A 70,329-nucleotide genomic window follows, 5' to 3' on the forward strand; every position below is an offset into this window, starting at 1 on the left:
TTCCCACATAAGGCATCGCATTGCATTGTTTGTGCTATAGTGGAAGTGGCCATAAAGAAATGTTTGCTTTCATATAAGAACCTATGTACAGTCTATGGTACGGAAATTTAGAATCGTAATGCTCAGCATTTTAACGTGCTGTAGGGATACAGTTATACTAGGGATGCACCGGTTCCACTTTTTCGGATTCGGCTGAACCTCCCTCGTAAGGGATTCACCCGAATATCCTAATTAGCATATACTAATTAGGTTTTGGAAAGGTCAGATGTCTGCGCGGCGAAATATTTTCAACTTCCACATTTACAAAAAGTCACATGATTTTTAGGATTCGATTTTGGTTCACCCAGGAGCATGGATTCGCCGAATCCTGACGATAAAGGCAGAATCTTGGCCAAATCCTGAACCGATTCCTGGATTCAGCGCATCCCTAAATTATACCCACATATCTCCTTTTATACATTTCTAATTAGCTGTACCGGTTTACATAAACTTGCTTTTTTAAAACTGCTGTAAAGCTGGTTCCTTTGCCTGGCTATACTTTTACAAGCTAAACACAGGCTGCTGCCACTCCTGACCAAGTCAGTAGCTTATTGGCCAATGTTTGGGGCCAATATTACAACATCCCTTGCTGTTATTTGATTGGGGACCTCATCAGAAAGGATGGAAAATCCCATTGCATAAGCCCCCCATTGAGCTGGGGATGGGGTTTTCTCCCACAGATCTGCATGGGCCTCTCATAGCCATTAATCATATCAGTAAATTCAACATAATAATATGATAAGGGGAAGGAAAACGCATGAAGATTCTCCATTGAAATTAATGTTATGTGTACAGTAAATGGCTAAATTCTGGGGCAAATTGGTCATCCAAATACACTCTATTATAAAAAGAATCCCTACATCTGCCTGTCCAACATCTCATTTCTGAAACCAGGGGCATTAATATCAGCCTAATATGTGGCTGATCACACGTGGTGCCCAGGTACTGCATTGGGGGTTCCTTGTCTTTTCATTTATGCCTCCCATCTCCTTTATATTACACTCTTGCCCTGGTTTTCAATTCTGTGCCCTCTCTTTATACCCCCTACTTTAAATGCCTCGCTCTTTATATCACTGTTTTATTTATAACGCCAGTTTAGCCGGTGTTTCTAGCAGGCGGTGTGTGTGCGCCAAGCTCTAATGAAACTGGTTGCTTTGAAGTCCCGCTGGTTTTGTCTTTGGGCTGAACATTCATAAAATAGACACTTCTGATGGCCAAGTATATAGTGGCAATTGATGAAGCTTTAACTCTCTTTATTGAACATGATCTAATGAAATAAACAAGGCAATATAAATATTATGCTTATTTAGCTTGTTCAGTGCAATTAACCCATCAAAGCAAAACAAGGCAATCCCAGGTGTATCCCAGGCAATCCGATCCCTTGCATTCATATGGAAATGTGCCAACATAGTGGGACACCCTCTTCATTAGCCGGCCAGTGCCTCCTACATTAATGCAACCACCTTGTTCAATTAACATGAAAGGTATTGGCTCGGCCATGCGGCTACTTATGCAAGAACACAGCCAATTATGCCACTGCCAAAAAACCCTTTTGTATTTTAATGCCAGGACAAGTACATGTTTCTAGTGCCGTGGGGCTATTTATGCATTCCCCATAGCTCATTATGTATGTGCAAGAGGAGAGAACACCAAAATAGCATTACATTATGGCTGGAACGTAACAGTTGTCCTAATTAAAGGGTAACATGTACCTGCATATTAAGCTGGCCATGCTAAGATTCATTTGCTTGGCGAGGTTGCCAAACGAGCAAATCTTTTCCCAGTATGCCCACCTTGGGTGGGCGATATCGGGCTAATTTGATTGATTTGGCCAAACAATCTAATTACGACGGCATAGGAGCCCTGGGACCCAGGACAGCATCAATGAGCCAATGTGGTCCCTGATCCAACAGGAAAGTCAAAACCTGCCCAACGGACACCTGGATGATTTTCTGCCAGATATTGATTGGGGAGGCCCATTGGGGGTCCCCATACATGGGCAGATAAGCTTAGCTAAAGGACCAAAATCAGCAGCTAAAATCTGCCCATGGATGGCCACCTTTAGTTAGGGCTATTTAAATGATTTTGTCTGTACTGAGGTAGGACTATGGCACAATATGTAGCAATTTTACAGTTTGACTCTGGCTCGGACTGGCAGTCTGTGGATTCTGCCCAATGCCAGAGGGGCTGCTGTAAGATGCCATAGACACTCACTATTTATTGGGCTGGTGGGGGGTGCAGTTTGGGCCTCTGTGCACTTTAAAAACTAGGGTTTATTTTAAATCCCTGTCCAAGTCTGTTTCGCCCCATCTAAAATTAAAATGGCAATAGCGGAAGCTTTATTATGGAGTCCAGCCCGCCTCCCAGCATCATCGCCCCCACCCCTTTTTCCAGGTTTTCCTGCCAGCAACGTCAGTAACCCTAACTCAGCCCCTTCTGTATTCATGAACTGTTGGATGAACCAAATAGAGAGGAGAGACTTCTGTACCTCTTACTGTCACTGCCTGATGTTGAGAAAGTGTTACTGTAGGTAAAAAGCATCAAGTTACAGGAATGAAAGGAAACAAATGAAAGCCATTGTGCATTAATGAACAAAATAACAAATATTGGAGATTTGTGAAGTGAATGAGGGACCTTCAAGACAGCCAATGAAACTATCACCTAGACACTGGCTTAGGGCTAATAAACAAGATAGGCACAGTCGGCCACAGCCAAGAGCTGTAGATTAGTCATGAGTGAATCTGTCCTGTTCTGCTTCGCTGAAAAGCTAGTGGAATCGCTGAATAATAATAAATTCAGCTACTGCATGACTTTTTGACACACACAACTTTTTTGATGTGTTCCCTACTTTTTTGCAGAGATTGTGACTTACTCCCCTTTTTGGAAGTGGCAAATTGTGGCGGCAGTTCCACTAAAACATTCGCCAGAATTTCACTGCAACTCCATGCCTGGCAAAAAAATGTGCTCAACACTACTGTAGATGCATGGTGCGGTTGCTGAACGCCAGATTCATCATTATCATTTTATATAAACACACTAAACAAAATACCAATAACAGTAAAATATGTGTTTTTTCATATAGCCTGCACCCTAAAGTAAGATATTGGACCTAGATTTGCTATGTATTTCCAGCTGGTGGTAGATAAAGGGATTACTATATGTTATATACTTTATATAATGCTTAAAGGGTGCCCACTGCACTATTTTGCATAAAGCAGTATTTACCCTAAGGCCAGCCCTGCTGCTTGCCCCCCTGCCAGTCCCACCCCAATTCCCCAAACACCAAAGCCAGTTTTGTCTTCACCAGATCAAGCAACCATGGGTGTAACACTGTGTCTAGGGAAACAGAAAGTTGAAATCCCCAGTACAGGTATGGGATCTGTTATCCAGGAACCCTTTATCCAGAAAGCTCAGAATTATGTAATAATAAAACAGTACCTTGTACTTGATCCCAACTAAGATATAATTACCCCTTATTGGGGGCAGAACAGCCCTATTGGGTTTATTTAATGGTTAAATGATTCCCTTTTCTCTGTAATAATAAAACAGTACCTGTACTTGATCCCAACTAAGATATAATTAATCCTTATTGGGTTAATTGCACGTAAAATGACATTTTATTAGATTTAAGGTATGGACATACAAATAAAAGAAAAGGCCCCTTATCCAGATTCCCCCAGGTCCTGAGCATTCTGGATAACAGGTCCCATACCTGTAATATTCATCTCCCCTGTGATCAGTGCAAATGATAGTGCACAGATGACAGTGAGCTGCCATACTGGGCGCTGCATTAGGAAGGTACTGACACATTATTCTCCATATTTCTGCAGCTGGCAAGTCGCCACAGCACAGATTTAGCTTGAGTTCCATGTTAGTTTGTTTTGCTGCTGAGCGCTGAGAGCCTTCTGTCCATGTAAGCAGATGCATAGAACTGTGAACAGATGGCCAACAGGCATGGGGACTTAATTAAGACCACTGTATTTTATATTGCTTCTTTGTTTATCCCTTTATGGGAAAACAATAATTAGACAAATCCCCTTTCCAGGGATAAAATGATATTTTAAGCAGACCTGTACTAGCCTATATTTTACCACGCTCATTTTCATTGCCTCCCCCACCAAGCTCAGAGTGTATGTATATTTCCCAAGGGGAAACCTGTTTGTGCTATTTCAGAAGCTGGAACACAAGTAGTATTAACCAGTGTGTGTTGAATTATATCTAACTATAGGCAAATAGCATTGGACTTATGGATTACACTATGCTGAGATTTGTAAATATCTAGTCTTGGGGCCACATCTTCTGGTTTTTAGGGCAGAGACCTCAGTTGCCAGTAGGGGGCTTCCTCCAATGCTGGTCCCTTCCCAAGGAACATTATCCAACTGGACAGCACGCCCACAAGTATAAGCATTTCTCCATATGCAGCCACTGGCACAGAGCAATGTTTCAAGCCGTATTCAAGGCTATATATTGAACATGATAGAACCTGTCAGCTTCGTGCCAATGGCTGCAAAGTGAGGCCCACCTGCTGACAAAGGTTTGCCCAGTTTAGTTTAGTTCTGTCAGACTTTCTCCTAATCTCTCTGCCTTCAAGAGATCTCTAAAAACACATTTATTTAGAGAAGCTTACCCTCATTTAGTTTAACATAACCTCAGTAGGCTGCTAAAAGCAATACCCTGTGCCCCACCTCTCACAACTCTGGTCATGCCCATTCCCACACCTTGGGGCACATTTACTAATCCACGAACGTCTGAAAAGCGCCCAAATGCGTTTTTTTCGTAATGATTGGTATTTTGCGAATTGTCGCAAATTTTTCAAGCGCTCAATACGAAAAAGTCGCGACAATTTGCGAAAGTCGTAATGGCTATGCAAAAGTCGCAACAATTCATGAAAGTCATAATGGCTATGAAAAAGTCGCAACAATTCACGAAATTTGTAATGGCAATGAAAAAGTCGCGACAATTTGCGCACATCGTAACGGTTACGAAAAAGTCGTAACGGCGACGAAAAAAACACAAAAAATACGAAAAAGTCGCGAAATGTTCGTTTTCCAATCCGAATTTTTCTCATTTGGATTCGGATTCGTGGATTAGTAAATCAGCCCCCTTGTGTCTCAACCCTTTCTCCTTGTAGATTGTAAGCTCTTTTGGGCAGGGCTCTCTTCACCTCTTGTATCGGTTATTGATTGCTTTATATGTTACTCTGTATGTCCAATGTATGTAACCCACTTATTGTACAGCGCTGCGGAATATGTTGGCGCTTTATAAATAAACGTTAATAATAATATTAATAGTTTAAATTGCAGGGAGTGCCCATCTTTGTGTACTCAATGTATTCAGTAGGCATAAGCATGTACTTGATTTAATGAAATGCTAATTTAAACACATCATGTTCCTAAAATGAAGATAAATTAGCGACCCACCCCTCTCCCCGCAATATTCGTCAAGTACAAGACAAGCCAAAGGCAGCACCGTGAAACCATTATTACGTTGCAATGTACAAAGAACACACTTTCACTTATAAAACACTTTATTTAGTATTCTGAGCAATATCCGCTATAAACACATCTTGAATATAAAGACTTTTTTTTTGTACAAATTTACAGTGACAAAATACAATGGTTTCTCTTCATCATTCAGTGTCAAGCGATGAGGCTGGCGATTGCGGCTGGTAGCCAAACTATTTATGATACACTTATCTTCTTAATACAGTATATAAATGTATTTGTACTAATGACACACTGGAGTTTATGTACAGAAATATGTGCAAAGTGGCACTCTGGGATGGCTGCACACATGTCAGGTTTTGATGTAGCTCCTTATCATATCAAGTGACATCGTTAGGGTTAGTTAGCTTCTCATTAACCCATAGTTGCTTAGTACACTAAGGCTGGCCTGTGTGCAGCCAAACACCCTTTACGAAATGTCACCCATTTGGCACCCATCGGCTATTGGGGGAAGCCTGGGACATCAGAAAATCTAAATGTTTTTGTGTTTGTGGTTTCCTATTTAATCAATATCTAACAATTTTTTTTCATAGCATATCCCTTCATATATTGAAATATGAGGGTCCTCCCAGCAGACGGTGGGTAACTTTAAGAACTAGGAATACTTTTTGGCAATAGTGAAAACTGACAGGCACCTGGTACAGAATAAAGACTAAAAACACACAATATGGCACATTATTAATGCTCTGTTTTGATGGAGTCGGATTTACAATGCAGCATGCAGGTCACAAGGTGAGACTCTATTTCATTATCCACTGTATGAAAGCTGAAAACACCAGCATTTCTGATTAGTAATATCCATATCTGAAGGCTGTGGGTGGCATATGGCTTGGTACCAGGTGGATAATGGTTCTGTAGGTACAATCACATTACTATTATCAAACCTGCCCACACTGGTTACGGCAGAGACTTCCATGGGGTGTCAACAGAAGAGCCGACTGGCACCTGTAATAATGGCCAGATCAGCTGAAAAGAGGGCGATTTAAGAAAAACTGGTAAAATGGGGGAACAAAATCATAAGCACAAAAGAGATACACTGAAAATGTCAATATGCAAACAGATAGGATTCACATCTTTTGCAGACGATTCAATTTCCCTGAATATAAAAATGCTGGAGTTGGTGCATCTGTGTAAGTCGAGCAGCATTAAAGGCCCTATTTATAATGTGCTTAACTACTAATAGCTAACGGAAATGCCATCGGAGTAGTGAAATGTTAGTAAATCCCATTTTTTCAAAAGCATTCCAATCTCACTGACAACAGCTTTCTCTGTCTCATAAAGGGGAGGACAAAATTACTTTTCTGTTGAAAAAGTGATTGGGGCATTAAGCTAAAGTAATTGACATGTAATATGGAAGACACCGGGGTGTTCATGGTTGTGCTTGTTAAAAAGCATTTGTGTTTGTGTTACTTATTGAGAAATCTGGCACCAGCCTAAAAAAATAAGGTGAGATGGAAACCATGGTCAACCAATGATCACATCTCTCTGCATATTCAGGGCACTGCCAGCCATATTGCTTTGTAATCAGATCTGACCCTAGTCAACTGCCCTAATCAATCAGCAATCAGGTTGGTCATAGATTGTAAGCTCTTGTGAGTAGGCCCCTATTCCCATTTTTATTCTGTAACTTCTGTTTGTTATACACGCATGCAAAGTGCTGGGGAAAATGCTGGTTCTGTAGGAATAAATACTGATAACAATGAGTGGATGCTAGGTCTATGGTTCATGGTGCGTTGTGGCCATTGCCATCAAACCCCGATGGATCTCTACAGCTGATGGCAATGGGAACTCTGCAGGATTATTATATGATTAATGGGAAGTAACCTGTTTCACAGCATGTATGGCCGGCTTGAGAGATACATGTGATACTGTAATAGAATCTCACTTTAAGGTCTGTTTGATGCTAACACTAAACAAGTAACCTTCTCAATGGAAATAAACTGATTTACTGCCACTTATTACATGGAACTAGGTGCAAAAGTTAATGCAACGCTGTTGATACAGAACCTCTGGCCATATGGGGGAGGTCCGTCTTCAAACACATGGCCGAGATGCGCATCGCACTGAAAGAGAGAGAAAAGAGACGCACATTTATATCTCAGGCAAAGAAAAAAATGGTTGTGGGCAGGGAAAAGAAATTATCACTTGTTCTCAAGCAGTCGGATAACAGCACAAGGTTTAGTAACCAAGGGCAACCAGTAAGTGCTATGTGCTGTTTGGTTGTATGGGTCCCTAGACCTGGTGCAAACTCTAAGGCTTTTAATAGTTTAAAACTGACAACTTACAACTTAGTGATACACATATTACATTGTGAGGGGAACATCATCAGAACTATTGTATTCCCTTCTAAATTAGCCATATGGTCTGTGGTCTGTACACACAAGGAGAAAAGAGTGTCAGAACATATCTCCGACAGAATACTCTCGTGCTGCTCTTTCCCCTGTAGTCTCCTTAGGGAGCAGGTAAAAATAGACTGAGCATGCAGCATAGGTTTCACCACAGGGTATCTGTGTCACTGAAGTCAGACACCTATAAATCAGGCTACACTGCCAAAGGCAGACAGTTCAGATTCTTAATTCAGACTTAAAGAAACAGTAACACCAAAAAATTTAAATGTATCAAAGCAATTGGAATACAATGTAAAAAACTTGTGTGTTTGCTTCAGGAACATTACTGTCGTTTATATAAACAAAGTTGCTGGGTAGCCATGGGGTTAGCTATTGAAATTGAAATAGGGCTAAATGGCATCAGGTTAGCAGATGACAGATAAGCTCTGTAAAACATCATTGTACTTTACAAAGCTTGTTATCTGCTATGTAACCTGTGATTTTCTTTTTTTTGTCCAGTTTGAATAACTGCCCCCATGGCTACGAAGCAGCTTATTTATGTAACCTATAGTCTTTCTGAAGCAAACACACGTTTACCAGCACAAGGCAACAATACATTATTTTTCATATATATATTTTTCATATCGATTTCTAATTTTTTGGTGTTACTATTCCTTTAAGCTGGCTACGCATTGATCAATTAACCTTTGCCCAAACTCCAGCCAGATAACTGTGTGGTAGGCCTGGCAGAATGCCCTATACATTGGCAGATACTGAATTGGGCCCCTGAAGGGCCAACATTGGCAGCTTAAATCTGCCTGTGTAAGTAAGGGTGATTCTAGCTACTGATCTGCCCTGAGGTGGCTCTTGTGAAGCCGCCCAACTCACCCACCAGCTCTACCTTTCCTGCACTGGAGGGGGTCCGGGGGGTTGTTTCACTAGTGCAATTGCGCTCTCTGCACTAGAAGAGACAAATTTTTGGTTGAACAGTTGGAAATTCAAGTTTTTACTGCCCCCCTAGTAACTTGAGGGTCACTCATGGCAGGAGCTCCCCTGTGTGGCACCTTTATTACACCTTTACTACAGTTTCAGAAGGGCTGTTAAGGTCAAAAATGCCTGGCGGGTTTTCCTCATATGGAAAACTGTGCAGGACTTTCCTAGACTGATGTGACAAACAGCCAATCACCAATCCCCACATTATAGCCCCGCCCCATGGCGCCACTGTCTCCTCCCCCAATGTCACCACCTGTCCCTCCGTCAGGCTTTTAGCAGGGGCAAATGTGGCAACCGTAGCCCATACCCATCTGGCAGTGGCACTAGAGAGAGAATATTCAGTGCTGGCTGCACGGAGGCCAATCCTAGAGTTATCACCTGAGCATACAAACTGTGGGCTTTGCAGTTGTACTACAGCTACTAGTGCCATTACCAGCTGCTTCACCACCAATGGTCAGCTCTAATTGCCAGTAAGTGGCTATACAAGCACACATTATCTTCCCAGGTCTTTCTATGTTATTATAATTCTTGTTGAGATTTCCGCAATTACCTCTTTGCAAATGACTTCAGTGCCTGTGGAACCCAGAGAGTTATCCAGCCGCCTCAGTACATTAGTATTGCTCTCATCAGCCCCCTGTGCTCCATACGCCTCGGAGAAGGAAGGCCAGCCTGTCCCAGAGTTGTACTTCTTTTCAGAGCTGCGAATAAGGAGAGAACACACGGACATTATAAATGACTCCCCAGCTCGCATCAATCTCCTGCTGCCAGAGAGAACTTGTTTTCCCACCAACGCTGCGCTTCCTCCAATAATTCATTGCTTGGATTTAGCTGTTTCTTCCCTGAGCGCTCAGGCCCATTTATTGTAACCAAAGGGATGTGCTGTACATTTATTTTTATAGCTGGTGAAATCCCAGAGACACAGATTGCATTGTGCTGGGCACTCCAGCGGCAGCGATGGGTCTATATGGCTTCCGTAGCTAAGCCCACAGGAATCACTATAGGGGTTTGATGCTGTCATTCTGCACAAGTAAAAAAGGCATGTTTGCTGCTTTCCATGGAAACCTTTAACAGTATAAATAGGAAGATATGTCACTCAATCCTGCCTTGTACTACAAACCAATAAGATTCAACTATAATAGCCATTAAACTAAAGCTCACCTTATTAGGCTGAAAACAAAAACTTCTGTACTGGACCCAACACATCTAGGGGCAGAGTATCAGTTGTGATCATTAAATAGGGTGTGAGAAAACCCAGTAACGCAAAAGTATTTTATGATTATGCAGACAGCACTTATAATAGAAGCACCTGCAGACTCTGGGGACAGACTACTGAATAGCAAGTATAGTAGAGAGAGATGGTGCCTATAGTAGCAGTGGCGGGATAATAGCCTCTGGGAAGGGACTGTGGCTGTGGGATAGCAGGTATAGTAGGGAGAGATGGTGCCTATAGTAGCAGTGGGATAATAGCCCCTGGGAAGGGACTATGGCTGTGGGATAGCAGGTAGAGTAGGGAGAGATGGTGCCTATAGTAGCAGTGGGGGGATAATAGCCTCTGGGAAGGGACTGTGGCTGTGGGATAGCAGGTATAGTAGGGAGAGATGGTGCCTATAGTAGCAGTGGGGGGATAATAGCCTCTGGGAAGGGACTGGGGCTGTGGATAGCAGGTATAGTAGGGAGAGATGGTTGCCTATAGTAGCAGTGGGGGATAATAGCCTCTGGGAAGGGACTGGGGCTGTGGGATAGCAGGTATAGTAGGGAGAGATGGTGCCTATAGTAGCAGTGGGGGGATAATAGCCTCTGGGAAGGGACTGTGGCTGTGGGGATAGCAGGTATAGTAGGGAGAGGTGGTGCCTATAGTAGCAGTGGGGGGATAATAGCCTCTGGGAAGGGACTGGGGCTGTGGGATAGCAGGTATAGTAGGGAGAGATGGTGCCTATAGTAGCAGTGGGATAATAGCCTCTGGGAAGGGACTGGGGCTGTGGATAGCAGGTATAGTAGGGAGAGATGGTGCCTATAGTAGCAGTGGGGGATATAGCCTCTGGGAAGGGACTGTGGCTGTGGGATAGCAGGTATAGTAGGGAGAGATGGTGCCTATAGTAGCAGTGGGATAATAGCCCCTGGGAAGGACTATGGCTGTGGATAGCAGGTATAGTAGGGAGAGATGGTGCCTATAGTAGCAGTGGGGGGATAATAGCCTCTGGGAAGGGACTGGGGCTGTGGGATAGCAGGTATAGTAGGGAGAGATGGTGCCTATAGTAGCAGTGGGATAATAGCCTCTGGGAAGGGACTGGGGCTGTGGGATAGCAGGTATAGTAGGGAGAGATGGTGCCTATAGTAGCAGTGGGATAATAGCCTCTGGAAGGGACTGGTGGCTGTGGATAGCAGGTATAGTAGGGAGAGATGGTGCCTATAGTAGCAGTGGGGGATAATAGCCTCTGGGAAGGGACTGTGGCTGTGGATAGCAGGTATAGTAGGGAGAGGTGGTGCCTATAGTAGCAGTGGGATAATAGCCTCTGGGAAGGGACTTGGGCTGTGGGATAGCAGGTATAGTAGGGAGAGATGGTGCCTATAGTAGCAGTGGGGGGATAAAATAGCCTCTGGGAAGGGACTGTGGCTGTGGGATAGCAGGTATAGTAGGGAGAGGTGGTGCCTATAGTAGCAGTGGGATAATAGCCCCTGGGAAGGGACTATGGCTGTGGGATAGCAGGTAGAGTAGGGAGAGATGGTGCCTATAGTAGCAGTGGGGGGATAATAGCCTCTGGGAAGGGACTGTGGCTGTGGGATAGCAGGTATAGTAGGGAGAGATGGTGCCTATAGTAGCAGTGGGATAATAGCCTCTGGGAAGGGACTGTGGCTGTGGGATAGCAGGTATAGTAGGGAGAGATGGTGCCTATAGTAGCAGTGGGGGGATAATAGCCTCTGGGAAGGGACTGGGGCTGTGGGAAGCAGGTATAGTAGGGAGAGATGGTGCCTATAGTAGCAGTGGGATAATAGCATCTGGGAAGGGACTGGGGCTGTGGGATAGCAGGTATAGTAGGGAGAGATGGTGCCTATAGTAGCAGTGGGATAATAGCCTCTGGGAAGGGACTGGGGCTGTGGGATAGCAGGTATAGTAGGGAGAGATGGTGCCTATAGTAGCAGTGGGGGGATAATAGCCTCTGGGAAGGGACTGTGGCTGTGGGATAGCAGGTATAGTAGGGAGAGGTGGTGCCTATAGTAGCAGTGGGATAATAGCCCCTGGGAAGGGACTATGGCTGTGGGATAGCAGGTATAGTAGGGAGAGATGGTGCCTATAGTAGCAGTGGGGGGATAATAGCCTCTGGGAAGGGACTGGGGCTGTGGGATAGCAGGTATAGTAGGGAGAGATGGTGCCTATAGTAGCAGTGGGATAATAGCATCTGGGAAGGGACTGGGGCTGTGGGATAGCAGGTATAGTAGGGAGAGATGGTGCCTATAGTAGCAGTGGGATAATAGCCTCTGGGAAGGGACTGGGGCTGTGGGATAGCAGGTATAGTAGGGAGAGATGGTGCCTATAGTAGCAGTGGGGGGATAATAGCCTCTGGGAAGGGACTGTGGCTGTGGGATAGCAGGTATAGTAGGGAGAGGTGGTGCCTATAGTAGCAGTGGGGGATAATAGCCTCTGGGAAGGGACTATGGCTGTGGGATAGCAGGTAGAGTAGGGAGAGATGGTGCCTATAGTAGCAGTGGGGGGATAATAGCCTCTGGGAAGGGACTGTGGCTGTGGGATAGCAGGTATAGTAGGGAAGGAGGTGGTGCTATAGTAGCAGTGGGGGATAATAGCCTCTTGGGAAGGGACTGTGGCTGTGGGAATAGCAGGTATAGTAGGGAGGAGATGGGTGCCTTAATAGTAGGCAGTGGGGGGATAATAACCTCTGGGAAGGACTGTGGCCTGTGGGATAAGCAGGTAATAGTAGGGAGAGAATGGTGCCTATAGTAGCAGTGGGGGGATAAATAGCCTCTGGGAAGGGACCTGTGGGCTGTTTTGGGGATAGCAGGTATAGTAGGGAGAAAGGTGGTGCCCTATAGTAGCAGTGGATAATAGGCCCCGTGGGATAAGGGCTTATGGCTTGTGGATTAGCAGGTAGGTAGGGAGAAAGATGGTGGGCCTATAGTTAAGCAAGTGGGGGGATATAGCCTCTGGGAAGGGCTGTGGCTTGTGGGATAGCAGGTATAGTAGGGAGAAGATGGTGCCTATAGTAGCAGTGGGATAATAGCCCCTGGGAAGGGACTATGGCTGTGGGATAGCAGGTATAGTAGGGAGAGATGAAGCATATTGGGTAATTAAAGCAGACCTTTTGCAGTACAGTACTGCAGTGGTATCAAACTGTGTTTTGTACTTTCCAAGCGCTTGCCACAACAATTAATTTGCTGCATAGAAGGCATTAATCTCATAACCATAGACAAACAGTTCAGGAAAATGCTATGGGAAGAGCAGTTTTTAGGTTTCTGAAATTCTCCACATTTTTCTAAATCAGTTTATTTCCGCAACATGTTAAACGCTGATATCAAATTTGAGGCTCTTTTCCATTTTAATGGCCTCCAATATATTTCATTTTGTCGACCAGCAAGCTAGGCATGAAAAGGAGAATTCCAGTTCATTTCCTACCGGCTGAGCACAGTCAAGGTCCGGTAGCAAAACACAAAAACCTGGCGCTTTAACTGGCTTTAAGGGTTCTTGAAATGAAAGAATAATAACGGTATTTCAGTTCATCTTATGAAATTGCACTGAGACGGTCCGACGGTGAGAGTCACCACAGCGTGCCGGCCGGCCGGCTTTTATATAATGATGGGTTTGTGATCTCTCTCCCAACCAATAGATTTATATTGCAGTAATCTTCGGCCCAGCTAGTGAGAGAAAACACATACAGCAAAATAATAGGGTTTTTACCTGAACAGCGGGGCGCTGCAGCAAACGCAATGATACATCCCTTTCTCCGTATTGTTCAGGTAGATACCGCTGAAAGGCTAAATGCACAACAATACGGTTAGCTCAGTGTGAGGCACGGGACAATTTGTACAATTTCAGCCAAAGACAGCACTTTGATGAAGAAAATGCCCATACATGCGTTAGGGCTGGATCTGCGTTATACAGAGAAATAGCGACAGGTAGCCGCATCCGTAACCTTGCCATTTACAGGGCACTTTCTATTTATTCCATTGGATGGCTACCAAAAGTCTGAGCAGAAAATTACGCTCTCTCTCTCTCTCTGATCCTAAATTTGAAGGAGAAATCAAGGTAAAGTGTGAGATTGAGAAAGGATGCGATGCTATGAATGCCCAGGATAGGGCTATTTCTAATAAAGCTCAGTACTGAATGCACAAAACTTGTAAAATATACCCTAATACATTGTGCTTGGTGATGTTATATATTATATAGAATTAATGTATGTCCTATTTTATAATATAAGGATATATGAATTTACACTTTGAGTGCCACCACCTGTATTAAAGCACATACCCTGCAGCCTTGTGCCTTTATCTTCTAACAGAATCCCTCAGTGACTTCTTAAATCTTTATAATTTACAGTAGGGGGTACATTATCCCTTATAATACACGAGTGATACCCAGAGTTCCCTGTAGCCTTGGGCCTTGGGCCTTTATATGGTCATGAAACTTCACATTGACTTCTAAAATCCTTATATTTTTTACAACACAGGGTACATTATTTACCCTGTGTAATTTGGCTTTGCAAGGGTACCAAGAAGGTTCCAGGTGAGTACTCTATCCGCTATAGAAGTTAGCCTGGCAGGATGCAGGGAGTATTAATTCAGTGGTTGATAGAGGATGGATGGGGAGGAAGCATTGGTAGGCACCAAATCCACCAATGAGGAAAAGTCCTTATGATTTACATTGTTACTTTTTCCAACATTATTTTTCATATAAGGCAAGTATTATTTTTTGTGGATGTAGATGTTATGATTAAAAGCTCTATACTCACTGTAACTGCTAGGTGTTAGGTTCTTCTAGCTGCTGGCTAGAGCTAAAGATGTGTGTAGGATCCAGGGATACTCCTGGCACTAATGGAGTCCCGTCTCACCCCAAACCTCTCTAGATTTCTGTTTATAATATCCTGGGGCTATCCCATGTTAATGTTTTTTCATATAATTAAATCATCCCAATTCGCTGGTCCCTATAACAGTTATGAGTCGTGTGCTACATGGAGCCAGACAAACATTGCTCAGCTACATCCCAAGGGCTGGCATGGCACAAGTACATCAGCCCCATCACTCTGACATGGACTACAACCAGCAATCCCATGAAGAAAGTCTGGCCTCTCTGTATTGTTCCCTACACTGTACATGGATACAGCAATCTATTATTTGCCCTGACAGGCTAATTGCCATGCTTGGATAATAATGTGTCTATATCCTGGCGTCACTACAACTCCGGGCAACAATACAGTCTAAGGTGCAATGACAACTCATCATTTATCAGCATAAAGTCTGTTCAACAGGAAAGTTCACTTTCAGGTAACCTTTTACTAAACTGTAGACAGGGCTACTGTAAAGCAGTCTGGGTGTAGAAAGATTTCCCCAAGGCTGAACTTGACAGATCGGTGTATTTTACCAACCTCCCTTACTATGGCAGCAAGCTGATATCCAGGATACTTACCAGCTCTGTTCCTTTCTCTCTCGTCACATAATATTGCTCGGGAGTGAGTTTCTTCTGCCAGTCAGTGGAGACTGCTGAGTCGTCGTATCTTGTGAGAGACCCTAAATCTTTGGGGAAAATATGGGAGAGTCATATCTGGCACATAATGCACAGTGTAAGGACACAAAAGTCCATCTCTCCTGTATTAGCCCAATCCGAAGCCACGTTACAGAGCGTTAATGGGATTCACAGATAAGGCTTACTAGTTGTAAGTGTCACTCACCAAATCCCTGCTCCTCAGAGCCTACAGCCTAATCTGTTGGTGCCTGAGACAGGGCCATTTAATGGAGTAAAATCCAGGATTCCCCATACCCATGTCAGTTCTCAGCATATGAGCCACTCCTAATTGCAAGCATGGTTTGGGAAACTTTCTAAAACACTAAAATGTAGTGTAGTTACTACAGGAATACAAGCAGTAGCCATAATTATGTGTGAGTTCACTGGTAATGTTCCTACATTCAGATGAAAACTTGTGGAACCAACCAAACCTGCTGTTTTTGTGTGTGGCACCAGGGGATGTGTTTATAAACACTGGAGACAAACATTACCGGTGATGTTGCCCATAGCAACCAATCAGATCTTTGCTTATGTTTTCAAACTTGTAGGTTCAAATCTAATTGCTGATTGGTTGCTACTGGCAACATCACTGGGGATGTTTGTCTCCAATGTTAATAAATACACCCCCAAGTGTACAGCTCAGATGACAGTTAGCATGTCACCCCAGGGCACATAATGGAATGTTAGAATTAGCAGGAATGTTTATTATTAGACGTCAGCACTCTTGTTTGCATATCCCTGACCATGTGGATTAGAGTTACCAAGTTCTTAAAAAAGAATGAACTGTTCTTTTCTCATGGAAATTACCCAAAGCCGGATTTACAATTTCGGCACCCAGAGGCCGCTCCCATTCCCTGCCCCTATTGCGTACATTTTGGCGAATCAGATGCAATTGCTGCAGCCACAGCTCCATCAAGAGAACTGTAAGGAAATTGTGGGAAAAAAATCATAGCGCTTGCACTCGAAATTGCACTTTGCTCACTGCACCTCCGTAAGTGAATGTGCCCTTACAGCAGCTGTGCAGTTGGTCAGATTCAACTATGCTGCCCAGCCTCCCGGGTATGTGCATGCTTAATGGCTTATTGAATGACCTTCTGGACTCCTACTGCCCTTCACCCACCCTTTACACTTTGCCTTTCTTTTAACCCAGCCTTCCCTGTAGGGCGCTATTAATAAAAATAAGAACCTTATCATTTCTGCTGTATGGATGGTGCTGTTCCTGGAAAGAGGAGCCTGTGCCACAGAGTTCATATTAGAAGTCAGCTCGGGTTATCAGCTCCAGAAGCTGCCAGTTTATCTGCACATTAACACTGATGGGAAGAAAGCTGATAACACTATCACGTACAGTGCCGGCTATGGCTCAGAATTACTGTTCCTGAATTACAAGCACGGGACTCTCATGTGTGACATAATGGCCCTATTTGGGCACACTGCTACCTGAGTGGCCAATGTTAGAATGTACTTTCCCCACTCATGGCTTGTATTCCACAGAATACCCCGGGGGCATAACAAGGGGCATAAAGGGTAGTGTATATACTGCTGGCCATACACAGAAACACTTGCTTGTTTGGTGAGGACACCAAATGAGTGGATCTTTCCCTGATATGCCCACCTTCCAATATTGGGCGGATCACATGATCAGATTTGGTCCTTGCACTGATGATTTTTAAACCTGCCCAATCAAGCAGGGGTGTACTTAGGTCCTAAATATGCCCCTATGTCATGTGTGTGATGTCACGCGCACTGTATGTGTGACACCACACACACCGACTTCACTCCCATAGCGTGTCCAGAACCCCTGGCCCCCCCGCCCCTGGCGCAGATTTCCATAGGAGGGATAAAAAAGAAAATATAGGCACAAGTGCCCCATAACAAATAGAGCCCTGCAATTAATACCTCACAGGCCCAGACTGGCTGCAGCTTCCGGCAAATGCCAGAGGGGCTGCTGTAAGATGCCATAGACAGTGGGGGGCGCTATTTAGGCCTCTATATACTTGAAATGCAAGGGCAGGCTTTATACCTGCGTGATGTTCAGCCAGATATCGGTCAGGCAGACCAATCAAAGGGCCCCATGCAGCCTGTATCTGCCCATGTAGATGATAAACTGGACCTACACAAGGTATTAAAAAGAGGGAATAAAGTTGTGGCTCTATAAAGAGCCAGCAACCAATGTTTGCTTGTATTTGGGCACCATTATTAAAGGGGAAACTAAGCCTCACCTTCTAGAGTTCCTTCTAGATTCCCTTCTTTTTCTGGGGGCCCAAGAATAATCTCTTCTATGACTTCACTGAAAAACCTCCCTGCTAATAATTTTTATCATTTTACAGTTTACATAAGTGAGACCCTTGCACCTTCCAGCTCCTCTAGAACTATAATTTCCCCAAGGGACCCCCTGAGATGCTTTAAGCCCTGATCAAATGCCCACCCTGCCCTACCATAAAATCACCCCTAAGTGCATTTGAGCGATGGATGCAATTGATTTGCTTTGTACAGTGTGGATAATGCCAGGGTGATGCCAATCCATGCCAATATAACTGATGGCAGAGATTTTTCAGCAAATGATAAGAGGGCACATGGGAGACCCCCTATTGAGTATGTACAGAATGTATATCATTCCCTGACCTGTGCAGTGAGAAGGACCCATAACCCTGAGTAATGGTGCTGCTGCTGCTGATGTAGCATTATTATGAATGGAGCCCCCACCATTACAAGACGTCGATCCACATTAAAAGCTAATTATACTGTAGCCCCTCTGAGTATGCTATCAATTAATCCATTTGGAATCAATATATAGCATTAGGCACAATTCATTTCCCCAGTAATGCCATCTGCATGGGGGATACTCCATCAACCATGAAGTTTGCTAATTAAAATCAGGGGGGTTTGGGGAAGGAGGGGGGTTTATTTGCTCCTGAATGTAATTCCCTGCAAGCGGCCACAGATGGTGCAAAGGAGAATGGAAATTTCCAGCCTATATACAGCGCTTTGCACTGTGCCAGTGTAGGGGAGTAAGGGGGGCATTTCCCTCCGCTGCCAGTCAGATGGCACCGCTTGCCCAGCGCGTCGTGCAACTGCTTACCTGCTCCTGTTTGCGCCATTCTCACTCGGCTCCAGGCTTGCAGTCTCTGTGCAGTCACCGATGGGAAGGAGATCTCTCTGACCCGCAGCAGCAGTCTAAAGCCTGTCAGTAGCCGGCTCATGGTGCAGGCAGCACAGGGACTGGGGGGCTACAGCAATGGCAGGGGATACCCGGCGCTCCTCACTCTCTGCTCGCTGCAAAGCTCTCTCCTTGCTCTGCTCCAGCCCAGCTCAGTGTGCCCCCTTCCCAGGATAGTGTAGGCAGCTGTCTCTTACCCCTTAGTAGGGCAGTAATGCAGCTCTCTTGGCAAGTTGGTTGTCTGTAGCTGCTGCACAGTAACTGTCTCTGCACTTCTAGCGCTTCCCCCGCTGCCCTGAGCGCTTCCTCCGCTGCCCGCTGAGCCCTGAGCGCTTCCCCCGCTGCCCGCTGAGCCCTGAGCGCTTCCCCCGCTGCCCGCTGAGCCCTGAGCGCTTCCCCCGCTGCCCGCTGAGCCCTGAGCGCTTCCCCCGCTGCCCGCTGAGCCCTGAGCGCTTCCCCCGCTGCCCGCTGAGCCCTGAGCGCTTCCCCCGCTGCCCGCTGAGCCCTGAGCGCTTCCCCCGCTGCCCGCTGAGCGCTTCCCTCTGCCGCTGTCACTCCCACTTTGATGTCATCCCTTCCCCTGGCAGAAAGACGGGAGGGGGGAGCCCACTGTGGGTGTGGGGGTAAAGGGCACACGGGCAGGCAGCGTTCCTGGCCAGTCAGCTAATTATTGCGCTGATAAGCGTCTCGCCAGAATAAGGAGAAGAGCGTTTAATTATAGCGAGTGTGCCGGCGGCTGCTTCTGGGTTGGGGAGTATAAACAATAACAGGCTGAAGGATCTGCGCCTTGTACTGCGCATTCGCTGATACTGGCGCTAAATCACATCTAGTTACATGCCCCTAGGTAGGGGCGATTATTACCTTTATTTCTTTTATTGTCCAGCGACCCCTTCCTCTTGTATCTTTCCTGAATGATAGTGCTCCCTGTGTGTTCTGTCAAAGGGGTTGCCACCTTTAAACTATGTAAAATAGGGGTCCCCAACCTTTTTTAAACCCATAACCCACAATTAAATATTAAAAAGTTGGGGAGCAACACAAGCATGAAAAAGTTCTTAGGGGGTGCCCAATAAGGGCTGTGATTGGCTATTTGGTATCCCAATATGGACTGGCAGCCTATAGGACACTCTGTTAGGCAGTACACATGGTCTTTATGCATTCTAGGGGGAGATTTATCAACCTTGGACTTTCTTTTTTTTCACCATTCAAGTTTTTTTGTGCTAAAAAAAACCTTAAAACTCAAATGTCTGGTATTTATTAAGTGCAAAAAACGAAAAAACTCCAATGTAAAAACTCCCATATACAGTAAAAGCTTGAAAGTTCCTATAGAAGTCACAGTAGAGAGTGCTTTTCTGAGACAATATGGAATCGGTCTTTATTTTTATTATTATTATTATTATTATTATTGTTTAGCTTTTTATTCAGCAGCTATCCATTTTGGAATTTAGGTGCTGGTTGCTAGGGTGCAGTTTAACCTGAACAGGCTGTGGTTTGAAAGAGAGACAGGAATATACAGTAAATAGAGGGGGGCCTAAATAGAAAGATACGTAATAAAAAGTAACAATAACAATAGATATGTAGCCTCACAGCAATGGATGTTGGGCTGCCGGCCTCCAGTTAAGAGGTGTAACGAGGCAAAAGAGGAAGGCAAATAATTAAGAAAACTATAGAACTAAGAATAGGCCAGCCTCACTGCACAATGATGTGTAACACAAACAATCCGGAACTGAAAATGCAACTGCTGAGGATGCAATCAAATAATATAAAAAGCAATTAGTGATTATATGACTTACACAAATATTTGCACGATTATTGCTGTTAATATCGTGCTGCTGTTTCCCCTTCAGGCTACGTGGAATTGTCAAGGCTTGATATACAATAATGAATAATAAGGCAGGCATCAGCTCACCGGATATGTATTTATATTTCTTTTTTTTTATGCAGAAAATATCAAATTTCAGACCGTTACCAACAGTCGCATATACAGTTTCTTTTCCTGCCTTACAGGTATTTTGGGGTTATTCCATATAACACCTTTGTTCCATCCATTAGCAATAAATTAAAGGGGATCTCTACAAAAACATACGCTTTAGCCTGAAAGAATAGGTGATTCTAAACAACTTTCCAATATACAGTCGTTATACATTTACAATGGTTTTAAAATAATTTGCAAACATTAATTACTACTGAAAGCAGCCTTTTCCCTTTTTTTGTTCTCTTGGTCGGACTCTTGAAACATTGTAGCAGAAGGCAGTTCTCCCCCAGGCCCAGGTCTGTCAATCAGCCGGCTTCTGCTACATGGTGTCAGGAGTGCGGACAGGCAGACATTGCTTTTAATAACAGAACATTGAACATAACTTATTAACTTATTTCATTAAAGGAAATTAAACCACAACTTACAAACTTGGTTGGAGCAAAGTGCAAGGGTCACAACATTTGTCCCCCCCCCACTTTTTTTTGTTTTTTAAATAAGCCTCTTTAGCCCCTGCGCTGTTGCATAAGCATGTGTGTGTGTGACATGGGGGTCGGCCAGGAGTCATATCTGCATGGAACACAGCATCTGTGTTGTTTCAGACTAGACTTTTTGTATTTGAAGGCTAAACAGTATTTAATGAGTAGCAGAATCCTGGGAGGTAAATATTCACACACGTGTTGTACAGATAAAGTGCACAATGGTTCCTTCCACTTACTCTGTTTATGCCTTACCACAGTTTGTTTAGGTGCTTCACTAATAAAACAGGATTAAACTGAACTCCTTTATGGACACTACAGGCAAGGTCAGGCAGGTAGTAACCTTCACATGCCCAACGCATATACACAGAGAGCAGAAGATATTGCTGCAAATATTGATTGGCGTGGGGGCTGTGTGACTTCACGTTTATATTTGCTAAAGGTATCACATTTGTTGTTAAAGTCCCCAAAAGGTATTAAAACTGACAAACTGTGCAGAGGAATTTTTAATGTTCCTGTTACCGAACAGTAATGTTCATAATCAGTCATAATATTACCAGCCCACAGCAACAATACATTATGTTTTTATTATATTTTAATTAATATTTTTTGGTGTTACTGTTCCTTTAAGAATGGCGGCAAATACAGTTTCTTTTCCTACCTAACCCAGACCCTAAGGTTCTGTCCTGAGGAGTATTGGGAAAAGCATTTATCATATGTGGAATACATTTGTCATAATGATGGTAACTGTACTGTGTGGAGTGATTAGGACTCATTGTGAACATTGCTTTTTGGTCACAGGAACATTGAAATTCCTCTGCACAAATGCTCTGCAGTTCATAAATATACTGAAAGGTTAATTGGCTCCCGATGAGGTTGATCCTAGTGAGTGTGAGAACTGGGGCAGTAAATGATAAATAAGCTCTGTACAGGGCTGCAGGGTATGTTGGCACTATTTAAATACAGATTCCTAATAATACACAACATTTCATACCCAGAGTGCTAATGTAGCAGTTTATTATGACAGCAGAATGTAATTGACTTGCTTCTGTTGTACAATAATGGGGACTGTTAGATGTGTTGGTAGTTATCGGCATCAGCACTTCCATGCACCAGCAGTCGGCCAGGCTCAAACATTAAATCCACTACGTAGGTTTTAGGAGGAGGAAGGCCTCTTGTTATCTCTTGCAGGGAGCCAGTCAGTCTGACCTCATTCCATGCCCGCCCATATTCACCACGGATAAGGCACGAAGAAATGCCAACTCTGTCTGCAAGGACCTGGTTATAAAGATAATTAAGAAAAATTACTGCAAAAATTAAAGTCATTCTTGGTGATACAGAATTCATCATTTGTATGGTATCTGTTCTTTGCCTTCCTTCTACCAGGTGTTGCCTCTGGGCAGGCCTTATGCCCTCTCTTTTATTTGCTTCTGTTAGTTCTGTTCCCAAATAAGTGATCCAGTTAGCTGCAGCCTTAGATGTTTTATATAACAGAAATATTCTTGTGGTTATTTCTGATTGGATGATACTGTAAGGGTATACGGAACTCTCTCTCTCTCTACCTCTCACTACCTGATTAGTGGTGCTTATAATTTATTAATAATGCACATTATTAAATAGGTGCGTGTTTTAAAATAACATGTGGGGTAACAAACAAAACAGCAGAACAAACCAGATGAGGCAAAGAATTAGGCAGCATTTTGCAGTATTATAAAGGGATTTCAGAGTAGCAAGTAACCATATGACCATTAGATGGCACTGGTAGAACTGACAAACTCTCAGCAGTATGTACCCAATAAATGAGTGCAATAATAGCGCCCTTAATTGAGCAGGCCAAAGCAAACAACAAGTTTATTAAAATTCCCCATGAAAGGTCATGGTCGCTGTGTATAGCAATTGAGTATAATCATGCATGCACAAGAACTACATGACATTATTAATTCAATTGAATAATAGGGGCTCCGTGTTATAACCAATGTACAGTTCCTTTGTTAGACTCCAGTGCTGCTGTTATGCTAGTCTGTACATGCATGGCTTTAGACTGAAAATCTAGATATTTATACAGCTGCCATAACCATTTCATAGGAATTTAGAGCCCATTTTTGCTTGCCATGGTTAGCAAAGGGTTTTGGTATTTATGTTGGATTCATTGCTCTGGATTAACATTCAGATAAAAGTAGGAGCAGGCAGTAACACCACCCCATTCAGCTACAGAACAGAATGCCAAGTGCCTGGTTGGCCTATTCTGTATGGAATTATTCAGCCTTATCCAAATTGTCTCACAGCCCAGTAAGGAGCATTGTATTTCAATACAGTTTAGCAATAATAACACTAAGCAGCGCACCCACTGGTGCTCATCCTAAATACTTGTGCCCAGGCCTGGACTAGCAATCTGTAGATTCTGGCAAATGCCAGAGGGGCTGCTGTAAGATGCCACTGACGGTCACTATTTATTGGGCTGGTGGGAGGCTGTTTGGGTCTCTGTGTACTTGAAATGCCATTGTCTATTTTGAATCACAGACTGAGCCTGCAGACCTAGACTGGCAATATGTGGGTTCTGGCAAATGCCAGAGGGGCTGCTGTAAGATCCCATAGACAGTCACTATTTATTGTGCTAGTGGGGGGCAGTTTGGCTGTACTTGAAATGCCAGGGCCTATTTTGACTCGGGATTTTGGCATGCTGCTGCCATAAGGCAAGGTGAGAAACTCACCTATTGTGGCATTGCCCGGCAAGTTACCAGGGGCAGCAAAAAGCCACTCCTGATAACTTCAAGAGTCGAAATTCTGATTATTTCTTTATTAGCCTTTCCTTAATTATATGCACTGCCACTGGAATTTGATCAGTGGCTGCCCTGGCCAGTGGGTATGCCTCAGCTTATAGGGTATTCCAAGAAAATGGAAAACTCAAAACTAGCATTCCTTCCCTGGATACTTTGTGCCAAGCAGTGCTGGCATACCTTGCATACCTTATACTTACCTAGCCACAATCAGGGAAGGGAGGTCAGCAGAAGCGCCAATGATTAACGACATGGATCAGGTCTAGGTCGGCAGGGCCCACTGTTTTATTCCCAATGTCCAACCTGGTGCCAAGGCACTTTCACATTAAAAAAAATATATATATATTACATACCTTGAAAAGCAGTGCTCGGTGATAGAAAGTCCCTTTCTTTATTTTTCCAATGGGTATGACGTTAGATTTAAGAGCAAACTTAAGTTCGCTAATATGAAGCTCCCAGCTGAAGTCATGCAGCCGCTCTTTTTCAATTGGTCCGCCCATCTTTCTTGCAACGAGTCTGTATAAAGTGGTGGCAAATTAAGCTTTTTATGTCATTTTTCAAGTGCCATTTAAAACAAAAGTAGCAAACTGCCATAGAGTGATTGCTGTAATTGCAGTCAGTGAATTAAAATGTTAATGTATGCAGTGACTGAAGCACTTGTCTGTTGAGCTGCAGTTTATACTAACAAGGGTTATAGAGAAGCTTAAAATGAAATCAGGTTTAGATGCAAAACCGCAAAAAATGTAACTAATGTTTAGATTATATGGTATAGCAATTTTAAATGTGGGGATAAATTGTTAAAATCATATTATTTTGTCAGTGAATTGGCACCCAGCCTTTATATTTAGTGTTTATATTCACACAGGGGTACCAGCGTAGGTATAAGTGTGCCTATACCCATAGTAAGTATAGGCTGTGTCTGTGCCTGGCATCCGCTTCATATCTGCAGTGCTCACAGGGAGCCAAAGAAATAGACCCTCAGAATAAGGGTGCTGCAGAATAGTGCCAGGTATAAATGTAGGACGAAATGAGGGGAGATAAAGGGGGGCAAATGAAGTCATTTTTATAAGGGATTCCTTCAGCCTGCATACACTATCAATGCCTTTCATTGCCATGGAGTCCCTAGCATTACATACACCGTGTTTACTTTCTCCAGAAGCACAGAGGGTGGTAACTAAGGAACTTTTTCTCGTTTGCCTTTATTGTTATTTTGTCTGAATTCTGAAATGTTATCCTTCCTATTCTGGCAGTTTCCAATGTGGCAATGAAAATGCTGTCTGTCAGGAATCACTGACCGCAGGAAAAAAATAAAATTACAGAGAGGCTTCACTTTTATTGTAATTCTTATTTTTTACTGCTTTTTTTCTTAGTTCCTATAATATTCATCCTTTATATATTATGATTTCAAACTGCTCCCTGGTTGGTAGAACAATAAATACCTAGCAACTAGATAACCAAGCCGAAGAACTGCAGAACAAAGCATATAAAAGATGTAAAAGACCAAATAACAACCACTCTAAAGCTGGCCATATATTATAAGGTCTTTCCCCGATATGTCCACCTAATGATGGGGATACAGACCACCTGGGCAAGGACTTCATCAATGAGCCAATGCAGTCCTTGATCAAATGGGAAAATCAAACCTAAGGCATACGCAGAACTTTGTTTTCCAAAATTGGACGAAGTTTCCTGTGCAGAAGGAATGGGCATTTGTGTAGTTAAAGCTGATAACCAGAGTGATACTGTACTTACTTGGCCAGTTCTACAACTTGTTCTTTGATATCTGAGAGAGGAAGGATCATTTTGGAGGCCTCGGTTAAACAGTCATTTAATTCTTGGTCATATGGTGGCTGCCAGTCTTTATTTTCAGAAACTATTAGTGACTGATTCTGCAGAAACTGAGCCACCTCCTCTTCTTCTTTTGGTTTCTCTTCTTCTTTCTTTAGTCTCACCTTTCCTTTGCTAGAAAATCATGTAAAGCATATTTTAGACTTCACATTTATATATAAACTGCCTAAACATATCAAAGAAATATACTGCAATATGGCCCAAATCTAGCATTGTGTCCAAAACCACCACACCTAGAGAGAAGCATTGTACTGGTAGCATCATTTAGATATTTCTTTGGTGAGTTTTAAGCAGAGCAACATAGCAAGACATTTCCTTTCTCACCAACTTAATTTTCTACAGCCTGGGTGTAGACTGCCTGAATGAACAGTAGGTGGCACCGATGTTTCACATTCATTATACAATTATCACTGTAAAAACTGCTTATGTCTTGAAAACTTAAAGTATATTATTAAAGAAATAAAGCTTAAAGAAAAGGTTCATCACTGAGCAGGACATTGGCCCCAGATATAAGACTAAAGTAACCCAAAGTGGCTAAAGAACAGAAAGTTGAATGTTCTACAGTGGTTGAGGCCAGTGTCGGACTATGGGCCCACTCTCCAAAGTACTTCTGCTCAACTCCTCACTCAACCTCTATGTTTTCCTAGTTTTTTATGTTTACATACTATAATCTATTCTTCTTTATATTAATTGATGTGTTCCCATAGAGAATAGGAAATGACCAAGAATAAGGCCAAATGATTAGAAGCAGGAGGGCCCACTGACACCTGGGCCCACCGGGAGTTTTCTAGGTATCCCTGTGGGCCAGTCCGACACTGGTTGAGCCACAGCGCAGTTTGAAATTTGAGGTGCACAGTCATCTGACTAAAATTCTGCCTTTCTAGCAATACATGTTTAGGCTTTGATTCTCCTTTTAAGGGAATCTCCACCCAGAGAGTGAAAAAAGGTCTGGACTGGGATTTAAATAGGTAAAATAGGTAGGGACTCTTTGGGCTACCAGCCCAATAAATAGTGACTGTCTATGGCATCTTACAGCAACCCCTCTGGCATTTTCCAAAACCCACAGATTGCCAGTCTGGCCTTTCCAACATTTATTACTTGTGATTTTTCAATATACAAAATATACAAAATTAGTATCTGTCTAGATGTTTATATGATCTTTATACTATTGACTCTGACTCCTGAAATAATGTAGCAGAAGCCAGTTGATTAACAGACACAGAAGTGGGTATTGATTTATTTATTGAGGTATGGTGTTGTTATTTAACATATATGGGAAAGCAAGTCTGTCTGTTGGTGTGTTTAGTAAAGTAGTATTTGATGGCGGTCTGCCATTCCCCAATAAAATGAAAGTAGGACTGGGCACACTAGGAGTCAGTTACAGTACGTATAGTTAGCCACTTATTGGCACAGAGGTGCCTGAAGGAACACTGTGCATCTTCCCTAGTCTGTGTTCCCACAGTAATGGCAGAATTCCCATCTGACATCTGTATCCAGTGATCTCCTGGCAAGAAGTGACTCGGAAAAACTCCAACTATGTGCTGCTTTGTGCCAAAGTAAGCAAGAGCGCAGTACTTAGAAATCATTTTATTCTACATAGACTGGCAGCTAAAGGCATCCATTATGCAACCTTATTGAGTCTGTACTGAAGGTCAGAAAGTAAAAAACAAAGTGTAAAAAAAAAACAAACCTCTAAACAAATTGTTAAAGGGCCAGTAACACCAAATAATGAATAGGTTTTGTATGCATAATAAGCAACAATTCAAGTTAAAACTGGGCCATTGGGGCACGTGTTCACACTGTGGATAACAAAGAAGCCCAGTAAAATACAATGGTACTGGTACCTCAAAGCCTTGAATGTTTTTGATTTGGAGTGCTGGTTAAATAGCCAGGAACAACAGGAAGTTAAAGAGTCCTAAATGCATTTCTATATAATATCCAAGTAGGCTGCACATTTGAAAATTCACCACCACCTTGAGAAAATATTTTTGAAATCATCAGCCATTTTTAGGGCAGGATTTTTGGAAGGGGTCATGAATATTTATTCTTGAAGGCTCTATTGAATGCAAAAGTGCCTAAACTGTGAAGCTGGCACCACTGGGAGGGGGGCTTGGTGGGAGGGCTCACCCTGAAGGCTAGAGAATTGGGAACAATGGCAGTTTGCTCTCCTAGAAACACCTTAAAGCCCAGACGAGGGTGAGGCTTGGGGAAAATTTGTACTTGCTGTGTTCTTTAGATTCACTTAAAGGTTGAAAGCTAAGTGCTTAAATATTCTGTAGAATAATATGAACTGGAAATTTTTTTAAATACAAAATTCTCAAGATATATAAATATGTATAAACAAGCAGGTGTGGGAATGGTCGTTTCAGTCACAGATTTGTGCAGACAAAGGTGTTGGCATGGTATGGCGGTTAACAAGCTCATTACCCAAGCTGTTTATTTACTAGATGTAAGTATTTTGATATTCTGAAGAATCAGTAACCAGACTGGGGCATAGCCCCATATAAAGGGGCCCAGACTGGGGCATAGCCCCATATAGAGGGGCCCAAACTGGGGCATAGCCCCATATAGAGGGGCTCAGACTGGGGCATAGCCCCATATAAAGGGGCCCAGACTGGGGCATAGCCCCATATAGAGGGGCCCAAACTGGGGCATAGCCCCATATAGAGGGGCTCAGACTGGGGCATAGCCCCATATAAAGGGGCCCAGACTGGGGCATAGCCCCATATAGAGGGGTCCAGACTGGGGCATAGCCCCATATAGAGGGGCTCAGACTGGGCCATAGCCCCATATAGAGGGGCTCAGACTGGGGCATAGCCCCATATAAAGGGGCCCAGACTGGGGCATAGCCCCATATAGAGGGGTCCAGACTGGGGCATAGCCCCATATAGAGGGGCTCAGACTGGGCCATAGCCCCATATAGAGGGGCTCAGACTGGGGCATAGCCCCATATAGAGGGGCTCAGACTGGGGCATAGTCCTATATAGAGGGGCTCAGACTGGGGCATAGCCCCATATTCAGGGGCCAAAAGCAGTGGATAGATTAAAGCTCTGTTAGGGTGGGATTTATTGAGACTGCATGTTTGCATTGCTACAGGAAAGTGAAGGTTTTGATGACCCTGATGTAACTGTAACATTGGTTTGAGCTAAGGGGGGACTGACAATGTCGGGCTACAAATGGAAACTTGAGTTATTAATGACCACATTATTTACTCTGTTCTTAATACTATAGAGGTCATTTACAACCTCTTGGGGACCTTACAAAGTGCAAAAAATGTGCGCAGTGCATCTGTTTTTCCACTTTGCACACTGCATTCTGCTATTGCTGAATTGCCATAAGCCTCTTTGCTTAGTTTAGGGGCAGTAAGTAGATGAATGCCTTACCACCCCCATGTCATTCAGAGCACCGGAGGACACAGGCAACAATGGGGCCCTTTCCTTATCACCCTCCCTGTGGTAGGCAGTAAGGACAGAGCTAGCCTGTACAGCATGGTCATTCCCTGGGTAGAAGTGCTGCCGAAATGTGCTCCCAGTATTGCTCTTCCACTTCTGCCAGGGGGAATTGTAAATGACGCCTTATATCTGGATACATAGACTTAAATAATCCCTTACCTTCCTTTTTCTTTAGAAGCACTTCTCCCATGAGATGATGGGGTTCTTACAACAGCCTGTTCTGGCTTTTCTTCAGCAGGAGCCCTGAAAGCAGAGACATGTCATGAAATATATTTATGCAAGTTATTGTAATTTAGTTTTAAAATGGACACACGTCCATCGAGTTCATCCTTTTGGCCTAAATAAAAACATGTAAAACCTGCCTAACTACTAGTTCCAGAGAAAGGCAAAAAACCCATCTGCAGCCTCTGCAATTTGCCTCAGAGGAGAGAAAAGAAACAGAAGAGGGAGAGGATTGAGGAAAGGGAGTGATCTAGAATGAAACATGAGGGAAGGGGAGAATATGGAAAAAGCAGATAAAAAGACAGGATTAAATAAGGAAACATAAGAATATAATGTATCATGTATACATTTACAATATATCTGGCACATTGCAGGGAGCTAATATTTCTGTATTATATGCAGAACACACTCAGAGGTGTGTGTCTAGGGAGCATTCTGCTGGCGTATTTAACACTACAACTCCCCTCATACCTCCTGTGTACTGAATAAAACATATGATTGACTGGGGTCAGTGTGCTACAATGTATTGTTATTGCTTATCAGGAGGGAAGATGATGGCACATGGGGAGATTAGTTGCCTATGGTTAAATCTTCGCTACTGTGGGAACTAATCTGCCTAAAATGCTATCCCACTGGCAATGAAGTGAATCGGCAGTGGGAAAACATATGTGATGTGATTCATTTTCCAAACATTCAGGGGAGATTTGTTGCAGACAGAATCCCTAAAAATGCTAAGAGAGCTGGTTCTATTGTTATTGTTGTTGCATTCTTAATTATTAAATTCAAGCTACGGGTTGGGTTAAACAGATATGAATAAATAAAAGTAACTCTAAATAGCATAAGGAAAGATAAAAGGTGAAAAAAACAAGTGACAGAAACCCTAATCCCAATCTTATTAATTGCTGCTTGTAAGTGCAGAGCCCACAGAGGGAGAAGATGCAGAACATGGCAATGTTCTTACCCTGCTTTCTCTCTGGAAGCATTTCGACTGTAAGAGGATCGTGCCCCAACTGATTCTTGCTTCTCTTCCGCCGGAGGTGCAACTGCCGCTGGGGCTCTGAGAATACAAGATATTTTATTGCTGAGAGGTTCCTGCATTCAAACAGCAAGTTATTAAGTATGGTTGCAATTGGCACTAGTGCCATGTGTTTGTCAGCATGGCAACTGTTTGATTTGGTTATATCCTGGCATGATGAAGGTGTATAGCTGGAAATATATAAAACCTTAAGACTCCTTCCCCACTACAATTTCCAAAATGCACCCCACACAGAGAGGGCTGCAAACAAGCATGTTCACAGGAGAATTACAGGGGCTAACATACTAAGTTGCTTAATGGCACCAGTACAGTTACCCATAGCACCCTATTGCACCCATTAAAGGGGCGTTTCACCTTTACGTCACCTTTTAGTTATTAGAAAGGTCAATTCTATGCAACTTTTCAATTAGTCTTCATTTTTTTCATAGTTTTTGAATTATTTGCCTTCTTCTAACACTTTCCAGCTTTCAAATGGGGGTCACTGACCCCCTGAGCTAAAAAACTATTGCTCTGTGAGGCTACAATTTTATTGTTATTGTTACTTTATATTACTTATTTTTCTATTCAGGCCCTCTCCTATTTATATATCAGTCTTTCATTTAAACCATACCCTGGCTGCTAAGTTCATTGGGATCCTAGCAACCAAATAGCTGCTGAAATGCCAAACTGGAGAGCTGAATAAAAACTGAACTAACTAAAAAACTACAAATAATAAAAAATTGAGACCAATTGCAAATTGTCTCAGAATATTACTCTCTACATCATGCTAAAAGTTTACTCAAAGGTGGACAACCCCTTTAATGAACATATGCATGTTTTGTTTGTTGCTTTGTAAATCTGCCCATAATAGCCAGTGAGACTTTAAGAACCAAGAACAGAGGTGTAGACAATGATACCTATATCTGAATTCATTTGTTTAGATTCATTTTTAAGATATCACTGTAAATGTAGATCGAACTTTATTCTTAGAACAGGGGATGTTGTCAAATCTATATCCCTCCAGCTGTTTTTAACTTGGAAGCATCTAGTGAGACTTACAGTAGCTTGAGGCCTGTGAATGTTGCTTTCCTGTTTATAAAGGTCAGACGCCTTGCAGTACAGGTGAAGGCTATCCTGCCACAGGCAAGTGTAAATGAACAGCCTGACCCCGGCTCTATCTAGCCTTTCCACCTATCCCCACAGACCGGAGCGTGAACCATAAACCACAAATAATCATATCTGATTTGTCCACTAAAAAATACTGGAGAGAACCAAAATGGAATGATCTTATTCTATATAAACACTGTATTATTTAGAAGTAGTCTGTTATGTATTAAAGTTTATACACAATAAATCAGTGTCAGGGAAAATATTCTTATATTAAAAATATATATAAGTGACAAATGCAAGCAATTACATGAATATAAACGTTTATTTTTATTTATATATATATATATATATATAGACAGACAGAGTACCGCACACATAGGGACTTTGTAGAAAAAACAAAAATGTTTTTTCAATAAACATTTTTGTTTTTTCTACAAAGTCCCTATGTGTGCGGTACTCTGTCTGTCTACTGAATTATTTGACCAGCACCAAGGGCACTTGCTTTATTTAAAGGGTGTGCTCCTCTTTTGTTTCTGTATATATATATATATATATATATATACACACACACACAGAATGTGATTTCCTTTTTTTTTGTAGAAATAAAACAGTACCTTGTACTTGATCCCAAATTCATAGTATAAAAAATCCTCATTGGAGGCAAAACAATCCTATTGGGTTTATTTAATGTTTAAATGATTTTTAGCAGACAAAGGTATGGACCAAAATTACAGAAAGATCCCCTATTTTGAAAACCCCCAGGTCCCAAGCATTCTGGATAACAGGTCCCATACCTGTATATAACTGCCCTATGTTTTGTTAATGAAATCAGCTCCAAAAAATCTCCCACCATTTCCAACAATTACTTTCTGTTCGTCTATTATCTTATTAACTATTAATATACACATATGCAGGCTTTCCCATTAAATTGCTCTTCCTCCATAGTACTTCCACAGACTCTGTGGAAGGAGGCAGAACAATCCTATTGGGTTTAACTGATTTTTTAGTAGACTTAAAGTATGGAGATACAAATTAGAGAAAGATCCCTTATCAAGAAAACCCCAGGTCCCAAGCATCCTGGATAACAGGTCTCATACCTGTACCTTAAAGGAGAACTAAACCCTAAAAATGAATACGGCTAAAAATGCCATATATTATATACTGAACTTTCTGCACCAGCCTAAAGTTTTAGCATATCAGTAGCAGCAATGATCCAGGTCTTTACAAATGTCACAGGAGCTCCCCATCTTGGATTCTATTAGGTGTGTCAGTGACACTGCACATGCTCAGTGTGTTCTCAGTTCAGCTGTTGAGAAGCTAAGCTTAGGGGTTGTCACAAATTATCAAGCAGAAAATGATGCAAATTTTACTGGTTTCAGAGCTGCCATGTACTAATAATCTCTATTATTTACTAATCAGCCTTATGTTGTGACATTTATATTCTATATATACAGTATATAGTGAGTGGCTCCCTAAGCTCAGGTAAGTGCCAGCACAGAGCAGGGGATCAGCAGAAAAGAAGATGGGGGGCTACTGGGGGCAACTTTGGGGGCACTGTGGGGGCCTTGGGCTGGTACAGAAACCCAAAACATAATGTGCAGCATTTCTACCCTACTTCTTTAGTTAGTCCTTGGTTCTCCTCAAGTCTGCTAAAAATCATTTAAAGTGAATTAAACCCAATAGTATTGTTTTGCCACCAATATGGATTCCTACAGTTTAGTTACGCCAGGTACAAGGTACTATTATATTAGTACACTGAATAAATACATATTTTAAAAAAATAATTTGCTTAAAATTAAAATTATTGGAGATGGCCTTCACATTATTCTGAGTTTTATAGATAATGGGTTTCCAGACAATGGATCCCATACCATTGAAACTGGTGCATTAGATCATTTATATTTATCCTGAGAGATGTATTATCTCAAAATGAATGCCAGTCCCATTGAAGGATGTTTGTAAATTTTCCTGTGCCTTAGGAATTAGGTGGATTAAATCTAATTTGATCAAATTCAATATATTCCATAAAAAATCTATACAGTTCATAATGATTATTTGTAAAATCTGCCTCTAAGTGCCGGGTGTTAGAACGAGTGAGAGGAAAATAACTCTTTAATGAAATAGTTTGATATACTTACAAGTCAGGACTTTTTGCATTTATTAAGATAACGGCACGGTTCTGATTCAGCTCCTGCTTGCTGAGCTCTTCTAAAGGCAGTAATTTTGCATCAGGCTTTATCTGTAGAGATAACGTATTTACTGCTGTTAAGCAAATCTAAGTGAAGTGCTCATATTCTTTTACTATTATTGTTATTGTTACATACCCTACCACAGTCATAAAATCCATCTTCAATGAGGTTGCTGTAAGACAGGTAGCCCTTCTGACTGTACTTTAGAGGCAGATTATTATCGAGCAGCTTGTTGAGAGCCCACTCGCTAAAGTTGTTTCGGCGACTCCTGGAGAGGTTCAACTCCTGAAGAAGGTCCAGAGCCCTAAATATTTCACAAAAACAACAATTACAAGATGGGTTTTATATGGATTATAAATTAAGTGGTCTCATAAATTAAGCTGCTTTTCTTTCTTGTTGAGACTGCCCCAGGGGCCCCGCAAACATGTCAGGGGAGGGACACCTGCGGGCGGGGGAGCGCCAACAGGGGTTGGATGTCTGACAGGGGGGCGGCTCAGTCCAACCCGGAACCTTGCAAAAAATGAATATTGCATATATTTGCATTCAGAATTAAAGGAGGTTCATATTTTATATACAGGTATGGCATTCATCATCCAGAAACCCATTATCCAGAAAGATCCGAATTATGGAAAGCCCACCTCCCATAGACTCCATTTTAATCAAATAATACAGAATTTTAAAACTGATTTCCTAATGCGGGCAGATATCGATAGTGCTGGCTGGAAAATTGTTTGTGTGTTCAACTGCTTTGAGAAGTTCAGTGCCATTCTGTTCTATGGGGTGTTAAAGTTTATCTGCAGCACTGAGCTCTAGCACCCTTCCGAATCCTTAATTCTTAATCCACAATACAAGTGGCAAGGGCAGCCCCGAATTTGTGATCCAGGCGCCCCGAGGCTGCCCCCCCAACCCCCCCCTCGCGCGGCAGCGAGCGCAAGTGCACATGCACATACATTTCATCTCCCATACGGAGCAGTGGGGAGAGGTCTCCATTGCTCCCTATAGGAGCAAAATTTTAAAATTTTGTTGCGGCGGGGCGGCATGAAGCCCCTGAACTTTGTGGCCTCTCCACAAATCCGGGCCTGGGCAAGGGGATACAACATATAAATCCAGCCTACACAAACAATAAGAACAAAAAAAGTATCATTAAAGCAGATATATGTATTACTACAACTACCTTTAATAGTACTTGACCTATTTAGAGGAACCATGCAGGGATTGTGGGCACTAATCATAACCCCTTTACTGGAACTGAACCTGCATTATGGTGAGGTTTAATGGCTCCAGTATCACAGCTTTCTTGACTTAGATGCGAAATGGGCTGAAATCATGAAATACCCATTGGGAGAAATCAGTGCTTTCAGTTCTCTCAGGAGGCAGACACATTTACTATACACAGGGCAGCGTTTTATGAATAAAGCAGGTCAACACATTGTAAAACTGCTGCTCCTGTTACTCACCCTAATTTGTACAGTTCAACTGCTGTCAGCTCATCACTCGCACACACCGCCACTGCCCAGCAAGCACTGCGCCGCACTTCATTATGGTCGCACTGAAGAAGCTTTACCAGAGGGGGCAAACCGCCGGCATTTCTTAACTAAAAATAAGTAATACTGGTTTAATTACTTTGCCATTGCTACCAATTTTTATTTAACAACTCATTATACCTGGATAACAGGTCCCATACCTGTATAGTACTTTAAGCAGAAACAAAAAAAAAATCTGTTATGATGCTTTAATAAGTAAATAAGTGTAAATGTGCTGAAGTGTGTTGCATTACATATTTATTAAGAAAGAAATCATTACAATGCGATTAGCTTTATCATTTTTTGAAAGAAGGAAACTTACATCAGTCCTTATGTCTGCGTCACACGCAATGGAGGCCACCGTAAGAGCTGCCTTGCTGAGAACCATATTGTTTGATGAGTGCAGTGGTTCGATCAAAGCGTGCACCAAGCCGTGGGTTTCTAAAATGAGCCGCAAAGGTTCCTGAGCAGCCATATTAATAAGGACAGTGCATGCGTTCATAATGACCCCGTCTCTTTTATCTGATAGGAGATTAATCAATGCGTCAACACCGTCAGCCTCAGCCACGGCACTGATTGATGGAAACAAAACATGAATTATACATATACTTTACTAACATCAGTTAAAGCGACATTCTAAAGAAAAGTGCATATTGATCTCATGTGACTCTAGGGACCCCCATGCTAAAAGCAATATTCTAAGCAGACTCACTGCTGTGAGTGGGAGTGTGTTACACAACATGGTGCGTCCTGTGCCTCTCCTCACTATGAATAAGTGCCTCAGTATTAACTGACGTTGGAATTTGGCTTTGTGGTGTGAAAACCAGTAAGGTGCAAATAATCTCATCAGAATGAAATAATGATAAATGTAACCTGGGTGGTTTGACAGAAAATCCAATGCCATAATGAGCAGATTAAACACAGACTCTTCATACTGTGTATTTATTAAACTGTCGTGGAAGTTGTCATTCTGACTGCCCAGACAGAGATAATGTAAATACAGGTATAGAATCTATTATCCAGAGTGCTTGGGTCCTGGGGGGGGTTTAGGATAAGGGGTCTTCCATCATTTATATCACTGTGCTTGATGTTTACTAAAAAATCATTTAAACATTAAATATACCCAATAGGAGTTTTTTGCTTCCAATAAGGATTAATTATATCTTAGTTGGGATCAAGTACAAGGTATTGTTTTATTATTATAGAGAAAAGGGAATCATTTAACCATTAAATAAACCCAATAGGGCTGTTCTGCCCCCAATAAGGGGTAATTATATCTTAGTTGGGATCAAGTACAGGTACTGTTTTATTATTACAGAGAAAAGGGAATCATTTAACCATTAAATAAACCCAATAGGGCTGTTCTGCCCCCAATAAGGGGTAATTATATCTTAGTTGGGATCAAGTACAGGTACTGTTTTATTATTACAGAGAAAAGGGAATAATGTAACCATTAAATAAACCCAATAGGGCTGTTCTGCCCCCAATAAGGGGTAATTATATCTTAGTTGGGATCAAGTACAGGTACTGTTTTATTATTACAGAGAAAAGGGAATCATTTAACCATTAAATAAACCCAATAGGGCTGTTCTGCCCCCAATAAGGGGTAATTATATCTGAGTTGGGATCAAGTACAGGTACTGTTTTATTATTACAGAGAAAAAGGAAATAATTTAAAAAACTGAGCCTAAAGGAGATGGCCTCCGCATAATTTGGAGCTTTTTGGATAACAGATCCCATAACTTTATTTGTGCATCTCTCTTTCCCTGGGTCTGACTCACAACCCCAACTCCAATCTCGCCAGGAGAGTGGAGACTGCAAACAGCTAGACAGATGCTGCTTTCAGTAGTAAATAAAAATTGAACGTGTTTATCACACATTAAAAACATTTAACCTCTTCTAAGTCACAGATTTTTAGAAGTGTATTTATCAATGGGCGAAAATTAGAGTTTACCATTTGACAATTACACTTCTAAAAACCTCATAGGAAGGAATAGAAATGGGTGAATTTTTCTGTGGTGAGGTCATTAACAGTCATTAATTAATGTTTAATTAACATTAAATAGGCACTGGGAACACTCATATCAGCAAGTCTCATTTACTAACCCAGGGCAAATTTGCCCCAGTTCAGTGTCATAGAGGGCAACCAATCAGCAATTAGAAATCAAAATATTTACTACAGGTAGAATAAAAGCTAATCTCTACACAGGGGCATATCTTCCAATGATATTGTATGTGTGCCTGCTAAGCATTGTATTATTTATGTATTAATTATGGAAATAACTAAATAGCTAAAGGAACTCACAACTTGAACACATTAGAGGGATTAATGGAGATGATGACTTATGTCCTCATCATTTAGAAAAAATAGGGAGTCTGACCACAGAAATTGGTAAAAGGCCCCAAGCTGTCCACCTGAAGTTCAGTTAATGGTACAGTTATGGTATCTTTTATCCAGAATGCTTGAGACCTGGGGTTTTTGGATAAGGGGTTATACCATAATTTGGATCTCTATACCTTAAGTCCTACGTTAAAATCTTTTAACCATTAATTAAACCCAACAGGATTATTTTGCCTCCAATAAGGATTAATTATACAAGGTATAAGTACAAGGTACTGTTTTATTATTACAGAGGTGAAGGAAATTATAATTTTTGGCTTAAAATAGATTCTGTGGGAAATGGTCTAGCCATAAGTGATGTAATGGGTTTTATATGTTACAAAGCGGTTCAGCTATACTTACTATTTAGCCTGTTCTGCATTATAACATGCAGTCAATATAAACTCAAGGGAATATTTAACTAGCATGTTAGATTAAATAAATGAGAAATGTATAATCCATACACAAAAATAATAGCGTTTCAGTGGTTTGATTACATGCATGCTAATATTTAATGAAGCCTAAATGTACAAATCTTTCATCCTATGTACAAATTAATATTACTGTTTTGTTTAATTGATGTATTCATTTTCTATATTTCTTTTCAATACTCTGCTGCATATGTAGAGGTTTGACAGCTAAATCTTGGGCAGAAAATGACATGATATATTTATTTATGCATTAAGTCTGCAACTTTTTACTGCTATCAACATTTATTATAAAGTTATTATATATTGTAAAATTGCCAACAAAATAAAAGGGGTAAAGGTGGATTACCCTAGCTATATTTTTTTTTCATACTCCATAACTGTAAATAACTTTCGTATGATTTTGTACAGCTGAACAGATAACTGGAAGTGCTTTGTGTAGATGCCATTGTTTGTCCACTTACAGTTTATACTTTATAGAATTATTTGATTTATGAATAAAGTGCAGGTATTGGATCCAATATGCGGAAACCTACAATCCAGAAAGTTCTGAAATATTGGAAGGCCAACTCCCTTACACTCCATTATAATCAAATAATTCAAATTGTTAAAAATGATTTCCTTTCCTCTGTAATAATAAAACAGTAGCTTGTACCTGATGGTAACTAAGCTGCATGAATCCATGTTGGTGGCAAAACAATCCTATTAGGTTTATTTTATGTTTAAATGATTTTTTAGTAGACTAAAAATATAGTGATTCAAATTACAGAAAGGCTTATATGGAAAACCTCAGGTCCCGACTTTCTGGATAACAGGTTCCATAGTTGTAATTAGTTGCTAGGAATGTTCCATAAAATTTATCTCATGATAAAGGGGAGGCTGATTTTTAATATTCTAATAAAATATTTTTGGGGTTTTTATCCTTTTTATTGAAGTTTTTTTTTTTTTATTTCTTGAGAATATTTATAGCAAAACTCATAATTAAAATCATGCAGAAAACATGTAGAGTAAATTACAGTACAGGTGCAAACACAAGAATAATCATACAGTCTAATTGCATTTATGAGGTTGTTTAAGAAACAGAGGATCGGTTTATTAGCAGTGTATGGAATCACTAATCAGTGAGTGAGGGCGTGGGAATTATTTGGAAGTTGGATAGCAACAGTTTTAATAATGATTTGAGAGTGTTTAGACATTGTGCTTGACTTATACTTAGAGAAGAAGACAAATAAAGTGCAGTATGGGAGAAGAGAAGCAGATGTGTTTGAGAAACCTGACAAGGCAAAGACTAGTGAGGCTATAGGGAGAGATCGGCTCTATGGCGCACATTATTGAAAGGGAGTGAGTAGCACTGAAGGACAAGAGAGGAACTCTCTATTGTGCCTTAGATATAATAGGAAGAAATGCTATAAATACAGAAACAGATGTCAGCCACAAGTATATATTCTCACACAAGCATGTCATACAGATTGAATGGTGGAGTCCAGCATAAAGTAGAATAAATCAGTCATATTCCTGTAAAACTTAAAACACCTCCATCACCATGCTGTCTAATTATCACAGTCAAATTAATATATGCCTCCATGACTAATTATAATTTGTTAATTATTGTAAACCTTTGATTATTCATTCATTTACACCTCCACCAGCACGACGGCAAATTGTGATTTTTTTTTATCACATCTGAATCTGTGTAATCTGTATTGATCATTACCTTTGGCTGGAAACAGCAAGACTTTACAAGCTGCAAAGAGCATCAATACAATATTCACTCATAAGAGCCCTTCTATGCCTGTCAGCTTTATAAAAAAGATAGCAGGTATATGCATAAATCCATTGTAATATTTGGGTGAATCTCTAAAAAGTGAAAGGGTTTTTTTCTACAACAGGTGCAGATTAATACATTTTCCAATCAGGAAACCTAAGGGAGGAGATTACCCTACAGTATATAAATTACTAATAACCAACAAATGAACCTTTGGACTCCTTCTATGAAGAGGGGTGAGGACCTATCTCAGTTACCATTATTAGAGGAGAACCAAAATTCCACCCCCATGGAAAGTTATTTAAATGCCAACTGAGAGCCTGTCAATTAAAATCTGGATCAAATAAGCACTCACTGTGCCAGCAATTCCAACATTTACACCCCTGTATCTGAAGCAGTATTGGCTGGGCCCTGCCACCTTGGGCAGCAGAATTTCCCAAAAACCACCCCGAAATTACACAATCCAAGCAATTTGCTAATTTATGGATTATGTTTTTATATATTTACCTGTTTTTTTATTGCTTTCTCTATTATGATATTAGAAATCACATATAATTGCAAGGTATAGAAAACAGATGAATTAGGACACTAGATTTGTATTACTATTACATTTTTAACTATAATATTTATGCTTCTTTGCAAACGCTCTCCTATCCATCTATCACTCTGTCATTTAGACCTCTGCAAGGTTGTTAGTGTATGTGGGTCCATTTACATAGACAAAAGATTGAACTTGTTGATCTACAATATGTGAAATGCTCTTTCACGAGAAATGCAGTTAGGAAAAACAGTTTCAGTCTTGAATTGATAAAGGCACTTTTGTAAATGCATTGCAAATGATTTTAGGTGAAAAATAGCATTAAGATATCCCAGATAGGGAAAGTCATTTTGACAAATCGACTCTTCTGTTAATTAATTTGCAGCCCTGTCCTTATTAATCAAAATATCCATTACTGTTCAGTAGTCAACAGTATCTACATAATTATCTTCTGTGTCTGGAATACACAGAAAGGATAGCAAGCTTGTCCAGCCTTGGAGACATTAAACTGATGATGGACCAAAAGTCTAAATGCCTTTGGCGGGAGCCATAGTTCAGCAATAGCAAAAGCTCAGGGTTATAAAGACCAATGACTAAAAGTCATTTATATGCGGTGCCTTTACATTATTTTTTGCCTTTAATGTTTTACTTAAAAGGGGTCTTTAGTCTTATAGACAATGTACAGATTCTGTTACTATACCTTAAAATAATACATATAGTTTGTAATACAGATTGATTATTTTTCCATTACCTTTTTGATATTAAAAGTATTCTGGTCAGTAAACAGTAAATGTGATTTGTTTTTTTTATGATTTATCTATCGCTTAGGCACCCCCCAGTCAATGTAATTGCTTACCTTATACCCGGGACTGGTGCTCCTGTTCTGTCTTCACGCCGCTTGTAGAGTGAAAAGCTGAACATTAACCAAAAAACCGGCCTGGCACACTTTTTCCTAACGGGAGCACCAACTCAGGGTATAAGGTAAGTGATTACAATCACTGTGGTGTGCCTAATATTTGAGAACTCCCCCAGTGATTTTACTTTTCCTTCTCCTTTAAGTTATTAAGATGCAACAAAATAAATAACCAGTCTGTATTACAAAGTGTTTTGTTTTAAGGTATACTGACAGAATCTGCACACTTTTAGTTACCCTTTAAAAGCATATGAAAGAAATTTCAAATGAGTGACCACAGTAGGTGGCTTTTGGCAGCTAAATGCAGCAATCAGACAGGGGGATATGGAGCAATCACAGCAGCGGAAGCTATGATAGATTTGTCAGAAAAATATCTTGTTGGAAAATGGTTACAGTGCAAAGACCGCAGAAAAGCCTCAAGTATGTAATCCAGGGGTCTCAAACTCGCGGCCCACGGGCCATTTGCGGCCCTCGGTACTGTATTTTGTGGCCCGCACCAACGCCTTCTCAAAAGCAATGAATGGATCGCGATTTTTATTGCGATTCAAGGGATAATGCAAGGCACGGTGGGCGGGAGCTGCTGATTGCGGAAATGACGTTATGCCATCATAACAGTTATTATGGGAAGACGTTCTGTGTGCACAATTAGCTGCTAAGGAGCTAATTGTGCACACAGAACGTCTTCCCATAATAACTGTTATGATGGCATAACGTCATTTCCGCAATCAGCAGCTCCCGCCCGCCGTGCCTTGCATTATCCCTTGAAAGCCAGTTTTTTGTGAAATCCCTTATGCGGCCCAGCCTCATCCTGACTTTGCCTCTTGCGGCCCCCAGGTAAATTGAGTTTGAGCCCCCTGATGTAATCTATGTATGTAATACGCGTGTAAGATTACATTTTCTTCGCTGTATCCAATAGATGGCAGTAGTGTACTAACATAGCTGAATTTGAAAAGCTTTTTTTTTTCTTTGGAAGAAAACAATAAAATGTATTTCAATAATAAAATGTTTTAGTGAAGGGTGCAATTAATTCATTAGGGTATTTCCATGCTTATCTTTCTTTCTGCATAATACTCTGCAGATGTATGTTTAAATATATATATATCGCTAGACATAAATAAAAACAGATAGTAACCTGCAGCAACCAATCAGCATATACTAGTATACATATACCTTTTACCCATTAGAGCTATTTGAGTTCTTTTTCTTCATTCAGTTTCATAGTGTAAAAAAGTGCATGTAACAGGTGCTGCTCCCCAGTTAAACTCACTTACAAGTAGGGTTGTCATCTTTCAGGCTTTTTCTTACCAGCCAGGGCAGGGGGCCCATCAACAGGGGTGGGTGCATGATGTCAGGGGTGGGGCATGAAGTCAGTGGGCCACATTCAAGGGCAAATAGTTTGAGGGAGGCTAGAAAAGGAGCAGGGATAGAAGGCAGCTGGGGGTGGATTGGAGGCGGGCCAGGGACGGAAGAGAATGTATTACAAATTTATTGGTAACCCTACTTACAAGACAAGTGAAAATGAAGATATGGCTGACTTAAATAAGCAATAAGTAAACAATAAATATTAATTAATAAGTAAACAATAAATATTAATAAGCAGTTAGTTTTTGTCTGCAGGAAACTTAATTTCTGTCTGTGCTCTTATGCCCTTGGATACAATACTATAAATTTGATGATCCTGTGCCAAGCAGTTACCAGTAAAACTGCACTCACCTCGCATTGGCAGGGCAATTGGTAGTTAGATTCGCCAGCACAAACGCTGCAGATTCTCTCACTTCAGCACTTTCTCTAGTTAATAATGTGATAATCTGAGGAATTCCTGCAGTAGGCATAAGCACAAGTACAGTTAGAAAAGCAAGAACTGTGCTGGTACCTACTACTCCAAGTAATGCCTAAATACATGCCTTGTTTGTTGAAGACATTCTTGCTTTCCAAGTTTTCGCCCATGGCCGCAATAGCGAGGCAGGCCGCAGCCTTGACTTCATCATTGTCAGTATCCAGCATACTGACCAGAATTCTCTCCACTTCTTGTTCATGGAAGAATTTCCGGTTTTCATCTACACAAACGCGAAGAAAAGACAAATCTTAACGTGAATTGACAGCTACAAACAGTCAGAAGTCATTCTCCTCTTACCAAGGTTTAATGAATAAGAAGTAGCTAAGGTAAGACACTATTCACACTATATGAGTAGTAGATTGCCTCAATATAAATTTAACGGATGAGTCACAACAAAAATAAAACAGTTAATTAAATCAGACATGTCATTTAATCTATGTCTTACATGTAAAAATCCAATATTGGGCTAAAGTACTTTGGGCCCCAACTTCTAAGGCCTGACTGCAACCACCATAGAGCCCCCTCACCACCACCAAAATTTTGTGGGCATGACTTATGTGACATCGTCAGGCATACGCACAGTGCGCGGGATCTACTTATCAAACACCGGGAGACTAAGGCTTGAACAAATTTTTAAAAAATTTGAAAAGCTTGAATTGACTAGTTAACATTTTTCCTAGGACAGCTATCACTGACTTATACATGATTTTGCAAGCTTTTAGATGCCATTTGCCTTTTGTTTGCTTAATAAATATCCAAAAATTTGCATTTTTAATCATTATTCAATTTAACATTTTTTTTAATGCAAAAAAAAAACCTCAAATCGCAGTAAAACAAATATACAAACACTGATAAATCTGCCCCATTGTATTATGCAACTTCACTGCACTGGCTCAAGGACAGGTGTTTACTCAGTGTTTGAATTGCAGTATAAAAAGGGATGTTACTGTATGTGCGCTACGCTTATCTCCACATGCCAATATAAGCCCCTCCCACAACTATACTATTATAACAAGCCTCACCCACCAACACTCCCTGGTTTTACTTTAAAGCAGGGAGGACTCAGCAGGGAGCAGGGGAGCATGGAGCTGTGGGACTCAGCGTGGAGCATGGAGCCCTCAGATGAGCCTGCCTGACTGATATGTGGCCAAAAATTTGCTAGATGTTGCACTGATCACTTCTTATGCCTCCTTAGTGCTGTCCTAGTGTGTACCAAAATATTTACAGCACATTTCTAAGCAAAAGGAAGCCTTTACATTGCACAAATTTAGGCAAACCTTCACTGTCAAGAAAACATTAAGTATCGCAGGCAGAAACCATTAGAGCACCACTAACTGCTTTTATAAATAATCATTATAAATAGTCTTATTCTATCATTTTTTTCAAAAATACTTACAGTCTTATTTAATTATCTGGCATTGTTTGTTCTGGCTCATACATACAGTATATATATGAATATATATATACAGTATATATATATATATATATATATATATATATATTTATTTATATTAACAGCAAACCTAGCACATGGAAATTAAGTATTTCTAAGGTAACGCAAAAAACTTTGTGGCATTAGGATAAATACACACTGATGAATGCGCAGAAAGGAAAATGGATAAATGTCATGTGGCTTATAGAAAAACTAGCTTGGCAGTGGTAAATATGAAGGGAAACTGTAGGCTTGAATAGCAGTAGAACTAGAGTTAAAGATAAGTCTTGAAGCCTTGGGATCAAATGTACTGTTTCTGCTTAGGCTGATGTTAGATCTCTTCCATGCAGTTAACAGGAACATTTATATTGATTTCTAAAGTGGAGTTCATTTGACATCATGCTCTTCATTGGAATTTTATTTTTTTAAGAGTGGTTCAGCCAATGAATGAGGGCCCAGCTGTCTTAGTAGTATTGGCCCCAGCAGTTTCATTTAAAAAGTGATTATTAAAAATAAGGGAAAAATTCCAAATTAAAGAGATACTATCATTATTTTTATGGAATACTTTTTATTTCTAAATTACATAGCAAATAATTCACTCTACCATTTAAAATGTTATTCTTGAACCAACAAATGTATTTTTAGCTGCAATATTGGTGTGTAGGTGCCATCTCAGTGCATTGTGCCTGAGTCTGAGCTTTCAGAAGGAGCCAGCGCTACACATTAGAACACCTACTCCCATGTAACTGGAGGAGTCCCAAGCCAGACTTGGATTTCTTACTATTGAGTGCTAGTCTGATACCTACTGGGAGATGCTATCTTGCCTTCCCATTGTTCCCATTTGCTCAATACCAGGGTCAGATTGGGGTGGCACTCGGGGGGGTGGGGAGTAGGGGGCACCTGGGGCTGCAGCCGTGGTGAGACCTGCATACCCCAGCCCGACACTGCTCAATATACACAAACAGGTTATCATACAAAACCTTGTATCTGCATGTGTATATACATATTGGGTGTATATACTGTATATATATAAGAACAAACAGCAGCACACCATCCAAAAGATCAAAAGCCCTGGGTGCTGGCAAAAACAATAATATATACATACATATATACATACGTAAAAACATATATACACAAACACCACTGTAGGAATCCACACTCATAAAACTTATCATTTCAAAAAATTATTTATTTGAGAACATTATTATATAATTTCCCAAATATTTTGATCTGCGTTCTGCTATTTCTATGCACTTGTGATCTGCTGGAAAAATTGGTGAAACAGAGAAAATCTGGGAAACGCATGTGGCAAGTTTTTCAAGGCAAAAATACATAGGAGTCTATGGGCGTTTTTTCGCTGCAAGCTTTCCTGTGAAGAACCATTGGAGTGTATGCGCGTTTTTCCAGTGACTAGCTTCTAGGCACCCTTTTCATAATCATGTCCTTTAAAGCCACAGACACCATCCACCTTACAAAAACAAATGATCATGAGGAATATGAATATTAGCTGGCTGGTACTTACCATTCTGAGCTGCTTTGCTAATAGCTTTTGCTGCATTCATTTGTGCCTCAGGCAGAGGAGTTGTTTCAGCAAATTCCAGTATTCTTTTAAGACCCCCCGACTGCTGCAGAATATGTAATGCCTCAACATCCTCCAGGCAGTTTGCAATAACCAAAAGTGTGTCAACGTGCAAGTCATGAAACTCCTAATAACACATGATAGAAATCTATGCAGTCAGATACATTGTATAAGTAGGTGTGTTTTATCCTATTTCTAAATCTAGGTAAGCAGAACCAGCACAATGCTACATCTTTATTTATTAATGAATAGCTTGGATATCACACAAGGTAAAAGAAGCAAAGTCAAACTTTATGTACTACTGACAAAATGATATCATTCTTTTATGGCACCCTGCCTCTCCATCAGCCCAGTAGATTGCCAGCTCTTAAAACAAAGCCCTTCCTCATATCCTGTAATTTTTTTCTATGAACTGGTAATTTTTTCTAAATATGCCTTACCTTTGTTTCCAAGACTTTTAGAAGCTGCTCCAACACTTGATTTTCTATAAAGATATGCCTGGCTTCCACTTCAGAGCTCAAGCAGCCAAGTGTTCTGAGAGTCAGTTGTTGAATAACTGGATATTCAGATTTTAGCAGTTCCAACAATGGGGGAATAGCATTCAGCTCCCAAACGGCAGATCGACTCTGGAATTCCTACAAGAGAAACATCACCATTGCAGTAATGAAACGTTCAATAGACACAGATGCTCACAGGCCATGTAACAGGAGTAGAAAAAGTGTAATGCATCAGATGCAGCGGAACTATCACTCCTACAGATATGTATAAATCTTTGTATTTAGGGTATGCAGTACATCTATGCAATATGCACAAGGGGTATATTGTTAATAACAATGCAAGTGGAAAAAATAAATACATCTCGTTAAGCTAAACAAACACAATTAAGTGGGTGATACGTGCATAGTCTTACAGTGCAGTGAGTATTAGCCATTACCAAAAATGGCAGTGCTTTTTTTAAGTTACTGGTTCTTTGAATAAAAGGTAACATTTGCACTAATTACACACAATTGTAATAATCATGTAATGGATTTTTGGTGTTTAACTAACATTCTCCATACACAGCCCATATAAAAGCTTATTAGCCTATGTAGGATGACTTTCTTGGGCGGGTCTCTGACCAGTAGCTGTAATCCAGATATTTAATGAGCAGGTTAGAAAGTCTCTATTATTATTAAATAATCATATTATTATTAAATAAATCAGTGAAACGCCGAAAATGTCACACGTCAAAAAAATTGGTCGCTTTTTTTTTATGTACGCATTTTTTTAACACACGCAACTTTTTTTTTTTTTGGAGTGGGCGACAATTTTTTGACACATGGCAAATTTTTCTGTGCCGGCACAAAGTAGAATGTAGGTTTTTCCAGTAACCAAAACAATTTTCCTTTATTGGCCCCCTATCAAAACCACCTACAAATGCTAGCACCAGTATCTGAATAATGATTCTTGACCAGAGCATAGCAGTGCACAGAGAATTATTTTTGTCCCCACAGGTCTTGGTGGCATTGGTTTTCTCTGGGAACTGCAGTTTCCTCACACACTCCAAAAACATACAGACAGGTTACTTGGATCCTGATACAATCGACCATAGTGTGAATATGATAAGGATCTTAGATTTAGGGGCATTTCAGACCCTGGTGTCGCCCTGAGGCAGTCACAGTGATGTCACCCCCACCCAACCCTCTGTGCTTAACTTTCTGCACTAGAAGAGACAAAATTCTGATTTAAAAATCTGAATTTCAGCTTTTAAAGTTACGAGGAGTGGACATTTTTTTGGCTTTTTTTCAACTTGCCTCATGACTGGAGCTCCCCTGCTTAGATTGTAAGCTCCACTGGGTCAGAGAAGCGAATGATGTATTATCTCTGTAAAGTGATATATGTCAGCACTATAAAAATAAGGAATAATAATAGCAGTTCCGGCACTTGATATGGACATAATAGATGAATATGCACACAGCAGAGAGAGGCAAGCATGAAAATACACTACTTAGTTCAGGAAAAAGTACCTGTGCCAGGAGATAAATGCACTCAGCACAATTCTTCTTGACATCAGGATCAGGGCTGCTTAGCAGTTTAATAAGAGGCTCCAGTCCATTCAATTCATGTATCTGTGTCTTACTGGTATATTCAGCAGCCATATATGCCAGGCAGAGAGTTGCAAATTCATGTATCACTACTTCTTCTGCAGGGGGCAAGAGAAATATTGTTTTGGCTTACTTCCTGCAATCAAACCTACAGTACAAGGACAATGAGCATGTCTTTAAACATTTTTTTTTCTTTATTTCCATAATCTCTCTCTATCTCTTAGATAGATATCTAGCTAGAAAGATAAATAGATGCATACAGAGGGTAGATAATTTGCCAGACAAACAGTGGGTGTTTCGATATTTTCCCAGACACACAGTTAGCCACGTGATTATTGTAACTGGCTATAAATAGTGTGCCTTCGGAGAAACTGAGAAGTTACAGCTGTTTCAGGAGAACTAGAATGTAGTACTAGTGTAGATACTGCAAAATCAGTTTATGAAATCCCCATATGCAGATATTAGATTGTCTAAAACACGGCGAACAGATGGTTGGGTTTGTCAACAAAATATTTTGCAGATTAAAGCTACCTTCTGGTGTGAGTCGAGCAATTAGCGAGGGGATGATGTCCAACTTCCGCAACAGTTTCCTAACATCATCTAGGGAAAATAGTAGGGAAAGTTAGAGATGGAAGAACGGTATTAGTGTTTGTATCTTAAAGGGGTTATCTACCAAAGTTGCTTAAGAGTGGCCATTCTATATGTAGAATATATATATAACATACTAAAATTTAACTTAAAGGTGAACAATCCCTTTAAACCTCCATTTGTTAACAAATCACATTATTTCAGCTTCCACTAGATGGTGGTAACAATGCAGGGGGCAATCATGCTAGTTTGGGATAGCTGAAAGAACTTCAAACAAAATATTGTGAGTATATACGTACAGTATAACAGTATAAATAACGTCATCTTTTCTGCCATAAACAATTCTGGATCTTCACCTTATAATTATTTTATCTACTATAACAATAAAATCTAATTTACAAATATTCAATTTAATATATCTTTTTAGAGTGTTTCAGAATATACGGAGATCACTAGCAACACAAATTCATATACAAAGGAAGGTAACATTTAACAAAGGACATTGTACTTACAATGAGAGGCCATAATTCCACACACCATAGTGGCATTTCTCCGTACTATTTTATCTTCATGTGAAATGAGTTTAGATAAAGGATCAACAGCTCCAAGTTCAAGCAGAGCTAACTTGTTTTCTTCTCCTAGAAAGGATAAGTACATCAGTGAACCACAACCAACACAAATAGGTATACACAGGTGCAGGTAATGTTTAGGACCTTACACAATATACAATAGATAAAGGGGCCCTAGAGGAGTGAGCCTGATGGAAACTGGAATGACAGGGGCCATCACTGGGGCGGGGATTAGGCCCCTTTTAGAGGTTAACAGGTTTTGGTTAGTTTTCTTATTACTGTTGTATGTCTGTTAATAAATCAAGCTGTGTCCTTTCCACCCAAAATCAGATCTGAGTGTGAGTAACTGGGGGCGTTATGGTACGTGGGCTAAGAATTGGGTCTTCCCATTTACTGGCAGTGTCAGTCAAAACTAGAAAACGTTCTGGAGTAGCTCCTGGCTGCTAGACAGATCTTGTGCTTGTTTCTTGAAAGCCCTTTGCTTCATTACTAGTGCTTTGTACATAGCCTACTGGGTATTCATGGATTCTGCATGGGGATTCTGTGTTTAAAATATACACACAGCAGCACCCTCCACTTGTTTTGAACAGTGTACACGCCAGTTTTATTGAGTCTTGGGTTTTGGTAAATTGTTGAAGAACACAATAAATCACACAAACCTTTTTTTGCAAATTTGTATAAAGCATCACAGGATTTAGCTAAAATTTCTTCCTCTGGAGACTGAAGCATCAGCACAGCAGTCGCTGCCTTTTTACTCTCAATTGGGAGCGGATCAAACTGAAGCAAAGCATAATACAGAGACTGGTGTGATTTCTAAACTGGCATTACTGGGAAAAGCACTGCATCAAGGGGAAATTAGTAGGGAGAGTGCCATGTATTCATGTAATTCCAGGTAGAAATAAAACAATTTTATACAATTAAATATATTATCATACTTTATTATGAGACTATGGTATAATTAAGGCATAGTTTCCAATTGAACTAGGGTGCACTGAATCAATAATTTTTAGATATGGTCAGGTCTGGAATTTCAAGTACACAGAGCCCCAAACAGCCCCCACCAACCCAATAAATAGTGACTGTCTGTGGCATCTTACAGCAGCCCCTCTGGCATTTGCCTGAACCGACAGGTTGCCAGTCTGGGCCTGGATTTGGTAACAAATCACACCCGAATGCTAATCTGTTAATGAAAAATTGTTGCTTTGAGTTGCCCATTATACTATGAACTATACTGTCTATAACAATAACAGGAAACACTTAGGGCCAGATTTATCAATATTTTGATTATAGTGGTTTTGAAACCATAAAAAAACTCATCATTACTTGAAACACAATATAAAAAGCACAAACTAAAAAAATGCGGAAGAAAAACAATAAAATTCAGAAAACCTTGAAATCCTAATTTTTGTAAGAATTTTGTGCACATTTTAAAGAAAAATTGAAAACCTCTAAAACCACAAATTAAATAAAGATTGTTACAAATTGCCTAGGACAGCTCCCATGACTTCTACCTACTTCTACCTACCTACTACTTCTATTGGTGTTTTTCGTGGTTTTTCCACCTAATAAATTACTAAATTTCAGTGTTTTCAAGTGACTAATGTAATTCATGATTTTTATTGCTAAAAAAATATGATTCATGAAAAGGAACAAAATACGAATGTTAGTAAATGGGCCCCTTAGATATCTCCAGTCTGCCTGCTGGGTTCTGCCTACACGTTATTTCACATCTGTCTGCCTTTGAATATAGTACTGTATGTCCTATATGTTATATTCCATATATATTACATGCTCCCTATTGATCACAATGGGAGGCAAAGAGCCCCATGCCAGAGATTACTACTTAAACAATAGCACTGCACATAGCTGCTACTGATTCCATTAAATGGGACCTGGCTAAGGCTTGAAGTACCCAATAAACTTACCACATCTTTGGGAGGAGGTTCAACTTCTTTTTTAATTTTCTTTCCCATTCTGCAAAAAAGGTGTAAATATTGAGTTAAGAGAAATATTGCAAATTCTTCAAAGATAACCAGTCAGAAGCAATTAAATAAGAAGTCTTGATATGTATTGCAGTCACTTAGCGGATTGATTTTTAATACAGAAGAAGACTAGTGAATGCTACCTAATATTCCATTTTAGTGCTTTTCAGTTTGACTGCCTCATAAAAATTATAATTACATGTCTTGTCTTTATAAAAATACAAAAAAAAACCCTCAAAGTTGTAGTGGACCTTTAACTCTAAAGCAAGCTGCTTACTATAATTAGTCATTTTGACATTAGTTATCTTACCCATAAGTCTCATTTGCCTTCATACTGGTGTTTATTCATATTTATGGAAATATAATACTAGTTATCCACCTATTAAATTTCAGCCAGAATCTAATTTGAAAGAGTGCCATCTAGTGGACAGTCATGAACATAGCAAAATGAACCAAAATGAATTTTGAGCTTAGGCTCAGGGGTGCAAGTTAAATTTTAAGAATTTTTGCAGAAAATAAAAATTTGCCATAAGATCAGCAATTTACTACTAGACAAGTATAATACATATGAAACACATTGGCACATATTAGCAAAGCTTGTGTTTTTTTGCCAAGGTAGTTTTGCTGGTGAGCTATCATTATAAAGATACAGCAGCTACTTTAGTATCTCATTATCTATGTTATATCCTCCATGCTAATATCCCATACAGATTATCGCTTTATGAAATTAATTCCCAGGCGTATTTTTCCCCATACTATTTCATGGGGAAAATTCACTCACGTAATATGCAAAGTGATTACACCAGTAACATTTCATAATTATGATTTCAAGTGAATATGCAATGTCACCACAAAAAACACTTTTAATCTATTGATAAGAAATTTGAAGGTCATAGCCATCAGTGTACTGCCCCTTTCATATTAACTCTAGTCTGGTTTAGATCAAAAGGTTAATTTCCCATACTCCTGTAATGAATTGCTGAATTATTTATTTTTTTAAACCATTCCAGCATGGAAAATTATCCACATGGGGGATTAGTGCTAAGCGCTGCTGCTGCTGCACTACACTGGGCACTAATACACCAATGGACTGTTTAGTTCTTACAAACCTTTATTAGCTTTCAAGTTTTTTGGCTGGGAGTGTTTTTAAAACTACAAGCAGTGGAATTTCAGGGCTCGGTGCTGCCCTGAGGCAGTCAAGTTAGTGCTATCCCCCATACCCACGGTTACCACCTGTCTGTTTTTGACCCAGACAGCCCGTTTTTTTAAAGTTTTTCGGGTCAAAATTTTCTGCCGGTTTTTACCATTCTGTAAAATGGGCAGAAATCCTTCAAATTGCATCCGGTGGATACAAGAACACAGTCCCAACGTCATCATGCAGCCAGAAATGTTGTCATTTGATGATGTCACATGATGACATAATCAGTTTGTGTGATGATGTCATCAACGCACAGCACCGATGTCATCACGCACGCCTCTTTGCTGTGGGAAAGGTAGCAACCCTACCCCCCCCCCCGTACTTTGTTTTTTTCACATCAGAGTGGGTCATGCGTCAAGGCAATAGTGCTCCCTGCACTAATAGAGCCAAAATTCTGATATAAAATCAGGATTTCAAGGATTTTAAGTTACCAAGATTGGCTTTCTTCAGCCCCTGGTAACTTGCGGGGTGCTGCTCATGGTAGCAGTGCCCTTGAATACAAAAAAAGATTTAACTTTTAAGAATGCTTCTGAATTCCCCAGTGAATGAAGACTATACCCCCAATATGAATACTTAACCAACAGATAGTCTATATCATATTAAGTGGCCCATAAAAGAACCTTACCAAACTGGAATATATATATCAGTAAATATTGCCCTTTTATATCTTTTCCCTTGAGCCGCCATTTAGTGATGGGCTGTGTGCTCCCTCAGAGATCAGCTGACAGGAAATAATGCAGCTATAACTGTAACAGGAAGTAGTGTGGGAGCAAAAGACAGAACATTGTCCATTTATTAGCTGATGTATTTGTTGCCTTTGGTTTATTTGTGTGCACTGTGAATCATATGATCCCAGGGGGCGGCCCTTAGTACATACATTGGCAATTTTCTTTTAACATATAGCAAAAAGTTCTGTTTTCTTTCAATAGACACAATTTTTATTTGGGGTATATACATCTCCAAAATAATGCAGCAGATAGCATCCCACAGAGCATCCAAAAAGATACTTAATAACTATGACCAGTGTTGGACTGGGACCCCAGAGGCCCACCAGAAAAACCTTAGACCCTAGGCCGGCTTTCCAAACTATTTTTCCTCCATTCCTCACCCAACCTCTTTATTCTCCTAGTCTCTTTTATTTACATGCTAGCATCTATTCTTCCATCTCTTTATTCCCATTTAGAATTAGGGAATGACCATGAAACAAGCTAAATGGTCAGGAGCAGGAGGGCCTACTTACACCTGGGCCCACCGGGAGTTTTCCTGGTATCCTGGTGGGCCAGTCCGACACTGACAATGACCCAGGCACTGCTCGAAGAAAATGATAAGACATCTATGTGGTTCAGTGTACGGTGCATGGGTTTCTTTCTATCACCATAATAATGCTATCATTTGCTGAATATCTGTATATCATCTAAATCTGTATGCATGAAAACATCACTACCAACTAAAATATATATCCTAACGTACTAACAAACACAATGGATATGAAAGAAAATATAGCCAGGCTTACAGAACACAAGGCAAATATTTAGATAACAAACATACACAAAGAACATGTTTATTCCAACAGAGAAGTACATAGTAATGAGAACAATATGTTGTTCAAAGAGAGACAGACATCGGACATGGCTTTACAGTGTATAAACACTGGCATTTTAGCAAGTTCTTTTAGCTTTTGCAGTCACAGTTGCCCATCTGTCATAAGAATTCATGAAAGGAGTGACACAAGGGGTGCCAGTAGTCAGATTTAGAAATACAAATAATGGCAATGTGGCATGCCAGAACTGAGCCATATTCAGCAGTTGGGCCACAAATTAGTCTGGGGTGAGGGGGAAAAAAATCAAAGATTTGTACAATCTAGGGATGTTCTGTGACAGGAATTCAATCCCATCATTAGGTTAGACATGTCATTATAACTTTTTGTACCACTATTCCAAACCACAAATGTTAATGTAATCTCAGATATTTTATCTTAAAAAGGTAGTTTACCAGTAACCTTAAATTGTATTATGACAGTAACATGACAGTAACAATCTGAGACAATTTCCAATCTGTCTTCATTTTTTATTTTTTGTGGCTTTGGATTATATAGCTTTTTATTTAGAAGCTCTCCAGTTTGGAATTGCAGCAGCCATCTGGTTGCTAGGGCCCAATATAACCTACCGACCAGGCAGTGCCTTGAATAACCATAAAAAAAACAAACTACTGAGAGCTTGCTAAGAAAATGCCATTCTATAGCAAAATAAAGGTAAAAGTAAAGGTAAACCAGTCCTTTAATGGGTACATATATATATATATATATATATATATATATATATATATATATATACAGAAAAGAACAGAGCACACCCTAATAGTAGTCAAATGCCCCGGGTGCTTGCAAAAACCATGTATATAGCAAGACAATGAGCCGCACACACAGGGACTTTGTTAGAAAACTAAAATTTTTTTAATGAAAACGATCCAAGAAATCCAAGAAAAATGTTTTGTTTTCTAACCAAGTCCCTGTGTGTGCGGCTCATTGTCTTGCTATATATATATATATATATATATATATATATATATATATATATAATTTTGTGTTTGCTTAATCTAATTTATATAATTGCAGTTGTACAGGAATACAATCAATCCTGACAGCAAACATGGCCCCCATGGGCCCTTGCTGCCTGCCCATCACTACTTTTAGTAGGTGGCAAAGGTTAAGGTAGGAGTAGAGATGGGGAGTGGGAATTACTATACAGCAGGTCCCGCAGTCTGGGCCTCTCCACAGCAAAAGGGTCTGCTGTAATGTAGTGTATACAATAATAAATATAACTGAATAATATTTTTTTCAATCTAAATGATGAACTCTGTGCATGAACAGGGACAGATTTATTATTTAACAATTGTCAAGTATGGGGAAAATGATGTAAAAATTCTTTATCTTGCATTTGTTTTGTTTTGCAGAACTGTAATGTGAATTATAAAGAATAAGGCACAAGTTGGTGTAGAAAATGCCAAAAGGGGACTAATTCACACTGACTCTACTTGAAAAAAAAAGTGCAAAAGCATTTTCAAAATTCTGTCACTAGAAGGGTTGTTTACAAATGCAGTGCAGTGTGCATAGTGCAATATTTGGATCCAAATTGGTATGTTTATTCTACAATGTGGATTTTTTTCCCACAATTGCACCGTCATTGCAGCTACTAACTGACCCAGTACAAATTGGGCACAAGCTGCAGTCAGGGAAAATAGACTGCATACTTGTACTATCAAGTTCAGAGTAGTGGTAGTTTCATAATGCCCCACTGCCAGCAGAAGAGGCAGGACTGACACAATGGCACTTAGAATAACTATACGGAAGTAAAAGGAACGTGTTAGGCTGGTACCTGGTTATGTCAGGTAAGAGAGGGCATGGGAGAGGGGGGCATGCCTAGGGCTCCACCAGATTAATGTGATAGTAACCAGAGATGTGTACCCTTTGAGCTACTTCTAACAGAACCCTATGAACCCAGCAGAGGCAGCAGTATATTTAACACTATACAATACAGAAACAGAGCGAGTATAAAGAGCAGCTCTTTGCAATGCTTTGCAAGTGAAGCTGAGCATGTAATATTAAAGCAGGCATAAATAAACTCTCCTCTGTGCTTACCTGCTGCTGCTGCTTCTTGCTGCTGCTATTTTAGAGTCTTGTTGTCACCTTAGTTGCTAGGAAACATCATGAACGCGCCCAGTGAGCGAGACAAGGGCTAAGGCTACAAACAGGATGAGACTAGCCATTGCTGGGGCCTATTGTTAGCAAGCCAGGGGTGGGGGTTTGGGAAGAACGGAACAACAGAGCTTGGGCAGGGGTGAGAGGATTAGGCAGGGATGAATAGAATGTCCTTAATAAAGGCAAACACTAAGATTCTTCACTTTTAACCTGATTATGTAGCTTGTAGCCACAGGGCCGGAAGTAGTAGCACCTGCTATGATTCAGGGACCTAGAGGAAAATAGGAGAAGTGATCAGCAAGGGAAGATGTAGTAAAAACAATCCTACCCCAAAACTTACTGCTGGTATTACAGATGGCAAGCCAGTTTTATTTGCAGAGAGCTTCTGTATTCCCTGTGCAGCATGTTAGGCAGGTTGCCCTTTCCATGGACACATCAAGCAGCAATGATCTGAAGCATGCAGCTATTTCATTTATATTTACCAGCACAGTCTAGGCCAGAACTAGCAGGTAATAGTACAGGTGTGCCTGGTACATTTTTTTCCCCTGCTCCAAATGTAATGTTATGCATGGAGCAGATTTCAGCACTTTTGCCCTGAAATAAATTCCTTGTGTCTGCACAAGGGCTGATGCAGTGCCTGTCAGTGCAGACAGAGAAGCAGGTAGAGGAGAGCAGATCAGTTGCTTCTCAACCTACATTTATACGCCGGCCAAGAAACAGCTCCATCTGGCATAAGCCTATGCTTTGGTCTGAGTATGGTGTAGGTGATAACGGGCCCTGACACACAAGAATGCTTTCCCACCAGCGAAAGCCCACGATAAATCGCTACTATTGCGGGTGACTAATCTTCACTACATGCCATCCCACCAGCAAGAATGTAAATCGCGGGTGGGATCGCATACGAGACGCTTACGTTTTCCCGAAGTTTCCTTGCAAGGCAACTTTGGGTGACCGAAGCAATGCATATACCATCCCACCAGCGATTTACATTCTTGCCAGTGAGATGGCATGTCGGGGAGATTAGTCGCCCGCAATAGTGAAGATTTATCACAGGTGACTAATCTCCCCGTGTGGCACTGCGCCAAGGGCAGTGGTACACGGGGAGATTAGTCACCCCGCAACAAATCTTTGCTGTCGCGGGCGACTAATCTCCCCGCAATGCCATCCCACTGGCTAGAATGTAAATCGCTGACTAATCTACTGTGTGCCACTGCCATAAATGATATAATGTACTCCTCCAAATGCTTTCCTACCACCAATAGTGTATACCACCAGTGGGCAAACATATACGTTGCTTTGGATTTTCCTCCCGAGGCAACTTTGGGCAACTTTGGAGCCGAAGCAACTCATATGATTTCCCACAGGTGATTTACAGTATTGCCAGTGGGAAAGCATTTGGAGGAGATTAGTTGCTTACACTAGAGGAGATTAATCACAGGGCAACTAATCTTGTGTGTCAGTGCCCAAACAGTTTATCAACAGCCTCAACATGTTATGCCTTGATTAGTCATCTGTTTCTTCATTGCATGTAATATAACAATGTAAGCATGTAATATAACAATGTAAGCATGTAATATAACAATGTAAGCAAGTAATATAACAATGTAAGCATGTAATATAACAATGTAAGCAAGTAATATAACAATGTAAGCATGTAATATAACAATGTAAGCATGTAATATAACAATGTAAGCAAGTAATATAACAATGTAAGCAAGTAATATAACAATGTAAGCATGTAATATAACAATGTAAGCAAGTAATATAACAATGTAAGCATGTAATATAACAATGTAAGCATGTAATATAACAATGTAAGCAAGTAATATAACAATGTAAGCATGTAATATAACAATGTAAGCATGTAATATAACAATGTAAGCAAGTAATATAACAATGTAAGCAAGTAATATAACAATGTAAGCATGTAATATAACAATGTAAGCATGTAATATAACAATGTAAGCAAGTAATATAACAATGTAAGCATGTAATATAACAATGTAAGCATGTAATATAACAATGTAAGCAAGTAATATAACAATGTAAGCATGTAATATAACAATGTAAGCATGTAATATAACAATGTAAGCAAGTAATATAACAATGTAAGCATGTAATATAACAATGTAAGTATGTAATATAACAATGTAAGCATGTAAAATTACAAAATAGTAGCAGATGTACTATGCAGAGGGAAATAAGAAAGAAGCTTATCAATGCCTGACATTCTCTGCCAGCTTATTGTTCCCAGGTTAAAAAGGTGATAAAATCATCCTTGTTGCAAAAGACATGGAAAGTATAAAACAGACACTGGCATTTATGGATTCATTTTCTCAAGGTCCAAGGTTAACATTTGGAGGTGTCTAATAGTTCGAATATACTTGTCCTTTAATATGAGACTGCTTCTATCTTGTCTGCAAGTGTCAAGAGTTGTTCAATCACAAAATGCAAGCAAGAGCAGGTATATCTTTGTTTAACTTATTACCTAGACTAGATGGCATACAAAATATTGTTATTTTTATTGTTATTTATGATGTCCAATAGCAATTGATGAATGCATTTAATTTCTCTTTTATTATTCATTTTACTTGGGCCTAGGTCTAACATACAGAAGCAAAATGGATATCTGTATATTTGCAGATACGATTTGTTTGGACTTGTAAGAGTGTTTGGCATGTTTTAGGAATAGTTCAGTACTGTTATAATGCCTTGTACTTAAATATGACATTATTGTACTTGTAGGTATGTAGCAAATAAAAATATCTGTTCAAAAGTAGCCGGGTAATGCAAAAATAGGTTTTAGGGCCTTAAAACTACAGGAAGAAGACATTGCAGGCATATATATAGAAACTGTGTAAAAGTCATGGGTGCCCCGATTGTTATACCTTTTTCTCTTCAATTGAGTAAAAAGCAGAAGAACCTATCTTGTGTGATTAAGTGGCCTAATGGGGGTAATAAAGGCAAAGGAGGAGTCATTAGGGTCTTAAGTCCTTTTTGCAGTTTTAATTTTAAGAGTACAGAATAAATTAAAATGAATTACTAATTATAGTACCATTGATACCGGGGCTTCTTCTGAACCCTAGTGCTTACTTATTATAGCATATTTAATCCCTCAGCTATTTTGTAATGACTTAGTGAACTTAAAGGAACAGTAACAACAAAAAATTAAAGTGTATAAAAATAATTAATATACTATGTACTATTGCCCTGCACTGGTAAAAGTTGTGTGTTTGCTTCATAAACACTACTGCAGTTTATATAAATACCCTGTTGTGTAGACATGGGGGCAGCCATTTAAATTGAAAAAAGGAGAAAAGGCACAGGTTACTAAGCAGATAACAGATAAGTAGCAGATTCCCATTGTATTCTACACAGTTATCTGTTATCTTCTTATGTAACCTGTGCCTTTTCTCCTTTTTTCAATTTAAATGGCTGCCCCCATGGCTACACAACAGCTATTTCTATTAACTACAGTAGTCTTTCTGAAGCAAACACACAACTTTTACCAGTGCAGGGCAACAGTACATTATATTTTAATTATTTAAAAACATTTTTATTTTTTAGTGTTACTGTTCCTTTAAACTTTAGGCTGGAACCCCTAGTAAAGTCTCAGCAGGGGACCTTGTGAAAGTTTCAGGAATATGGGTTCATTTCAAAAGAGTAAGATCCAAAGTGCAAAGTGCCACAGCATCATTTGAATACAATCTAGCCTGGGTATATGTGCATTCTGTGCATGAAAAAAGTTGGACAGTGCTGTGATGTCCTATTATTAAGGAAAGTTGCCCACCCTGTAAATGTCTAGCTGTTATTGTTACTGAACTACGTTTCCCAGCATCTCCAGTTAGCCACTTAGCAGCAGCTCAATATATAACCATTATATCCCCTGTAAATTCTTTCATAACAACAGCAAACATATTTACTGCATAGATACAGAGACTCAATGCAAGAACTAACAATTTGTAAATGTATCTGCTGATTGTGGATTTACTTGTCCGGAAGACTCATTAGATGTAAAGTATAGTTTTGGAAACACCAATTCCTGCATTACCTGAAAACTAATAAAGGAGTGGAATATTACAAAATCCCACTGGATTTATATTTTTAGTAATAATCTTCTGATTCTTCTCCTGGTCGTCTCCAGTCAGAACCAGTGGGATAGCACCAGATGCTTGTAACAGGACACACTCTCCAAATTTGAGCTTGTGTTGGACTTTTATGATAGAGACAGCTGCCAAAGGTAAATGTAACAGGATTTATTGTAGAAGCGAGCATCTATAAATAATGAGGCATCTGTTAATGTCTGTTCAGGTCAGACAGCTGGAAAGGTTAGATTTGTTAAATCTTTTCACATAGAACACTCTTCAAGGAAATCTTCAGAGGGTACATTTGAATTTAATCAAAATAAAAAAAAATGTAAAAATGATCATCTGTGAACAAAGGTTTGTCACATTCATTGTTCATTATTTTTAAGTCACATGATACTAAGGACCATGGGACACAGAGGGTATTGACTCCTCCAAAGTGTATAGCCTCAGTTTAAATAAACCCTGATAAATGGTTACTTGCTAAAATCAAGGGGTTGGCATAAAATATTAAAATAGTTGCTAACTGCATTGCGTATTGCATGTTGGCAGACTGGTTAGTATTGCTGCTTTGCAATGCTTGTATCTTAGGTTCAATACCAGTCAGGGCTAAAGTATAATAATTATATATACATACATACAGGGGTGTTCGCATTAGTGGAGCAGCACTGACATGTGGCCAATTTGCGACGAAAGATCGTTCAATCGGCCACTAACCGTTCAGGGCTGAAACGGCAGATAAGGAGGTAGAAACAATTGGACTTCTGCTGATTCAGCCCTGAAGGCAGATTTTGCTCAGGCGCCTTCTATGGCGCCCGATCAAAATCTTTTAACCTGGCCGATCAGCGAGTCGACCGATATCAGCAGCTTCCTGCGATATCGCTCACCTCGCCGACTTGCCATACACGCACCGAATATCGTACGAAACAAGGTTTCGTATGATATTATCGGTGTGTGTATGGCCAGCTTTAGAAATCATTTTGGTACACCCTCAGCAAAATGTGATGCCACTGTATGGTTGGAAAGAAGAGTTGGGTGACAGGCCAGTGAGGAAGGGCATGTAGGCAATATAATATTTAGGGTCTGATTTACTAATCCACGAATCTGAATCCCGAATGGGAAAAAATCGGATTGGAAACGAACATTTTGCGACTTTTACGTATTTTTTTACGATTTTTTCGTCGCCGTGGTGACTTTTTCGTGAATTGCCGTGCCTTTTTGTAGCCGTCACGCCTTTCGTGAATTGTTGCGACTTTTTCGTATTGAGCGCTCAAACAATTTGCGACAATTCGTGAAAAAGTCGTGACGGTGACGACAAAGTGGCGAAAATTCGCGAAAAAGTTGCGACGGCGACGAAAAAATCGCAAAATACCGATCATTACGAAAAAAAACGCATTCGGATGCTTTTCGGACATTCGTGGATTAGTAAATGTGCCCCTTAGTGTGCCAAAGGTTTCTAAACCCTGATAAGGATAGTGCCACAATTGTCAGCCAAAGCCTGGTTCTAGCACAAATAAATGTGATTATACAGATATCCTTCAGTTTAACCACCAGTGTTAAATTACATGTATTTCCAGTATAGCCCTAAGGACTAGATTCTTTTAAAAGAGACAAATTAGAAACACTTAAAAGTCTAATACATGAATGGCAGGATAAATGAGAACCATAATAAATGACCCTACTCCAAGAGCCTGTTACAAGTTGATGTTTCGCTCTGTTTCTTGGAATTTCATAGAGCCCTTAACTTATCAAATGTGATGGTGACATGCTGGGGGTAGGGATTTCTTATGCTCTGCAAAATCAGACTCTTATTATTCTCTGAAAATATTATTAGCAGCATTTGTCAAACAGTATTGCCGTAAGGAGAATGGCTTCCCTTGGGAAATACTTCCTTTTCACTTTAAATAAATAAAGAAAATATGACTATTGTGTTGAACAGAGAATATGTTAATAAAATATGAACTCTTTTTTGTTATATTCTTAATATGTTCCCTCCATTCAGCATTAAATACTTTGCATTTACTCCTGTCTTTGCCCCTTTCATTTTCCCACCACCCTGTGTCATAAATGTTCTATAAGTTCCTCTAGAATTCATATATTTACAGTAGGGATACCCATGAGTCTTTGGGATTTGGGCCAATCTCTTTTTTAATATGCAGGTCACTGGGGTATAATGTTCTTTATATTCCCCATGTGCCTTATGCTGAGTTGCAGTACTGAAGTCAGTGGCCCATTTTTTGGGAACCAAAACAGATATAAGCAGAGGTATCTGAGCCTGTATCCTATGCAACGTCAGTACGAGGTGAGGAGAGAAAAAGAAGTATTTGTGCGTTTTAGACGTGAAAAATGCTGACAAAGAAAACATAACGAAATGAAAGTGTATTGTCTGTCTCATTGCAAGAAATAACAGGTACCCAGACTGCTCATAGAATATAAATGTGGCTCTGTATTCAGACAGTCCAGTCTGTTCCCAAAGCAGCTATTAATCTAAAGAACCTGGTAAAGGACTAACAGCAGTTAGTACTTTAAAAGCTTTCAATAGTTTGCCTTCATATTAAAGCATTCATCATCAAGCATCTTTTGTTTTAATGTGTGGGGATGGCTGGCGATTGGTATTGAGATATAGGGGTAAATATATTTTGTCTACAAATGAAAAACAGGCAATTTGCTTAGTTGAGGCGAAGCAGGGTTTATTGGTGCAAGTGAATTGCATTAAAGGGGAAGTACAATTTTAAATGAGCTTTCAGTAGGTTATAGGTATGAGGTTCCTTATTCAGAATGCTCCACATTACAGGAAGTTCATTTCCTATAGAGTTAGTTTTAAACAAATAATTCTTTTTTTTCCCTTTTTATCTGTTTTAAAAAACAGTAGCTTGTACTTGATAGTAATTAAGCAGCATGAATTCATATTGAAGGCAAAACAATCCAACTGATTTTATTTAATATTTAAAGGTTTCTAGCAGTCTCAGTGTATGGTAATCTAATCTACAGAGAGATCCCTTACCAGAAAACCAAGGTTCCAAGATTCCAGATTAGAGTTCCTATACCTGTATTAGAGACCTTTTTAACTGATCTTCATTTTTTAATGGTTAAAAATGTACAATGCTACCTATTTATTAGGCTCTGCACAGGACTCGTCCTGGTTATCATCCATTCTGACTTCAACACTACTCCTTGGTTACAAGGGTAACATGGCTTATGTTAAAGGGGTTGTTCACCCATAAATTAACTTTTAGTATGATGGAAAGAAGGTGTAACCCCTTCTTGGCTGTAACCAAGCCAACAGCACGGCTGGTGTAGGTTTAGGGTATGGGGTACACGCGACTCAGTCCTTCAGGATGGGCCTTTGCTAAGTGGAAGTGACCAAACGGAGCTATGGTGTAGTGAAACCCACTGTAACTGTGTGCAGTGCAAAGTAACATGGAAGGTTCTTGCAGTTGAACAATAGAATCAGTTTATTGTCAGAGACAATCAATGTGCAGGGATATAGCAATACTCACATACAACTTCTATAGGATAGTAATACACAGGACAGCACAGAGAGGGTGCACACCAGTTTATCCCAACTCCTCCTGAGTCTGGGCAGGGTCAATGCACCTGGTCAGTTTGGCCACTCTTTGGAACAGTCAGCTTGGATACCACACTCCTCAGGTTGACTACCTCTAGCCGTCAGGGTCCTACAGCAACTATGGATCAGGGTTCAGATACTGCCTGCCTCCTATGTCTAAACCGTGGCCCTACGCTGAGGCAACAGTGCCTGTCTGGAAGGGTACTTCCAACTACTTTCCTTGGTGGAGCCAAAACTGTTCTTGCTTCCTTCCCTCTCTATCTCACTTTCCTAGAAAGTGCTGGACAAATAGTAACTATCTAGCTGGTCCTCATTCACAGGGTCCTGTCCCCGACGTCTCTAGAGTAGATGCAGACTCTAGGGTAAAAGGCTTTACTGGGGCCCTGTTGATCCCAGGCTCAGTGGAACTTCCACCTGGGTCAGCAGATGCAGCCAAAGAGGAAGACCCACCCCCCTGCTAAGCACTATATCAAAGTGCCAAGGGAGTGGTCTCCCTGTTAACCAATAAGACACATGTGCAAAACTATATACTGATCCATGGGTCTTTGCCCAGTAACAGCATAGACTAGGAAGTTGTAGGGTTTAAAGCTAAGGGGAAGGTTAAACCTATCGATCCCTACAAAGGCTATTCTAAGACAATTTCCCACTGGTCTTCATTTTTATTATTTTTGTTTTTTCAATTATTCAGCTTTTTGTGCAGCAGCTCTCCATTTTGGAATTTCAGTAGCTATTTGGTTGCTAGGGTCCAATGTAACCCAGCAACCAGGTAGTGGTTTAAAAGAGAGACAGGAATATGAATAGAAAATGGCCTATAAAGAAAGATAAGTAATAAAACTACAGCAATATAATTGTAGCCTTACAGAGCAATAGTGTTTTGGCTGCTAGGGTTAGTGACCACCATTTCAAAGTCTGAGTTAGAAGAGTAAGGCAAATATTAAAAAAAAACTATAAAAAATAAAAATGAAAACCAACTGAAACATTGCTAAGAAAAGGCTTTTTTTATAACATACTAAAAGTTAACTGGAAGGTAAAACACTCCTTTAATTAGGTACAATGTACTTTCTTATACAAATGCACTATAGGAAGTTGCATTAAAATATTTTAGAATTTCCTGGATCAGGGGAATATACATACTGTTTATAAAATGTACCCTTTCCTGGATTTCCTTGAAGATGAACCTTCACTTAGATTATAAATGTATAGATGGTCAAACATCTGCGACTGTCATACAATATATAGGCAAACTTAAAGGAACAGTTCAGTGTAAAACTGAAACTGGGTAAATAGATAGGCTGTGCAAAATAAAAATGTTTGTAATATAGTTAGTTAAGCTGGCACCGATAATATCAAACGAAACCTCGTTTTGTACGATATTCGGTGCGTGTATGGCAAGTCGGTAAGTCGACTGATATCGCAGGAGGCTGTTGATATCGGCCGACTCACCGATCGGGCCGGTTAAAAGATTTTGATCGGGCGCCATAGAAGGCGCCTGAGCAAGATCTGCCTTCAGCGCTGAATCGGCAGAAGGAGGTAGAAATCCTATTGTTTCTACCTCCTTATCTGCTGTTTCAGTCCTGAACGGTTAGTGGCAGATTGTTTGATCTTTCATGCGACCGTATAAAATCGCCACGTGTGTGGCCACCTTTAGGCAAAAATGTAATCTATAAAGGTTGAAGTAAGTGGATGTCTAACATAATAGCCAGAACTCTACTTCCTGCTTTCATCCTCTGATGAAGCACCACAAGGTGCAAAACGCATTAGGAGAGTGGGTACCATGAGACACTGGGATACACCTATCCATTGTTTGGTATAGTATGCTTTATACTGTATGTTAGTTCTTTGTTCTGTTAATTTGAGGCAATAAATGTTGTTGTTTTTATTCCACTGAAATTTCTGCTGTTTATTCATATACTGATTCTGGACCTATCAGTGGGATATAACTTTTAGACTCCCTTTCTGAAACCTAATTTATTACTTAATAATAGCCAGAACTCTACTTCCTGCTTTCAGCTCTCTAATCTCTTAGTTAGTCAGTAGAGATGTAGCGAACCTCACGGAAAAAGTTTGCGAACTTCTGCCAAAAAGTGCAAACTTTGCGAACCCCATAGACTTCAATGGGAAGGCGAAATTTAAAAACTAGAAAAGCCATTTCTGGCCAGAAAACTGATTTTAAAGTTGTTTAAAGGGTGCCACGACCTGGACAGTGGCATGCAGGAGGGGGATCAAGGGCAAAAATTTCTCTGAAAAATACGTTGTTGACACAGCGTTGTGTTTTGTGCTGTAAAGGGCAGAAATCACACTACATTTCAAAACTTGTGTAATAAACTGCTTTAAAACGTCCGGCGTCTACATGCCAATCAAGTCGTGTAAAGGTTACAGCCGGTTCACACACAAAGACAAAACGCCACAGTAGTGGATACGGAATATATTATTGCTGGTGGAAAAACAGCGCTCAGGTGATTCTATTGCAATGCAATGTCACTACTATGTGTAACGTGTTTGGTGCACTACTATGAACAACAGCAAACAGCACTGGACACGTTAAAGAACAGTAAGTTAAATTAAAAAAAAAAAATAATAATAATAAAAAAAAAGTGATCTCTGGTTGGTGCTGGGGGTGAACTACTAGGAGCAGCACACCAGTCCCCAACACAGCTAGACTAATAGCACTCGGCTCTATAAATTACAGTAGCAAAGTAAAAAATCTAAAGGTCCCTGGTTCGTTCCCGGGTTTCGGCACCAGAAATTATGTTGCAACTATTCTGTACAACAATCTTATGTTCAGGGTTGATGACCTACCAGAGTTCCTTGGTATCAGATTCTCACGCAGAGTGGTGTAGTTCCACACAATCCTTTGCTGTTAATAACTTTTATTTAGGATAGATGCATATCAGCAATGTTAATCAGTAAATACAGGAACATGCAGCTACAGAGAGAGCTCTCACACAGAAAACAGCATTTTCACAGCTGCATCTGGAGGAAACTGAGAGTATTGTCTGGGAATGGATAAAGTTTGTAACTGTGACAGCTCTAAACACCACTGAGTCCACTTACTCGTTAAGTCTGGTGATAGTTCCTCATCCCAGCGAATGCCACGTTCCCATAAGTCCCGGAAAAGGATCTTTACCCTAACTGTGAATGGTGACAAAAATCCAATAGGATTGCAGGCAAGTGGGCGCCAAAGAGAGAGCCGGGGAAGACACGTGAAATAGAGGCGTGCCAGAGGGTGACGCGTACTTGATTTGCCTATTGACCGCCCCGTGCGGCCTAAAGGTAAAGTAATTGTATTGGCCGTCTTAGCACAGTCCCTGATGGTAATCTCAAGGAACATGAACGAACACGATTGTCTCTTCCGGGAAAAACTGTGTCAATTATTCCAGTCCGCCACATTTGTCTTGGCATTTTGTCTTCATTAACCAACACCAAATCTCCAACCTTGAATGTAGATGCACCTCCTCCTCTCTTGGTGTAGTGAGCTGATCTTAAATCCAGCAAATATTCCTTGCGCCATCTATTCCAGAATTTTGTCACAAGCACTTGGCGGTATTTCCACCTTGTTGACAATACCTCTTGCACAAATAAAAAAAAATGATGTAAATGTGTGGTTGGTGCTTAGTGCACTACTATGAGCAGCACCCCTGTCTCCAACACACACAGACGGAGCTGCAGTACACAATGAAAGGAAAGAGTAACAGTAATCAGAAAATAAAAGCAGTCCTTACAAGGACTATTGGGTTACAGCAGATGAGATCAACAGGACAGCTGTCCACAGCAGCTACATACAGAGCAGTAGAAAGTAGATTACTAGTCAGCAAAGCTACCTAAACTGTCCCTCAAACCCCTGCACAGCTCTCTCCCTATGCTAACTCATCAAGCACACACAGGCAGAATGTAAAATGGCTGCTGGGCTTCGGTTTATATATGGAAGGGAGTGGTCCGGGGGTGGTCCAGGAGGGAGAGCTGCCTGATTGGCTGCCATGTATCTGCTGGCTCTGGGGTGAGAGGTCAAAATTTGGCTCCAGCTAAGGCGAACCCAAAAGTTCGCGAACTTGCGAACTTGCGAACACCCGATTTTCGTGCGAATTAGCTCTCCGGCGAACAGTTCGCTACATCTCTATTAGTCAGTGACTTTAGAGGGGCCACATGGGATATAACGTGTCATTAGTTTGCTTTTGAACCTTAACACACAGGTCAGATCCGAATGCAAATACTTATGTCCCATATGCCCCCCTCTCAAGTCACTGATTGGTTACTGACTTTTAATAGGTTAGAGAGCTGCAAAGGAGGACGTTAAGTTTTGGCTATTATGTTAGACATTCACTCACTCCAGCCCTTTGGCTAACGAACTATATTAGAAACATTTTTGATTTTGCATAGCTTATCTATTCACCAAGTTTAATTTCTACACTGAACTATACCGTTAAATAAAATCTAAAGCCAGACATACATACAAATACTGAATAATACCATTAAACACTGGAAGCCTTCCCATAATACTATTTATGTGATACTTGTATATCCCACAAGCCACCATTTGTTTCATAATGCAGCCTATGCTGTTCTCATCTTATCAGGCTTCTTTACCCCCAGTTCCAGAGGCAATACCACTGCAGCCTATTGTACGGCTATATACTGGCCCATACAGTCTGCAACTTGTTACTGTAAGGGCAATGGCACACAGTGCAGCTCACTGCTTATAGGCAAGCACTCATTGTAACAGATTACAGTTACATTTAAGATTAAAGAATTGGTTCCCGACTCAGTAGAGCTTACAATCAAAGTAAAGGTCCCCATACACCTTCAGATCCGCTCACTTGGCGATGTCGCCAAGTGAGCTGATCTTCTCCCGATATCCCCCACCTACGGGTGGGCGATATCGGGAGAATCCAGGCTAATTCGATCGCCCTGGGGCCAAATGATCGAATTATAACAACGGGTATGGGCAAAGTCGGTTCGGGGACCCGATCCGATTAGATTTTTTAACCTGCCCAATCGATATCTGGCAGATTTCAGGCCAGATATCGGTCGGCAGGCCCGTCGGTAGTGCCCATACACGGGCCGATTAGCTGCCGAATCGGTCTAAAGATGGCCATACACGTGGCGATCTGACGATGAACATCGTCAGATCCGCCACACACAGTCAGGGCTGGAACAGCAGATAAGGAGGTAGAAACAATAGGATTTCTACCTCCTTCTGCTGATTCAGCCCTGACGGCAGATTTTGGTCAGGCGCCTTCTATGGCGCCCGATCAAAATTTTCTAACCTGGCCGATCGGCGAGTTGCCCGATATCAGCAGCTTCCTGCGATACCGGTCGACTCGCCGACATGCCATACACGCACCGAATATCGTACGAAACGAGGTTTCGTACGATAGTATCGGTGCGTGTATGGCCAGCTTTAGGGACCGATATCGGCAGCTAGAATCGGCCCATGTGTGGGGATCTTAACGCCATCTTAAGTCATGATGACTTTATTTATAATGCATTGTTTTCTTAGAATACTGATGACTTATATTAAATGAAATGATTACAATAGGTATTTAAATACAATGGTAGCTTGTGATGCTGGAATATTGGTAATATGGTTTTGCTCATAACAGTTCAATTAGCTGCCAACACATACAATGTAAACATATATCTTCTTTGCAATCACATTTCCCACTGCAAGGAACAGATTTTTGAGTGTTTTTTTACAGGTCAGGTATAGAGGTGTTACCATCTCATTAGCAAGAGTTACATTCTGCTGCATAACATAACCTTTGTCATAACTGCCCTATTAGATCTGTGAGCACAACGGATCATGCTTTCAAAGCAATAAGCAATATTGAACAGTGGCTAAATTGCAGGAAAATACATAAAAATTAAACGGCAATATGCCCATGAAGCTATAAAGCAATTAGTAGCTTTAAAAATGTCACGTCTTGCTCTTCACTCGCCCACTGTTCATTGTGCTCCTGCTAAGCCTTTCCACACATCAAGAAGCTAATGAGGTTGGAAAGTGTGACCAACTGGAGGTCTCCTTTATCTTGGACTTTTCAAGTTGTCCCGGCCACTGACAGATTTCCACTGTGAGAATTCTGGCTGTGTCATCTGCAGCTGTCAACTGGATATTAAACATCGCCCAATTACTTAAGCCACCTGTACCACTGTAAATGGCGAATGCAGGAAGGGCTTTCACTGCCTTGATAAAAAAAAAATCTATTGCTCATAAATGCCAAGGCAGAGAAGAATGGCATAGACAATGAAGAATGCTGAAACATTTATGAAATACTGCAATATGGAGTCTGAGACATGAATACAGGCTACTCTTATCTCTGTTGCAACTAATTACAAGCAGCTCTGCTAGGTTGGC

At 40.5% G+C, this 70,329-nt stretch overlaps 3 protein-coding genes across 3 annotated transcripts in view; 1 reads left to right on the plus strand and 2 right to left on the minus strand.

Moving 5' to 3' along the window:
• LOC100494322 (uncharacterized protein C17orf98) overlaps nucleotides 1-1,333 on the plus strand; it is a 3,804-nt gene extending 2,471 nt beyond the window's left edge. The window contains exon 3 of the mRNA XM_002933136.5: nucleotides 1-1,333. This exon is cut by the window's left edge and continues 184 nt beyond it. The gene's annotated coding sequence lies outside the window, so the exon portion shown is untranslated.
• A 4,215-nt stretch (nucleotides 1,334-5,548) lies between these two features.
• On the minus strand, nucleotides 5,549-18,889 carry msrb2 (methionine sulfoxide reductase B2). The gene is given in 5 exon segments (NM_001015905.2): nucleotides 5,549-7,606; nucleotides 9,414-9,561; nucleotides 13,773-13,849; nucleotides 15,498-15,604; nucleotides 18,673-18,889. Coding segments are annotated over 5 exon segments (558 nt in total). The 5' UTR covers nucleotides 18,794-18,889; the 3' UTR covers nucleotides 5,549-7,501.
• A 3,309-nt stretch (nucleotides 18,890-22,198) lies between these two features.
• Nucleotides 22,199-56,277, minus strand: armc3 (armadillo repeat containing 3). The gene is made up of 19 exons (NM_001001246.1): nucleotides 56,265-56,277; nucleotides 51,373-51,421; nucleotides 50,107-50,224; nucleotides 49,391-49,516; nucleotides 48,822-48,890; nucleotides 48,213-48,388; nucleotides 46,647-46,841; nucleotides 46,150-46,333; nucleotides 43,263-43,415; nucleotides 43,072-43,177; nucleotides 35,657-35,906; nucleotides 35,269-35,405; nucleotides 33,947-34,115; nucleotides 33,761-33,861; nucleotides 30,459-30,554; nucleotides 29,435-29,518; nucleotides 25,728-25,937; nucleotides 24,329-24,491; nucleotides 22,199-22,476 (listed from the first exon to the last, which is right to left on the minus strand). Exons 2-19 carry the CDS (start codon nucleotides 51,418-51,420, stop codon nucleotides 22,270-22,272), a joined length of 2,592 nt encoding a protein of 863 aa, NP_001001246.1. The 5' UTR covers nucleotide 51,421; nucleotides 56,265-56,277; the 3' UTR covers nucleotides 22,199-22,269.
• Nucleotides 56,278-70,329: the final 14,052 nt, after the last annotated feature.

Source organism: Xenopus tropicalis, chromosome 6 (assembly GCF_000004195.4).
Source record: "Xenopus tropicalis strain Nigerian chromosome 6, UCB_Xtro_10.0, whole genome shotgun sequence".
Lineage (NCBI taxonomy): Eukaryota > Metazoa > Chordata > Amphibia > Anura > Pipidae > Xenopus > Xenopus tropicalis.

Bases quoted from the DNA above. Each gene is read 5' to 3' on its own strand.
- armc3 (NM_001001246.1), bottom strand. From the start codon at position 51,420: ATGGGAAAGAAAATTAAAAAAGAAGTTGAACCTCCTCCCAAAGATGTG. The intron at 46,334-46,646 runs GTAAGGCATATT...ATGTGTTATTAG, and splicing joins TAAAAGTCTTGGAAACAAAG to GAGTTTCATGACTTGCACGT. The intron at 43,178-43,262 runs GCATGTATTTAG...TGCCTACTGCAG, and splicing joins GAATGTCTTCAACAAACAAG to GAATTCCTCAGATTATCACA.